The 53,863-nt window shown below is 45.8% G+C and overlaps 1 protein-coding gene across 2 annotated transcripts; it reads left to right on the top strand.

Annotated features, from left to right (window-relative positions):
- Positions 1-466: 466 nt before the first annotated feature.
- On the top strand, positions 467-52,802 carry SLC5A11 (solute carrier family 5 member 11). Of its 2 annotated transcripts, none has more exons than XM_060033082.1 (16): positions 467-601; positions 10,574-10,732; positions 14,688-14,759; positions 19,808-19,912; positions 21,113-21,172; positions 29,496-29,600; positions 30,779-30,884; positions 33,567-33,647; positions 36,993-37,198; positions 41,348-41,483; positions 47,571-47,678; positions 48,019-48,169; positions 49,692-49,860; positions 50,257-50,472; positions 51,153-51,321; positions 52,510-52,802. In XM_060033082.1, the coding sequence occupies exons 2-16, from the start codon at positions 10,598-10,600 to the stop codon at positions 52,713-52,715; spliced, it is 2,025 nt and encodes a 674-aa protein (XP_059889065.1). In that variant the 5' UTR covers positions 467-601; positions 10,574-10,597; the 3' UTR covers positions 52,716-52,802. The 2 variants fall into 2 exon arrangements, with proteins under 2 accessions (XP_059889065.1, XP_059889066.1); XM_060033083.1 differs by having other exon boundaries at positions 50,257-50,367.
- Positions 52,803-53,863: the final 1,061 nt, after the last annotated feature.

Consider the following 53,863-nt stretch of genomic DNA (forward strand, 5'->3'; position numbering starts at 1 on the left):
AACAAAGGTGGTCACTGTTGCTGCTGCAGCAGCGGTAGGGCCGCGGCAAGTGCCCTCCTGGGACTTTCCTCTGTCCCCGTCCTCCCCTGCCAGCGTCTCCCCTCCCCCCCCTCCAGCTCGTCCCAAGCCCGCCCGTCCCCAGCGCGGAGGCGGGCCAGTGGCACAGTGGGTGAGTGGAGCAGGACGGTGCCCTGGGCTGCAACAGCTCCCCTCCCCTTCCCAGCCATGGGCCCCCCACCAGGTGAGGAGGGAGGCCATGTGGGCGGGGCTCAGGTCAGCCCATCTTCCCTGCAGGGGCCTGCTCAGAGTTCAAGTTCAAGTTCAGGGTTCAGGGCTGGCCCGGGACCTCTCCTCTGCCCCGAGGGAGATCATTACGCTTTCTCTAAGCCCTGCTGTAGCCCAGGCTGGAATTTGGATTTTGACCTGCAAGGAGCCTCTCTTAGCAGGCGGTGCCGGAGGGAGGGCCACTGCCATTCTTCCAAACTCTGGCTGCGAGGGAAAAGGAGCCCAGTTTCTCCCTCCTCACAGCCACCTCTCTCTCCTTCTGCCTCAGACGCCACCGACAGGACCCAGGGCAGGTGGGCCCTGCATCCAGTGGAAGGTAAGACTCCCTACTCCCAGCCCCGCAAACTGATATCCATTCTGCAAACTGCGGAAGCTGGTCTGGGGACCGGAGGCAGTGCTGGCAGGAAGGACGGGGTGAGGGGTGCACAGCTCCTCTCCTTGGGAGAGGGCTTGTCGAGGCCAACGGAGTGTGTTTGGCGGTGTGGGTACAGCCAGCGCGCCAGGCATGCGAGGCTCGCAGGGCCTCCACTTAACCGAGTTCACAGATGTGGAGCTATCATTTCACCTCTCTTAGCCTCCGGTTCCTTATCTGTCAAATGAGAACGTGAACCTCAGCACAGCCCAGCCCACAGGTGTGGTGGACTCACGAGGACCCAAGAGATAAGCAGGTGAAAAATACCTACAAAGAACAACAAAACCCTGGGGGATGTGTGACTGCCAAGCAAAGCAAATTTGCCAGACACGTGCTGAGAGCCTCACATCCTGGGCCTGGTCTGGCTGGCCCAGCCACGGTCACTCACAGACGGAGGCTGAGAGCCATTAAGAAACGTGCCCAAGGTTGCACAGATAGTGGGGAGGCAAAGCTGAGACCCACCTCCCACGGCCGGCCGTGAGCTTATACACAAGGTCTGCTTTTCAAATGATGTCTTGATGACCGATTCCGGGGAAGAAACCAAGGGAGACGCCCTCCTCCAAAAGGGCATCCTGAGGATATGACTTTGGCTGTGGCGGGGTTTGGGGGTGTGTGTCACAATGGCAGGCTGAGAAAAGTCCACATTTGTTTGCTATACAAGGGTTTATTGAGTGCCTGCTTTGAGGACACAACGTGAGCGAGACGGACAGGGTCCCTGCCTTCGCGGAGCTTACGGTAGAGTGGGAACGGGAGGTAATGAGAGAATTGTACAAATCAAATGTCCTGCTTGATTCAACGGTTATGGGAAGTCATGTTTGCCATGATGGCAAATCATTTAGGGATCCTACTTAGATTGAAGCCAAGGGAAGACTCCTCTGGGCCTGTGACAGTAGGGGTGCCATCTGAAGGATGAGCACGAGTTCGTCCAGCCAAGAGTGCAGGGAAGAGCGTTGCAGGCAAGGGCGGGTGGGATGGGCGGAATGGCGAAGACCCTGAGGCAGAACTAGTGCTCAGGGATAGAAATAAGAGCAGGGTGAGATGGGGCTGGGGCCACAGCAGAGCACATCAACAGGCCCTGATTCTTTGAGCAGGAAAAGGAACTGATCTGATTTTTGCTCAAAGATCTCTCTGACTTCCATGTAAGGGGAGTGGATTCCAAGGAAGCGAGGGTGTCATTGGGAAGGCAAGATCCTTCCAGTGACGGTGGCTTGAATGAAAGCAATAAAAGTAAAGGTGAGGGGAAATGCATAGACTGCAGCTCTGCTTTAGAAGTAGAACAGAACGGGATCAGAGGTCAATAGATTGCGGGAGTTGAGCAAGAGACGCCATAATGTCTTTGATGGTATGTTTGCGAGCCCCGGCATCCTTGGTGCTTAGACATGGTGGCCGGCACGTAGGAGGTGCTCACAGACCACTGCATGAGTGAATGAATGAATGAGTGCATGAATGCAAGACCTAAGGGTGACTCTCGGGTTTCCGGCCTGAGCAGCAGGGTAGATGAAGTTGCCATTTAGTGAGAAGGGAAACACTGGCCGCCCTTGAAGATTGTGGTCTCCGAGTTGGATGTATTACGTTTGAGATGCCGACTGGGCATCCGTGAGAGATTCCACACCGGCATTTGGATAGACAGGTCTGGGGCTCAGAAGGTGTTCTTGTGACATCTATTCTCTCTAGGAATCAAGAGACAAGGTTGTCACTGAAAGGGGGAGGCGGGTGGAGGAGAAACCTCACCTGGCTCCCTGGTACTCACACCTGCTAACCTCCTGAGCCAGATCCTACCGGGCCCATTGTTTCCTTCCTAGTGACCGGAGAGGTGGCTCTTTCTAACAGGCTGGGGAGAGTCCCAGCCTCTGCTTCAGCACAGAGACCCCTGGCATCTGTCCTCTGGCCCTTTTTTCTAGAGACCCATTCCTAATGAACCACATAGCATCAGCCGGTTGAGCAGCCGGAGGTGGTCCTCCTGTGGCCCTCGCTTCTGCAGTTTCAGGGTCTGACAGCTCCGCTCAGCCTGACAGAACTGACCCCCTCCCTGTGATTGGGCTCCGTCTACTACCAGCCTCTCTGGGCATCTTGGACTTGAGCCAAAGGCCAGGCTTGTGGCTGAGGAAGGAGGCAGTTACCTCCACAAAGGAGTGGAAGGAAAGGGTGTGAGTGTCTGCCGGCCCTGTGCAGGCCCTTGTTGTCACCTCTGGAATTTTCCCTGCCAAGGGCGCACGTGCCGAGCAGTGGTTAGGAACTTGCAGGTCAAGCCCCGGTTGGAAGCCCCGGTTCAGTCATTTACCAGTGGCGTGACCTTGGGGCCCCAGCTTGGGCTTTGTTTTCCCCACCTGTTCAGTGGGGTTAACCAGAGACCTGACCTCGTAGGGGTGCGGTGTGCTTAAAGTGAGATTCACACACGTAGGGGCCAGGGTCTGCGTGACCACGAAGTCCATGCTCTTTTTCTTTTTTCCTCCAAGAAGGATGGAGTCAGACCAAGTATTCTGGACCTGATCACGTTCTATAACGAACTCGATTAATGCTTTTAGCAAAACTGTGACATAGGTCTGATTAATACCCCCATTTTATAGGTGGGAAAACTGAGCCTCAGAGAGCTTATTTGCCCAAGATCACACAGCTAGTAAGTGGCAGAGCTGGGATTTGAACCGGGCAATGCAGTTCTAACATCTTTACACTTGATCGCAGTGCATCTATTTCCCAGGGAGTTTTTGCCTGTAATTAAACTTTGTAATTAGATGGTCATTGTCATCTTTAGCCAGTGCAGACTCCTTCCCTGGTTTCTCTCTCTGTCTCTTTCATTTTCTGTCCCTGCTAACGTGTTTGCTGTTCTTCAGCAAATAGGCCTGCATCCTGGCAAAATAGTTGGTACTATTTTCTGTCTCAGAATGTATTTAATATACATATATGGTTTTATGCTGTAAATCTTTATCCGCTTGTTCCTTTTTCTTCCATCATGAAATGTTTCAGATGCACACATGTTGTAGAGGATACTGTAGCCCCACCAGTGCACACACACGCAGGAGACGGCCTCAGCAACCGAACGCAGGGAACACAGTCAGACCCCTCACCTTGCTGTGGATGTGCTTCCCCATCCCTGCCTCTCACTGGGGAAATTTCCACATCTGCTCTGGCAAATTATGTAAGCGGCTGAAAGGAAAGGGGTGAGCAGCCGTCTCTGCTTGCTGAGTTTCCTGTGTTCCTTAGCCAATGGGCAACTGCAAGGGTAAGGTATTCTTGCAAACAGGGCCGTTGTTACAACGCCCGCTTTACCTAGACTCCTGTCAACCCTGGCCTCCCACAGGGGAGGGTCCCTCCCAGGAGGTGAAGCCCTCCCGGTGCAGTGCAGCTGGTGGCTCTGGGCACACAAGGAGCTGCAAGGGGCTGAGTGAGATCTCTCGAGGATGGGGGGGCCACATCCACAGTAATCACCACTTTGTCTTCCCTGCCTAGCACAGAGCCTGGCACACAGCTGGTGCCTAATAAATGTTTGTGGAAAAGAAACAAGTAGAGGGAGGGAAGGACTGAAGGAGGGAAGGAGAGAAAGAAGGAGAGAAGGGCAGGAGGAAAGGAGGAAAAAGAGACACACCAGCTAGTATTGGATAACAATGAGCTTCGGTTCAGGACCTGGGTTCAAATCCCACCTCTGACACTTAGTGTGACCCAGAGGCCAGTGGCACAGCCAGGACCTGAACCCAGCTCACTGTCACTTCTTGGTGGCTTCATTTCCCACCTGTAAAACGGAGGTGTAAGGTGTTTGTCTCACTGGGCTGACAAGGATGAGATAAGAGGACCAATGTAAAGCGAGCTCCTGGCCTGGCATTTCAATAACTAGTGCTCACTAAGCTTTAGAGATGATCCCTGTTACGGTGACAGCGTGACTTTACTGAACGAGGGCACGTGGAGGGCTCCACCTGGGAGCGCGTGGCCAAGGCAGCAGCACTTGGGTTCCACAGCTTCTCTGGTCCGTTGTCCAAGCTCCTACTCCCACCCTGAAGACACAGCCTGTTCCTCCTGGCCGCCGGCAGGTCCCCCCCCTCCCTGGGACTCAGGAAGAGCCTGAAGTTGGTGCCAGCCTGCCCGGAGCGGGTGATGAATGACTTGTTTATCTGCTCCCGCCCCTCTCGGTGCCTGGCAGGCAGAGGCCTGGAAGGGGCGGCTGGGAGCTGGGCTGGACACGGGGGAGGGAGTGTCACCAGGCTTTCTGCTGCCCTTCCTCCTTCCTTCCTCCCCTTCCTCCCTTTCAGACCTGTGAGGTTCTAGAACAAGCTGCCCCACTCCCCAGTTCAACATCAATCTCTACCTGCTTCCTCCGGTCCCAGCCCTCATCCTCCCCAAGTCCCCTGTTTTGGAAGCAGCAAAGTACTTCAAAGCAGTTGAACTGTTTGAAAATGCAGGCTCTGAACCCTCCTACGCTGTTGGTGGGAATGTAAACTGGTGCAGCCACTATGGAGAACAGTATGCAGGTTCCCCCAAAAACTAAAAATGGAGTTACCATGTGATCCAGCAATCCCACTCCTGGGCGTATATTCAGAGAAAACTCGAAAAATTCGAAAAGATACAATGCACCTCAGTGTTCATAGCAGCACTATTGCTAAGACATGGAAGCAACCTAATTGTCCATCAACAGAGGAATGGATAAGGAAGTGGTGTGTATATATATATATATATATATATATATATATATATATATACACACACAATGGAATACTACTCAGCCATAAAAAAGAACGAAATAAAGCCATTTGCAGCAACATGGATGGACCTAGAGATGATCATGCTAAGTGAAGTAAGTTGGAGAAAGACAAATATAATATGACATCACTTATAGGTGGTATCTAAAAAAATGATACAAATGAACTTATATACGAGACAGAAATAGACTCACAGACATAGAAAACAAACATATGGTTACCAAAGGGGAAAGGGAAGAGATAAATTAGGAGTTTGGGATTAACAGATACACACTACTATGTATAAAATAGATAAACAACAAGGACCTGTTGTATAGCACAGGGAAGTATATTCAATATCTTGTAATGACCTCTAATGGAAAAGAATCTGAAAAAGGATATATATATATATGAATATATATACTCATATGAATCACTTTGCTGTATACCAGAAACTAACACAATATTGTAAATCAACTATACTTTAATAATTTTTTTTTTTTTTTTTTTTTTGCGGTACGCGGGCCACTCACTGTTGTGGCCCCTCCCATTGCGGAGCACAGGCTCCGGACGCGCAGGCTCAGTGGCCATGGCTCACGGGCCCAGCCGCTCCGTGGCATGTGGGATCTTCCCGGACCGGAGCACAAACCTGTGTCCCCTGCATCGGCAGGCGGACTCTCAACCACTGCTCCACCAGGGAAGCCTTTTAATAATTTTTTAAAAATCATGGCAAAAAAAGAAAGAAAATGCAGGCTCTGAAATCAGACAGATCTGGATTTGAGTCCTGCCTTGGGCACTCAGTCATGTGACACCACTTCCTTGGCTGTGGAATAGCAATAAGAGCACTACCTACCTAACAGGCGCTTCACCCCGAGTCAGCCTTAAGGACCATCCACCCTGTCCTCCCCAAGCCTCCAGAATCAGTCTCCTGGTTAGACCCTCATTTATGAACCTCTACTTCCACCCTAGGGAGGGTCTCCAGCACCAGTCTTCCCTTTCTACTTTCTCCCTACAAGTTCTCTGGTTCATTTAGGTTATTACCATCCCATTGGACGGACAACGATGATCCTAACACCTAGGCTTGACTGAGGCAGGGAGGGCTGAGGGGTGATCTGAGGTAGAATTGGCGCTTCCACTACGCACTCCTGCATTCGAGTGGGGTGAGTGAGCTGGGTTTGCCTGATACTGGCAAGTCTATATTCCCTCCTTCCCTCCTTCTCTTGTCTGTTCATCTTTGGATGAGAGCTATGGATCAGTGATTGCTTGAGTCTTCTCACAGGTCTGAGAAGCTGTGAGCATCCTCTGTACTTGGCGTGGGAAGGGACGTTAAAAGTTATTGAGCGCCCCCCTGAGGCATCTTCTCTAAGTGACTGTCCAATCTTCTAGGGCTCAGAGGCAGTGGTTCTCAACCCAGAGGACATTTGTGGCTCTCACAACTGTGGGAAGGGTGCTGCTGGCATCTAGTGGGTAGCTACCAGGGATGCTCTAAACATCCTACAATGCACAAGACAGCGCTCTATAATAAAGAATTGTGTGATCCAAAATGCCAATAGTATTGCAGATGAAAAACTCTGCTTTAAGAACAAGGAACATCCCGCCCAGATGACCAGGCCATTCTGTCTTTGGGCAGCTCTGATTAGAAGTAGGAAACTATCCCCAGTTCTCCCCCTCTCTTTCGCTTACCCTGTTAATTAATCTCCAGGTCCTACCGATTCTAACCCAAATTATTTCTCTAATGCACTTTTTCTCACCCTCCATCTCAAGTCTGGGTTATTTCAAAATACCCATCCCGCCCACTTTTTTTGCTTCCAGTCAAGCCTCTTCTGCCCTGCACCACTTCCACCACCTTGTTCAAAATTCTTCAGTAGCATTTCTTAACCTAGAGCAGAGGGGTGCCACTGAGGCATTGCTGCCTGCCGGGAGATGTTTTGAAAATTTATCAGATATTTTTGGTTGTCACAATGACTTGGGGTACCATGGCTGGGTGGAGACCAGACATGCTAGACACCTTGAAATTCACAGAACTTCCCCAAGCAACCAGGACTTTCAGATGTCCCACCTGACCTTCACGCAGGCGAAAAACATGCTTACAATTATCCGAGAGTAGAACCAGTTTGCACAAAACACAAAGTGTTGGCTGTTGTTTTTTTTACATTAAAAAAAATAGCACAGGGAACTATATTCGATATCTTATAAAAACCTATAATGGAAAAGAAGCTGAAAAAGAATATTTATCACTTTGCTATACACCTGAAACTAGCACAACATTGTAAATTAACTTTACTTCATTTAAAAAATGGTTTTAAAAAAATGTACCTGCTTTTTATTTTCACCAAGCTGTCTCTGATATTTCTCAGAGGGCTCTATTTTAAGTTAAAAGCATTGTATATCATGGGAGCTGTTTGGACTTCTTCATAACATTTAAAATCACAAAGCATTTTTCACAAATTTAAACATTCTGGTGTTCCTCTGTAAATTCATGCTTTATTCTGTGCTTCTGGAATAGAATGGATTCCTATTTTCTTATTTCTCTTAAATTAAAAATTTATTCAGTATAATAGGTAAAGTGATCTGACTGTCCCTTTGAGTCTTGCAGTGGAGTCAGATGGAGCAGTTACATTTTGGATTATCCATCATTTTAATCATAAATTGCTTCTATTTCTCTTTTATAATAGAGTTAGAGCACTGCATTGATTTTTTTAAAAAATTATGTGTGTAGGTAGGTAACACTAACTATGAATTTCATTTCCGTTTTCAGTAAAAGGAATATTACAAAATATTTGTTATAAAAACAGAGAATGGGGCTTCCCTGGTGGTGCAGTGGTTAAGAATCTGCCTGCCAATGCAGGAGACACGGGTTTGAGCCCTGGTCTGGGAAGATCCCACATGCGACAGAGCAACTAAGCCCGTGAGCCACGATTACTGAGCCACTGCTCTAGAGCCCGTGAGCCACAACTACTGAGCCTGTGTGCTACAGCTACTGATGCCCACTCACCTACAGCCCGTGCTCCGCAACAAGAGAAGCCACCGCAATGAGAAGCCCGCGCACCGCAACAAAGAATAGCCCCCACTCACCACAACTAGAGGAAGCCCGCGTGCAGCAACGAAGACCCAACGCAGTCAAAAATAAATTAATTAAATAAATTTTAAAATGCTCAATTAAAAATTAAAATTAAAAACATAAAAACGGGATGATATCTGAAGATGATGACAACTGATGTTATCTTTGAAAATTACTGACCTTACAGAATCCTTTGAATGACATCAAAGGGCTGGTATAATGTCTTCATAGCATTATACGAGCCTCACTGCCCATCTCCCTCCTTCAAATCTTACTTAATACTCAGGCAAGAATCTGATGGTTCCTTAAGCATGACATGTTTTTTCACACCTCAATGTCTGTAGATACTGTTATCTTGGCCTGGAATGCTCTCTCATACCCACTTATGCTGTGTAGGACCACCCACTCATTCTTCAAGACCCAGCTCATATGCTTCCATCTGGATTTCTCCATGTAAAATTAGGTGGTCCTTACCTCATTGCACATTGTAGAAAATTAGTAATATTAATAATAGCAGCTACAATTTACTGAACACAGCTGTGCATGGCACTGTTCTTAACACTTCACAGGTACGAGCTCACAGCAATCTATGAAATGTAAACTCTTATTGCCCCATTTTGCAGATGGGAATGCTAAGGTTTTGAGAAGTTAGGGAATTTGTCCAAGTTCTCAGGATCGGTAAGTGGGGGAGCCAGCTTGATGACTCCTAAGCTTGAATCCTTAATACCTCTACCTCTATGTACCTCCACTGTATGAAACATCACGTTATGTTATTATCTGAGTGGGTTTACCCATTATTGGGGTGCACATCATAGAGGGCAGGACTGAGTTTTTCATTCCTGAACCCCTAGAGGCTGACACCTCGAGAGTGGAGCCATCTTAACACAGGAGTAAGTCAAAGCCCAAATCGCTTATAGTAAAAAAATTACCCTTGAGAATTGTATTAGTTTCCAATTGCTGCTGTAACAAATTACCACAAACTTAGTGGCTTCAAACAGCACAAGTTCATTATCTTACAGTTCTGGAAGTCAGAAGTTCTCAATGGGTCTTACTGCACTAAAGTCAGGTGAGAGTAGGGCTCACTTCCTTCTGGATGCTCTAGGGGAGAATCCATTAATTTGCTTTTTCTAGTTTCTAGAAGTCACCTGCATTCCTTGGCTCGTGGCCCCATTACCCCATTATCAAAGCCAGCAACATCAGGCCAAATCCTTCTCACACTCTTATCTCTCTGGTTCTCTCATCTAATCTCCTCTTCCACTTTTAGGGACCCTAGTGATTGCATTAGTCCTACTCAGATAAGCTCCCTATTTAAAGGGAAGCTGACTAGCAACCTTAATTACACCTGCAAATGTAATTGTCCTTTGTCCTATAGCGTAACACATTCACAGGCTCTGGGGATTAGGATGTAAACGTCTTTGAGGGGGACATGATTCTACCCACCACAGGAATCCCTTAAATTGCCCAAGGAAGTGCAATATACTGAGAAATACCTTAAGATACTGGTTCAAAACATGGATTCTGGAGCAAGATTATTAGCCTTCAAATCCCAGCTCTACCACTTGAACTGTGTTACCTTAGGCAAGTTAGTTAACTTCTCTGTGCCTCAATTTTGCCAGCTGTAAGATGGTATGATAGCAACAGTGCCCACTTCGCAGGTTTATAAACACTTAGGATGATGCCTGGCGTGTAGTAAGTACTATATAAGTGTTTATTAAATAGATGCATTTTTATGGGCGTATCCAGCAGTGAAACAAGATTGTATTGACTCACTGAGCCTCTGACAAAATTGCTGGCTTGACTTTCACCCAGCAGTGAGGTACCTGGGGAACAGAGACTGACGCAGGTGTCTTGTTTTTCTCTCACTCCCGGGTATGTGGAAGAGGGTGGTGAAACATCTGTATTACTTAAATTGTGTATTCTTCTTTGTATTTTGCCAAGCGAGTGGTTGGATTGGTAAACATTAACTGTAGATTTGACGTGACTTCCTTGTAAATGTTTGCTGAGTGAGTGGGTGGATGCATCTGCCTTCCCGAGGTTGTCTCCTCCACGTGTGTCCTCTTGCTTGGATGTCCCAAGGAGGCAGCCACGGAGAGGGTGAGAAGAGTGGCACCAGGTCCTGGCATCTGACACGCATTTGCCCTTCCACAGGGGTGAGAGAGTTCATTCAGGACCATGGAGAGCAGCCCCAGCAGCCCTCAGCCCACGCGGCCAGATCCCCTGGAGGCATTTCCCCAGAGGACTCTGGAACCAGGTGACATCGCAGTGCTGGTTCTGTACTTCCTCTTTGTCCTGGCCGTTGGACTATGGGTAAGCCAGGTCAGGGGGAGGGAAAGTGGCTGGGGTGGGGTGAGAGACTAGCTCAAGGTCACACAGTAATCAGAACTTTTATTATTTTTATTTCTGGCCGTGCCACACGGCATGCGGGTTCTTAGTTCCCCGACCAGGGATCGAACCCGTGCCTCCTATAGTGGAAGCGCAGAGTCCTAGCCACTGGACCGCCAGGGAATTTCCTAATCAAAACTTTACTATTTAAAGAATGCGTTGAGTATCAACTGTGTGTCAAGTACCTTGTTAGGCACTTTCATTCATGTTATCTCATGTAATTTGCACAGGTCGCTATGAAGAAGGTACTATCGCTATACCCCATTTTATAGATAAGAAAACCGAGGCTCAAAGAATTTAAGTTCCTTATTCTGTTAGTAAGTTAGGAGAGCTGGGGTTAGAATCCATATCCTTCACTTTGAAGCCCATGCTCTTTAAAAAGTAGTTTTGTTTTTTTAAAGGCAGTGAAATAAAAACAACTTAAAATGACACACAGTGAAAAGTCTTACTACTACCCTTCCCTCCACAGGCAACCACTGTTATTAACTTTTTAGTACATTAGTGTATTCTTCCAGAGTTTCTTTAGGTAAATCCAAGCAAATATTAATGTGTATATTTCCCTCATTCTTAAATAGAAGGTAGCTTATTATACATACCGTTTTTTTACTTTGATATGTTTCACTGATCAGTGTCTCCTGGATATCTTTTCATATCAGTATATGGACGCTTCTGCATCTTCTTAAAAGTTAACCAGTACTAACACACCATTGTAAAGCAATTATACTCCAATAAAGGTGTTGAAAAAAAAATTTGCCCGGTATTCCATAGATGATCATACCACAATTTATTTAACCTGTTTCTTGCTGAGGGTCATTTGGATTGTTCCCCATCTCTTAACACTAAAATTTATGCTGTAATAGACAAGTCTTGGACACATTATTTTGGATGTATACAACTATAATGTAGGATAAATTCCCCGTACTGGAATCATCAGGTTAAAGGATGTATGTATTTGTAATTGTGATAGCTTGTGTCAGATTGCCCTCCTTAGGTTTAGTGCCAATCTGCACAAGATCATTAAATGTATGAAAGTCACATGATCACATCCACAGCAACACTGCATTGTCAAACTTCTTCATTTTTGCCAAACTGACAGGGAAACACTATCTCAATGTACTATCATATAATCAGTGAGGCTAAAATAAACATCCTTACATATGTTTAAGAACCACTTGTTTCCTTTAGGTGAAGTATGGTTTCATATTTTTTTTCCATTTTCATTAAGTTCTTGCTCTTATTCTTATCAATTTCTAGGAACGCTTTACATATTAAAGAGACAGTAACTTTGGGATAAAGGATAGTGCAGAGGAGGTGCTGCTATCTGATTTTCAGGTCAAATGACTTGAAAACTGTAGCCTACTGAGGTGTCCCCGCTTCAGTTTGACTATTTGTAGATCATTTCTCTACTCTTACCCCTTAGCTTTCCCTGCTCCAGATCAATCAGGGGATAAAAGTACTGGCCATCCCAAAGACCATGGATCTGATATTGAGATGGGTGAGATGTTGTTAAGGGTCAGGGCTTTTAGTTATCTATCTATCTATTTATTTATTTATTTATTGTCGCGCTGCACGGCTTGCGGGATCTTAGTTCCCTGACCAGGGATCGAACCCGGGGCCCCGACAGTGAACGTGCCGAGTCCTAACCACTGGACCGCCAGGGAATTCCCAAGAGTCAGGGCTTTTGATTCAGACAGGTTTGAGATCAGGATTAGGTATAGGGGTAGAGTTAGGGTGAGGGTTAGAGTTCCTGGGAATCTATATTTTCACAAGAGAATTGGGAGACTCTGATGTATTACTAGTTTTTGAAGTCATGGATTTAGATGATCCCTTTTAGCATGAGGAGTTCTTTACTCTTGGAAAATACTTCCTGTGTCAGGGTTCAGCAGGAATGAGCCATAGTGTCTGTTTTCTATAGTAAGATCATTTGCAGGGATGAAAAGATATCATTTCATGTCATCTCCCATCCAGTAAGACTCCTCTCACCAACACCTGCACCCAGAGGCTGGGAGAAGTTAAACCACTTATCACAAATAGCTACTTAGTGGTTAAAATGTCTCTGTTAAAGCACCTTTAATGCCAGGAAGCTCACTCCTAAAGAGCTCTGAAATCAGGCTGACCTAGGTTTGAGTTCCCAGCCTTCTGCTCTGTAGAAATATGGTACTACATACATGACTTTACTTCCAAGCCACAGTTTCTTCATCTGTTAAACTGGCCTGATGACACCAACCTCATAGGACTTGGTGAGGATTAAAATGAGATGATGCCTCAAAATGCCTAGTATAGTGTCTGTCACATAGTACTGATGCTCAATAAATGATATCCATTGTGAGCTATCTATAGCTCATTGTGGCTTGTCTATACGAGCCATGAGTCTAAAACTCAAATGCCTAGGGGGATCTAGTGGGTTATTATACATCTGTGAGGCAGGGAGTGGTAGGGGCTGTGTTGACCTGAAGAGTTTATGTCTCCTCTAAGGGCATTCAGATGAAAATCTTCTTAAAAACTGTGGGTCAAACAAAATATATTTGATCTAAAAAATAAACAAACTAGTGAATATAACGAAAAAGAAGTAGAATCACAGATATAGAGAACAAACTAGTGGTTACCAGTGGGGCGAGGGAAGGGCGGGAGGAGCAATACAGGGGTAGAGTGTTAAGAGGTACAAACTATTATGCATAAAATAAGCTACAAGAATATATTGTACAGGGCTTCCCTGGTGGTGCAGTGGTTAAGAATCTGCCTGCCAATGCAGAGGACACGGACTCGAGCCCTGCTCTGGGAAGATCACACTTGCTGCGGAGCAACTAAGCCTGTGCGCCACAACTACTGAGCCTGCGCTCTAGAGCCCGCGAGCCACAACTACTGAAGCCCGCGCGCCTAGAGCCTGTGCTCTGCAACAAGATAAGCCACCCAGTGAGAAGCCCACACACCGCAATGAAGAATAGCCCCCGCTCGCTGCAACTAGAGAAAAGCCCACGTGCAGCAACAAAGACCCAATGCAGCCAAAAAAATTAATAAATTAATTATTAATAAAAAAGAATATATTGTACAATAGAGGGATATAGCCAATATTTTATAACAACTAAAATGGAGTATAATCTTTAAAAATTTTGAATCACCATATTGTATAGCTGTAAATTATGTAATATCACACATCAGCTATACTTTATTTTTTTAAAATTAATTATTTATTTATATTTATTTTGGCTGCGGGGTCTTCATTGCGTCATGTGAGATCTTTTAGTTACAGAATGCAGGCGGGATCTAGTTCCCCAACGAGGGATTGAACACTGGCCCCCTGCATTGGGAGCACAGTCTTACTCACTGGACTATCAGGGAAGTCATTTTTTTTTAAAGGACCTCAGAGTTTTGTACTTTTATAATATTTCCAGTTTTTATTTTTTGGACGAGCCACGGGGCATGTGGAATCTTAGTTCCCTGACCTGGGATCGAACCTGTGCCCCCTGCAGTGGAATCATGGAGTCTTAACCTCTGGACTGCCAGGGGAGTCCCTCAATCTTTTTTTTAATTATAGTTGAGGGACTTCCCTGGCGGTCCAGCGATTAGGACTGTGCTTTCACTGCCGAGGGTCCGGGTTCGACCCCTGGTAGGGGAAATAAGATCCCACAAACCGCGTGGCAAAAAAAAAAAAAGTGAAGTAAGATATTTCAGGCAAACAATGTCCATGGGAAGTATCGCTCAGGGACTCCTGCAAAAAAACTAAAAACAAACAAAAACCCAAAAACAAATAAACAAAAAAAAACAAAATAAATTTGAGTCTGGCCTGCTGGACTCCCGGGTTATAATCTGTGGCCTAGACCGTTTTGGGAGGTGTCTGATTGCTAACATTTCCCTCACCTACCCCTCTTCTTTGTTTCAGTCCACAGTGAAGACCAAAAGAGACACGGTGAAAGGCTATTTTCTAGCTGGAGGGGACATGGTGTGGTGGCCAGTAAGTAGTCTTTGGTTCAATTAAAATTACTTCTCAAAGACTCTTCAAGTGTTGATATTCTGTCTAACCTTTGCTCGCTCAGGACTCTCTGGTTCCATGTTGTCTGGAAGTCACAGTCTAGACTAGAGAAGGCTTAGCTCCAACTCAAATTTGTTTGAACAAAAAGAATTCATCAGCTCACCTAAGGGAGAAACTGAGGGTTGGTCTGGGTTCAGGTATGGCAGAGTATAGGGGCCCAAGTGATAAGTAGGACCTGGTTTCTCCCTCTGTTTATCCTATCTATCTATCACCTATCTATCATTTATCTATCCATTATTTATCTATCATCTATCTATTTCTATCTGCTTCTCTTCTTCTGGATGGGTGCTATTCCCAAACAGGCTCAACTTCATGTCAACAAGATGGCGGCCACTGCTCCAGACCTTTCATCCTCTCAAGTTCCAGCCTAGCAAGGGAAGAGCACCTGCCTTCATGGCAGTATCCCTGGAAAATATCCCATCTTTGATTGTGTCCCTTGCCCATCTCTGTGCCAATCACTGTGACCAAGGTAGTTTGATGTGCTAACTGGGTCACATACTCAGTGCCTAAGCTGTGGGGCATGGAGCCTGCTCTGAGGCATATGTGATGAGAAATGAGAGGGGCTAGACTCTGAAGGAAAACTGGAGAGCATGACTGGGACAAGGTGGAATGGGTGTTGAGAACATAAATAACAAATACAACAGCCCAATTAGTATTTTCTTTTCAAGGGTAGCTAAAGGCATTACTAAATACACACACACACACACATATGCACAGACAACATACACATGCACACAGACCTCTGTTTCCTGGGCCCTGAGTAGGGGATCAGGAATAATAATTTTATTCTTGATCTCCTAATATAAGTGTTAAATCTTTCAACTAAAAAGAGAGAAGACATCTCCCGTTTGCAGGGAGTCCAAAAGATGTAGGATTTAAGATGCAGAGATAACAGGTATATAAGTTTCTGGTCCATGAGATGTCTAAAGACAATGACCAGTGTCCTCAAAAGATACCAAAAATGAGCTCTGGATTATATATTCAACGATTTCATTTAAAAAATTCCCTGAGGAATATGTCCAGCAGTGTGCCAAACACGGCACACATTAGTGAGCTCGTCTTCAACCTCAAGGAGCTTGTAATCTAGTGCAGTGTTTCCCAAAATATAAGTAATATGTGCCCCATGATTTTTCAGTTGTGCACAGACAGAGCATTAAATAACATCAAATTACTTAGTGAGAACATTATTCCCTTTCCTATTCTCTGTTAATCCTCCTGGTTACATAAAAGAAACAGTCAAATTTTGGTACTAATAGGGTTTTACCAACCTTCCAGCACTGGCTAATCTCTGTGTTTAAAAGAGAATGCAGGGGCTTCCCTGGTGGCACAGTGGTTGAGAATCCGCCTGCCAATGCAGGGGACACGGGTTCGATCCCTGGTCCGGGAAGATCCCACATGCCGCGGAGCAACTAAGCCCGTGTGCCACAACTACTGAGCCTGTGCTCTAGAGTCCGTGAGCCACAACTACTGAGCCCACGTGCTGCAACTACTGAAGCCCACGTGCCTAGAGCCCGTGCTCCACAACGAGAGAAGCCACTGCAGTGAGAAGCCCCCTCACTGCAACGAAGAGTAGCCCCAGCTCGCCACAACTAGAGAAAGCCTGCGTGCAGCAACAAAGACCCAACGCAGCCAAAAATAACTAAATAAAATAAAATAAAAATAAAAGAGAATGCAAGCCTCAGGCTAAGTGAATTTGGTCGTCCAGAGAACCTAGCTAGAATTTAATAATTTTTTTTTCATTTTATTTGTATAGTTCTCTTCTATGTAGAGCAAGTGATACTGATTTTCTATTAAAGGCTGTGGAGATATGTATATATATATATATGCATGTACTATTATATTACTAATATATTGTATTAATATCTAATACATTGACTAAATAATATGTGATTCATGTATATGAGTTAAAGAAGAAGTCAATATAAGATAAAATATTAAGTAAATAGCAGTGCAGGTGCAGTGAACTTAGAGAAATTCAGTGACAGTTTTAAGTGAACATTTTAAGTGAACATTTTAAGTTTTAAGTGAATATTTCCAGTGAACAATATTTTAAGTTTTAAGTGAATATTTCCAGTGAAATTCAGTGACAGTTTTAAGTGAACATTTTAAGTTTTAAGTGAATATTTCCAGTGAACAAAGGAAATATTCAGTGACAGTTTTAAGAAATCCTGCTCTAGTGGTCTCTATGAGGAGTGATGCTGAGTTCCTAAAATTCAGTAGCAATACAGCAGCCCACCTAAGTATGCCTGCTTTCGCATGTCACTTCTGGGACCATTTCTGTGCTCATACTCCTTGGATGACCCTTCCCCAGGTCAAGAAGCAAAGGGAAATTTTGGAGCTTTTTTTGCTTTCTTCACCTAAGGAGAATGATGTCCATGTGAAGGAGATGTGGTTAGGAGTATGGGCTTTGGCTTGATAAAATGTTAACATCTATAGAAAATCAATACTAGTTCTGATAGGAATTGGTTATAGAGGTTTATGTGGTCTCTCACAGCCTTGGCCCACCTAAACGCTGTCCGGGGGCAGGTGCCTTTGTGCATATCCCATCATTTCATTTCAAGTAGCAGATGTCTGTCGCTGGTAAACAGAGTCTGATAGCACTAAACATTTGGATCACATTATGAACTGCTCTAGTCCCCAAAGCAACCTTCTGATTATAGTTTGGCTTCTCACGTAGCTTATCTACATGGAGAGGCTAGACAATTTGAATATCTGGTTGCACACCCAGTTGTAAGTCTCACTGGAAATCAATTAGCTTTCTGCTTTTATGTGTAAATCTTAGGAGTTTTGTTAATCCAGGTCTGCCCCTGATGAATAAATCCATTTTCTCTGTAATTACTAAGTGAAAAAAAAAAGAGAGAGAGAGAGAGAGAATAGGCTCTGGAGCATGTGCATTAGTTAGCTGGTGTTGCCCAACAAACCACCTACACAGTTAGCAGCTTAAAACAGCTACAGTGTATTATTTCTAACGATTGCGTGTTTTGAGTGGGTGGTTCCTCCCCCGCTCTTTAGAGTCACTCATGGAGCTGCGTCTAGCTGGTGGCTGGGAAGGGCTGGAAGTCCAAGATGGCCTCATCCCAGATCTGGAGCTCCGGCAGGAGCTAGACTGGCTAGAAGGCAAGGACTTCCCTCTCTCTCTATGCCTCTCATCATCTAATGGCCCGGCCCAAGGTTTTTTACAAGGCGTCTGATTCCAAGGGCAAAGATGAAAGCTGCCGAGCTGTTGTGTGTTGGCCTGGAAGTCACACAGTGTCACCTTCACCACATTGTATTGATCAAAATAAGCCACAGGCCAGCGCAGATTCTTTATGGGAAGAGTGGAAAATCAGAGGAGCCTGCAGAGTGGGGTCACTGGGAGTGGCAGAATAAAGATCTTTGAAATCTCCTCCTGCATAAAAGCCATGAGAACAGTGGCAACATTGTCAAAATCAACATTTTCAGAACTCGGGAAATTGACCTAATGCTAGTATCCATCCAGGGAGCTTTAATTCAAGAAAAACAGCTGAATCTCAGTAAGAATAGGAAGTTTTGTGGGGGTTTACCTGGCTCTGTTCTCATTCCCTTCTCTTCAGCTCTGCAGTAGTCTTGAAGGCCACTGGTTAGAACAGGATTGGATCTCTTTCAAAGTCCCATTCTCATATTATTGTCAGGTTTTTACCCATCTTGCAGCTCCCTGGAAAGCTTCCCTTGCACAACTTGTCTTTACTTGATCTGACTCAGTGATGATCTAGTGTGAGCAGCCCTTTACCCAGAGGCATTAGTTTAAAAAAAATCAGTGGCAATTGTTTGACATGGTAGCCGCCTGAGCTATAGCAATAAGGGAATTAAAATGGCGCACTAGATGGTATCTATTTAACATAAATAGTAATACTCCCTAAACTGAACTACAGACTCAACGCCATTCCTATCAAAATTCCAGCTGCATCCCCCCCTCTTTTCTTGCAGAAATTGACAGGCCAATCCTAAAATTCAGATGGAAATGCAAGGGACCCAGAAGAGCCAAAACAATTTTGAAAAGGAAGAAAAAAGTTGGAGGACTTATACTTCCCGATTTCAAAACTTACTACAAAGCTACAGTAATCAGGAGAGTGTGATACTGGTATAAGGACAGATCAATGGAATAGAATCAGATGAAAACTAGAGACCAGAAAGTCAATGGGAGGCACATTCCTCTCACAGATAGCTCCCTCTCTGTCTCTTTCTCCCTCCTTCCCTCACCTATCTCTATCTCTGTCTCCATCTCGCTCTGTCCTCTCTTGATCTGCCTTTCTCTGCAAGTCTACCTCATTCTCCTCTCTCTCAGCAGAGTGGCAGTGATGAGTGCATAGCTGAACATGCTACTCACCTTCCCCATCTCCTTGCTACACACACACCTCCCTGGGTTACACACCCCCAGTCTAAGGGACCAGCAAATATGGTTTCCCAGTTCCAGATTCCCAGGAGAGAGAATGTAATTGGCCCAGCTTGGGCCAGGTGCCCAGGCCTGTCTCATGCAATCAACTGAGACCAGGGATTGTGGTCATCAATTACCGTCTTGGCCACTTAGATTTCTACTAGAAGGAGGGCTCTCTTCTTTGCTAAGTTAGAAGCAGAGCTGGGGAATAACACAGGCTTCGTGATTCTCATCCTGAAGCACTTTCTACAACACCTGTCATCCTCCCTCCCCTGCAGGGATGCTGCATACAGTTGTTCAAGTTGTGCACTGCACAACACTAGAGGGGACACAGTTCACATCTTAGGCATCATAGGTATGTGTATTTGTTATGCCAGTTTTCTAAAGGTGGAAGTAAAATAGTCTTAGGGAAGAAGAGGCTTCTAATTTCTAAAAAGTTGCTTAGATGGGCTAGGGATGGCCTGCTTTCTCCACTTCTCCTTTTGTCTTGGTCTCTTTGGTGAATGGGAAGAACTGGTGGTGGGAAGAAGCTACACCAGACCTTGGCTCCAAGATCTGATCTATCATCTCCCCACAGGTGGGTGCATCCTTGTTTGCCAGCAATGTTGGAAGTGGACATTTCATTGGCCTGGCAGGGTCAGGTGCTGCTGCGGGCCTTTCTGTAACTGCTTATGAATTTAATGTACGTATGTTACCAGGGCATGGACAGCCCACCCTCTACGCAGTAGGTAGATCCTGGGGAGCAGTTGTATGCATGCTCTGCTCTTTTAAAAATAGAGTGGTGCTTTATGAAAAAGCAGACAGGAATCATCAAGGGCACCCCTAGTTAACAAAAATCAGTTTGATCTGCAAGTTCCAGGCCTCCCTGTGTTTGCTTGATGGGAGCCCATAAGGCAAATACATGTGTGAAGAAGGCTCAGAGTCTCTCCCACGTCGATGCAGAAGATAGAAGGTTTTGTGGGACTGGAGGGTGTTTCTGTATATTAGATATCAATTGCCCATCACAAAACTTTGTGATTCAGTGGTTCTTGATCCTTTTGCCACCCCACAGATACCCAAGAGATAAGACACACTCTTCTATGTAGCAGGATAATTTTCACTTAGTGGGAAGGGATGCACTTATTAATAGTGATCTTCATTTTCATAATGACTCACATTTTTTAAGCACTTACTCTGTGCCACAGACTTAAATACACCACATACATCATCATATTACAGGATTCAATTACAGACTAGAACCAGACTGCCTGGGTTCACATCTGGGCTCTAAAACTTATAAGCTGTGTGACCTTGGGCAAGTTACTAGATCTCTCTGAGCCTCATGTATAAAACAGAGATAATGATGATACCTGCCATACCGAGTCATTGAGAGGATTCAAGGAATTCATGCTTATAAAGTGTGCACAGGAATGCCTGGTGTATCGTAAGTGCTCAGTAAGCATCATCTCACCGATTTCCTTCCAACAACCCAGTGGGGGCAGTTATTCCCATTTCACAGGTGAGAAAAGTGAGTCTCAGAGACCTGTATAAACTCTTCCAGCCTCACCAGCGACTCATCAGAGTGGCCTGCCTGAACTCACAGGCTTGATTTAACCCCAGCCCAAGGAGGGGAGGGAAGACAAGGGGACGAAGGGGGACACTCAAGGTTTAGGACACACAGCACTGGGGGCCACAAAGAGCTTCTAGTTCCATTCTGCCCTACTTCATCCCTGTGTCCTATTTAAACATGAAAATGTGACAGCCCAGGGAGGGTGAGCTACTCAGTAAGTAAGAGATGGAAGCAGAGGCAGATGAGGCCGGGTTCCCTCTGGACACGGGGAAATCCACGCTGGCATCACAATGTGGGCGGGAGCTGAATCTTGATTCCGCTTTTCCCCGGCAGGGCTTATTTTCCGTGCTGATGTTGGCCTGGATCTTCCTCCCTATCTACATTGCTGGTCAGGTGAGTCTGAGGGGGGTTGAGGTGCTATGGAACAGGAAGACCCTTTGGGAGGGTCAGCTTTGCATTCCCTCCCTCCCACCAGCATCCTTCCCTCCCTCCTGCCTGTGGACATCCATTATACCAGCGGTCCCCAAACTTTTTTTAAAAAAATTAATTAATTTATTTATTTTTGGCTGCATTGGGTCTTCGATGCTGCGCACGGGCTTTTCCCCAGCTGCGGCGAGCGGGGGCCACTCTCCGTTGCAGTGCGTTTGGCACCAGGGACTGGTTTCGCGGAAGGCAATTTTTCCACGGGAAGGGGGCATGGTGGGGATGGTGCAGGCGGCAACGTGAGCGATGGTTCAGGAGGTAATGCGAGCGATGGGGAGCCATGGGGAGCGGCAGATGAAGCCACGCTGGCCCGCCCGCTGCTCACCTCCTGCTGTGCGGCCCGGTTCCTAATGGGCCTTGGACTGGCACTGGTCTGCGGCCCGGGGGTTGGGGGCCTCTGCGTTAGTCCCTCAGAGGTCCCAGCATTAGCGTGGGATGATGCACAACTGAGACAATTAGGAACCCTGTCCTTAGCATTTCCCACCTAGTGATGGACATCAAAGATACATGGGGGGCAGGGGCTTTCAGAAGCTGGAAGAAACGTAGGCTCAAAAAAATTTTTTTAATGCCAAAACACAAATGTAAAAATCGCAGTCTTTTCTAAATGTTTAAGCCACAACATATTACTGCTTTTAACATACACACACATACACACACACACACACACACACACACACACACACATGTGCTCGCGCGCGATTCAGTAATTTTTTTTCTTCCTTTGTACCCAAAACCATAATAATTGAGTTATTTCTGGCTGATGTGATATGTCAAAATTTTTGTTACAAAATAATGCTGCTTTAGACTTTTTGAAAAATAAAGTAGTTAAAAAAAATCACTTCTAGGGACTTCCCTGGCAGTCCAGTGGTTAAGACTCCATGCTTCCAAAGTAGTTAAAAAAATCACTTCTAGGGACTTCCCTGGTAGGCCAGTGGTTAAGACTGCATGCTTCCAATACAGGGGGCGCAAGTTCGATCCCTGGTGGGGGAACTAGGATCCCACATGCTGTGCAGTGCAGCCAAAAAATAAAATAAAAAAATAAACTTAAAAATCACCTGTGATCTTACTGACAGCTTTCTGTCATTCATACCATCTAGACTTAATTCTATTTTAGACATTCTACTACACAGGGCAAGATATCATACAATATCATAGTGTTATTCATCAAGCAATAACTGATTTTAACTTTTTATTATAGAAATTTAAAAAAATACACAAAGTATAAAGAACTACTTAATGATCAGAGAAATCATTGAAAAAAAAATCACTCCTTACCAGAAGTAGTGCAATCTTATGCAAAGGGCAGTGATGTAGGGGTAAATAGCCTCACTTGGAGATAATACTGAGTCTAAAAGCACGATTTTTGGTGACTGGGGGCCTGGGTCTGCCCATACCCACCTGTGATTAGCTTCCACATAGACAAAATCTCTGGGATAGAACAACACTGACTGGAACTGAGGATCTCTGGGCCAAAGCATCAGCAGATATTTCTTGAGCACCTAGTATAGGAAAGAGTAAAGGGTGGTGGAGATGTAGGTTAATTCATAGGTAGGGTGGCCACATGTTCTCAGCTGATGGTTTCCATTTTCTCTGGGAAGTAGAAGACAGTGTCATTTGCTGAATGAGGAAGGAATTTGTGTGATCGAAGGTTAATAAGAGGCATGAAGATTTGAAACGACTTCTATAGTTTGTAATAGAAAAACCTGTGGACAACCCCAGTATCGCTCATTAGGGGACTGGGCATCTGTACTGTGGATATCATGCTGTGAAAAGGGCTGAAATTGACAGAGTTGTGCTGCTGTGAAAGGATCTCCAAGCTCTGTTGTTCAATAAAAAATTCCTGTGACTCTAGACATTCTTTGGGCAACATTTTATTCAGAGAGAAGATTAAGCCCATATTAGATAATAAATGCCAGAGTGCTGAAAAAAGCTAAAAAGCTACCCAATCTATTTTTATTGGGCAATAAAATAAACACAGAGAAAATTGGTAAAGCACAAATGTGCAGCTTAACAAACTACTGTAAAATGAACACCCAGATCAAGACACAAAACAGGGACTTCCCTGGTGGTCTAGTGGTTAAGAAAGACTCCCTGCTTCCACTGCAGGGGGCCCGGGTTCAATCCCAGGTCAGGGAAGTTCCACATGCTGCATGGGGCATCCAAAAAAAAAAAAAAAAAGACACAAAATATAACACTCCCCCACGTGCCTTTAGCAGATCACAGATGCCTTCCTTTCACAGTGACTTTCATTGGACTCACTTCTTTACTTTTCTTCACAGTTTTAATTGGGCATACCTAAACAAGATGGTTTAATTGTACTTTTCTGGAATGAAATATACATAGAATTGGGGAGGTTACATTCTTTCCTTGCATGTAGCTGGTGTGTTCATTTCCATTGCTATGTAGTATTCTGTAGTATGACTGTACCCCAATATATTTGTCTGTTCTTTTGTTCGTGGGCATTTAGGTTGTTCCTAATGTTGGCCTATGATAGACAACGCTGCTGTGAACATTTTTATACATGTCCCGATGCACATAAACAAGGTTGCTCCTAATGTTAGCCTATGATGGACAATGCTGCTGTGAACATCTTTTTTTTTTTTTTTTTTTTTTTCGGTACGCGGGCCTCTCACTGCTGTGGCCTCTCCCGTTGCGGAGCAACAGGCTCCGGACGCGCAGGCTCAGTGGCCATGGCTCATGGGCCCAGCCGCTCCGCGGCATGTGGGATCTTCCCGGACAGGGGCACGAACCCGTGTCCCATACATCGGCAGGCGGACTCTCAATCACTGCACCACCAGGGAAGCCCGAAGGTGGATTCTTAACCACTGGATCACCAGAGAAGTCCCACTCACTGTTCTTTCCACTGAAAATTCTGTTTATATATTTTCTGGCCATTTGGATTTTCTCTTTAGGAAGTAACTTGTCTAGGACTTTTGCCAACTTTTCTATTATATTATATAGCTTCTTCTTATTGATAGAAGCTCTTTATACATTCTGGAAACAAGCCCTTAGGGTGATTATATGTGTTGCAAATATCTTTTCCCCACTTACTCTGTGGTTTGCCTTTTAACTCTCTTAATGGTGTTTTTTGATGAACAGATCTTAGATGTTTTAAAAAGTTATTTTATTCAAGTATAGTTGATTTACAATGTTGTGTTAATTTCTGCTGTACAGCAAAGTGATTCAGTTATACATATATATACATTCTTTTTCATATTCTTTTCCATTATGGTGTATCACAGGATATTGAATAGAGTTCCCTGTGCTATACAGTAGGACCATGTTGTTTATCCATTCTATATATATAATAGTTTGCATCTGCTAATCCCAAATTCCCGATCCATCCCTCCTCCACCCCCCACCCCCTTTGCAACCACAAGTCTGTTCTCTATGTCTGTGAGTCTATTTCTGTTTCGTAGATGAGTTCATTTGTGTCATATTTTAGATTCCACATATAAGTGATATTGTATAGTATTTGTCTGTCTTCTCTTTCTCCATTCATCTGTTGATGGACATTTAGGTTGTTTCCATGTTTTGGCTATTGTGAATAGTGCTGCTATGAACTTGGGGTGCATGCATCTTTTTGGTTTTGTTTTGTTTTAATATGTATTTATTTACTTGGCTGTGTCGGGTCTTCATCGCAGCATGTAGGATCTTTCGTTGTGGCGCGCGAGCTTCTCTCTCGTTGTGGTGCATGCACTCTAGAGCACGCGGGCTCAGTACTTGCGGTGCACGGGCTTAGCTGCCCCATGGTATGGGGGATCTTAGTTCCCTGACCAGGGGGTCTAACCTGCATCCCCTGCATTGGAAGGCAGATTCTTAACCACTGGACCACCAGGGAAGTCCCCATGTATCTTTTTGAATTAGAGTTTTGTCCGGATATACACCCAGGAGTGGGATTGCTGGATCATGTGGCAACTCCATTTTTAGTTTTTTAAGGACCCTCCATACTGTTTTCCATAGTGGCTACACCAACTTACATTCCAACCAACAGTGTAGGAGGGTTCCCTTTAACAGATCTTAGTTTTAATGTAGTTCCATTTATCATTTTTCCTTAATTACTATCTTTTATGTCTTATTAAAAAATATTTCCTACTCTAAAGTCATAAAGATATTCTCCTATATTACCTTCTAGAACTTTTCACATTTAAGTCAATTATCCACCTAGAAGTAATTTTTGTCTACCATATTTTGAGAATAGGATAACGCCAATATGACCCATCAAGAAAATTACAGACCAGTTTTACTTATGAATATGGAAAATGACCTCTACTCTTTAGGGGCCCACCCTACTCTCTAACCACCAGTTTACTCCTGTCAGTTCGTTCATTTATTTGTTCATTGAAGAAGCATTTATTGAGCTGAATGCCAACTGCATTCCAGGCACTGGTCTAACAGTTCCTCATCCTTACCAGGCTCTCTACTTCCCCAGCCCTTTACAGTGCTTTCCCCTCTTGCTGGAAAGTTTTCCTCTTCCTTTGTGATTCGGTTAACTCCTATCATCTATCCAAATCCTACTTCAAGCAACTATTCCTCCAGGAAGCCCTTTCTGACTTCTCTGATTAGGTGAAGTCTCCTCCTTCATTGTGTTTGCCACAGTTGCCGTTTTGCATTTGCTTGTGTGATTATTAAATTAATACGCCTCTCCCATTAGACTGTGTGTTTTTCCCATTATACTTTCTCAACATCAGCAGTAGTAACATTTGGGGCAGGCTAATTCTTTGTTGTGTGTTTTTATACGTGTGTGAGGGGTAGCCTGTTCATTGTAGGATGTTTGCAACATCCCCGATCTCTATCCACTAGATGCCAATAGCACCCCCCAAACTGTGGCAGCTGCAGTGTCTCCCGACATTGCCAAATGTTCCCTGGGGAGGTATGAAATCTCTTCCTTCCATTGAGAGCCACTGCACTAGACTGTGTGTCTCTCCCATTAGATTGTAAGCTCCAGGAGGGCAAGAACTCTCTCTGTTTTCTCCCAGTGTCTAGAACAGTGCCGGATACATAGTAGGTATTTGAAAAATATTTGTTGAAATTACTCAGTAGCAGGGTCCATGATTTCAGAAGGAAGTGAAGTGAAGGATGAGCTGACACCCAAAAGAAGAGGCACCAATTAGGGACTGAAAGTCTTGGTCAGGTCCCAAAGCCGGGGTCATCAGAGTGAGCAAACGGAAGGGTTGCACTGATGAAAATTGGGGGTATCGGAGGTGAATGGGGTCCTGGAGATGATGAGGTTTGGATGTTGGCCAGAGAAATGGGTTGCTGGAGTGGAAATGCCCATCTGTTGGGGTTAAACAAAGACACTGTACAAGATGTCCCAGTGGGTGCTCGTCACTGTCCTTGAAGCTGCTTCCAGACTCGGGGAAAGTCTAGAAAGAGGGGAAGACAGTGAAGGAGCTGAATTCTCATTGGCTGCTGGACAGTGTTCCCGGGAGGCTTGGGGTGGGCGGAAGTTGCTATGGCCGGATGGCATGGGTTTCCGAGGAAGAGGGAGGGGTTTTACATGAGGACTGAGTGTGGCTGTCTGGACGTGATTCAAGGGAGAGTAAGAGAGATGCTGAAGTTCCCTCACTGCCCTGCACCCCCAGGAGATGAGGAACCACCGGACCAAGGCACTTGGGCGGTCCTCTCTCAGGGCAGTCGTCATTGGCTGCATTTATTTCCCGTTAACATTCACCCAGCAACACTCAGAGGGTGGTTCCTGTGTTAACAGTCATTCACCTCTCTGTCTCTGTCTCTCTCATTCTCGCTTGCTGGCAAATTGCCTTCTTAGCTACTTTATGACAAACAGCCTAGGTTCTGCCTCCCGTCTGTCAGCTAGCTTCACATTTCTCCCCAGAGTTTGATTTCTAGATACCAGTATTGCTCGCCTTCTGATGACTTTCATGCCTCCTTCCTTTCTTAGCTCATTAGAAACTTCCTGCATGTAGCAGGCTGTGCGGCTCTCTAGATCGTAATGGAGGTCAACTGATGATAAAACTGTCGGTCCTGGGCTTCCCTGGTGGCGCAGTGGTTGAGGGTCCGCCTGCTGATTCAGGGGACACGTGTTCGTGCCCCGGTCCGGGAAGATCCCACATGCCGCGGGGAGGCTGGGCCCGTGAGCCGTGGCCGCTGAGCCTGCACATCCGGAGCCTGTGCTCCGCAGCAGGAGAGGCCACAGCGGTGAGAGGACCGCGTACCGCAAAAAAAAACACAAAAAACCTGTCAGCCAATGATAAGAGTCTTGCTCCCCAACAAAACCAGCTGGTGGTTGTCATTCACAGACGAGATAGTGAATCCTCTCGAGGAGCATCTTCCTTGGTCCACTTATCTGAATGGGCTGAAGTTCTCATGCACTCTCTCTAATTAGCTTTCATACCATCACCAAGAGTGTGTCCACTCAATATGGTTTGATTGAATCTTTCCGTGTGTTATTCCCTGATAGAGTGTCAGAGCTCAGTGCAATGTGCTTCTGGAAAATCCCTGCTGTGTTTGCCTTGCAGCAAATCAGAGGGCCGAGGCAAGCCACTCATGAGGGTCAGAATCCCGAATTGCCCTTTTGGGGAGAGGGGGAGGAAAGAGATGCTTCTTTTTTTTTTTTTAATTTTAAGGTGTCTATTTATTCCTAGAGTTCAATTTTTTTGGCCAATATTTTATTATGAAAAAAATTTCCAACCTACATCAGTGTTGAAATAATTTGACACTGGACACTCTTATAGTCTTGAATACTGTACCCAGATTCTACTATTAACAACTTACATTTTTTACATTACATATTACAACAACATTTTTTTTTTTTTTTTTTTTTTTTGCGGTACACGGGCCTCTCACTGCTGTGGCCTCTCCCGTTGCGGAGCACAGGCTCCAGACGCGCAGGCTCAGCAGCCATGGCTCACGGGCCCAGCCGCTCCGCGGCATGTGGGATCTTCCCGGACCGGGGCACGAACCCGCGTCCCCTGCATCGGCAGGCAGACTCTCAACCACTGTGCCACCAGGGAAGCCCCAACAACTTACCATTCTTGAATCAAGTCTGGCTATCCAGTCTCTCCCAGTCTCCACTCCCAGCTTCTTCTACCTTCACAATCTGACCTGGGGATGGATGGTTTGCCATTTATCAGCTCATGATCGGGTACCCATTAGTCTACTCCCTGGGTTAGACTAAGGAACACCCAAGCAGCAGCAGCCTGGACGCGGGGCTGCAAACATAGTCATCACTCTGTCTTTTCCCATCCAACATCCGGGACCTCATGGAAGAACAGTTGTGCATTTGAGGTTCCATCGTCTAGACATGGCATCGTCTCAACCCCCAAGTCTGCGGGTACAGTGAGGAGACTGGGCAAGGACATGCTATCCCCAGGTGCCACCCAAATAATGGTTCTCCTCGGTATGGCTCAGCCCCTGGGGTGCCTCATATGGTAATGGCACCTAGCTTTGGCCCACCCATCTGGACCTAATTCAGTGCTTCCCTGGTTTCTCTGCTGTCTCTGGATTCTCTGCTCCTGGTAACGTGGCTAAAGTGTTACATGAGAGCAACTTCCCCAAAGGTTAGAATATGGACAAATGGAGATGCTTGAGATGAGTTTAGGTGTTAGACATGGAGCCAACTACACTGAATCACCTGGCGAAATTAGTTCCTCTTCCATCATCTTTCAATGAGCTCAAGGGTAAAGTCTCCTGTTGGTGTTAGTGAGCATTTAACACCTGTTCAATACTTTTCCTGACTTCTTTTTTTTGTTTGTTTTTTAAAGAAAGAATGAGTAAGCTCTGGGCCCAGGGTTTTTGGTGTGCAAGAGGAAGTTGCCAGGAAAGAATAGAACATGATGAGTGATTTTATTATCCATGTGCATAGTTTTGCTGGTTCCCTTAGGTTTAGGATTGATATTTCATTTACAGTGGTGATTTGAAGTTTTCTTTTTAGATAAGTTTACTTCAATATAAACATGAGTTGGTTTAAAGAAAAACATTAAGTTTTATAATAGTAACCTCTATATTAATAAGTTTTATGTAATAACATTAATAACACAGGAGAGGGCAAAAATTGGGGTGGCGTATACATTTGGGGTATATGATAGTTGGGTACCTAACTCTGCACAGAACCCCAGTCCATCCTCACCCCACCCCTTTGTTCCATTTTCTCCTCTCTTTTAAGTCTCCCATTGAGAATCCCAAGAAGACCATCTGTGCTTCTGAGTTTGGGGAGAAGGGGGGAGGGGGAAGAAGGGCTGTTGGGTGGCAAAATCTCAACTCTGGTCCCCAGGTCACCACGATGCCAGAATACCTAAGGAAACGCTTTGGCGGCAACAGGATCCCCGTCATCCTGGCTGTGCTCTACCTGTTTATCTACATCTTCACCAAGATCTCGGTAAGGTGGGGACACAGCCTGGTGAGAAGCTCAGCTGGTGGTGTCCCTCCCCTATTGAGGAAGCTTCTGGGAGGTTCAAGGAAGTTGGGAGGGGTGGGGGCAAAGGCTAAGCAGGGGCAGAGGAAGTACGGAAAAAAGGTAGAGGAAAGGACTCCTCCCCCTTCTCCTGCCAAAGCTTCTTCAGCAACATCTTGGGATGGTGCCCATCACTGAATGGGACTCCGAGAGCCCTCAGGTGGGTCTGTCGTCTTCCTCCTGGGATCAGGCAGTTATCAACTATTAATCATATGTGCTGATGGCCCACTGAGCCTGCCCCACCCTGACGTCTGGATGGGCAGGTCTTCTGGAAAGCAGCCAAGAGCAGATGCTTTGCAGCCTCCAGTACGTGCTGCTCAGCCCAACTCACACCGATGCCCTCTTCTCTTCCATCTGGAGCTGGGGGAAACCTTGTCCTATGTGGGGGGGGGGGTGGGCAGAGGAATTCCATTCGATTCAAACAACAATAACTGACTCTGTGCCAGCTCCAGATGTGAAGGGCAGAAGGACAATGCTCGCTCTCACTCTGGTGGGAAGCTACAGATGTGGGGAAACCTTCCCAAGGAAAGTTACATCTGAGGAAGATGTAGAGAGGATGTAGAGAAAGGGGGATTGGCATTCCGGAGGGCTGGACAGAATAAGAAAACACTTGGGGGCATGAAAAAACATGACTTGTTAGGGAAACGGTGTATTTCAGTGTGTCTGGGAGCATGAAGTGAGTAAAGAAAATGAGGTCAAGTGGCAGGCAAACCATGGAGGGCAAACCATGGAGGGCCTGGTATACAGCTCTAACTTATTTGAACATTATCTTGGGGGCAGTAGGGAGCTACTGAAGAGTTTTGATGAGGATGAGATGATCGTGATGGCATTTGATAAAGGCTGCAGTGTGGAGGATGGAGAGTAGGCAGATGAAGAATAGGAGCAGGAAGACGACTGAGGCGCTTGTATTAGCCCAGTGAAGGGGCCTCAAACATGATCACCCGTAGGGCTCCCGTTTGAGACCCCTGATCTAGGAAGAGATGAAGAAAGGACATCATGTGATGTTTCTGTGTTTGCCAGAGTCAAGGCTAGGACCTGAGCCTGGGGAAACTGGGCTAAAACGTCCATCCATTCATTCACCCGTCAACTTCATGTCTCTCCAGGTAGACATGTATGCAGGTGCCATCTTCATTCAGCAGTCTTTGCGCCTAAATCTCTACCTGGCCATAGTCGGGCTGCTGGCCATCACAGCTCTATACACTGTTGCAGGTACGACTGAACAAGGGGCGATTCTGGGAGAGGTGGTGGGCAGGGGCTGTGGGCCACCCTGTCTTTTCCTGGCTCGTCTTCTGATGTTCCAGTGTGCTAAGACCATGTCTTCATGAACCCTCAGTCCATCACCCCAGATAATACGATTTCTCTTGGTCATTGTCCAAAGGAAGAGGGATGCCTGATAGAAGGGAGGATTTTAAAAGGTACCGCAAGTGCATAAAGCTATTTTCCATTTATTTATTCAAGAACTATTCATTAGAACCTACTAGCTGCTGCGCATGTGTAGTCACACACACTGTACAAAGCTAGACCATAAACCACTGCAATTCTGCAGCCTGAGGCCGGGGAGCCTCAACTTTCCCCCTCAGACTTGCATCCCAGAAGAGTGGCTGGTGGAGTGCAGCACCTGGACATGTATCTGCTTTTGAATATTCACCTTCTCATCTTCTGTTCCAGTTTCATCCTTCTCTGCCTCCTCTTGGTGTAATTCATTCCACAAATTATCTGTATCTATCTATGTATCACCCACTATATGCCAGGCATCATGCTAGGAAATGGGGCATAGCAGGCAACAAGATAGACAAAATCTTTTTTTTTTTTGGCCGTGCAGCTTGTGGGATCTTAGTTCCCCCACCAGGGATTGAACCCGGGCCCATGGCACTGAAAGCCCCCAGTCCTAACCGCTGGACCACCAGGGAATTCCCATGACAGAAAAAATCTTTACTCCAAAGGAACTTACATTCTAGTGGGGAAGGGGAGACAGACAATGAACAAGGAAGCCAATGAGTGATGTCAGAGTATACTGTTATAACAAGATGGGGAATAATGGTGGGAGGATTCTTTTCCATGCAACGTACAGGCAAGGCCTCTCTAAGGTGATATGTGGACCAGATTTAAATGAGATAGAGGGAAAACTCTGACATGAGAACCCGTGTTGTTTGTTTGAGGAGTAGCAAGGGGGTCAGGGTGGCTTCAGCTGAGCGAGCACATGTGTTGAGGCTGAGTCCTGTCTAGCTGTGGAGGAGGCCACTCATGCAAGCTGGAGTGACAGTGGTGACGCCGGCATCGGCTGTGCTGCAGCCCTGATGGGAGGAGAAAGGAGTGGAGGAAAGGGCAGGCACCGGAGCCTCGAAGGAAATCAGATGAGCCTGGATTTAGTCCCAAATGCCGTGGAACACTACTGGAGGCTCTAGGCAGAAGAGTGACCAGTTCTCAGAAATGCAAAAGCCCGCTGATGCAGAAAGATCTGGGCTGAGTTTTCAGCGCTAACAGAAGCCACGTGTCTGGGGCACAGGGAAAGGAAAGGTTTAGTCGCAATTGCCAATCTATCTCTCCGTTTCCTTGTTTGGGGGTGTCTCCCCCATTAGACTAGAAGCTCCGAGGAGACAGGCAGCATGCTGTTTTGTTTGCCTCTGTATCCCTACCATGTAGAACTAGGTTGGGCGCTCACCAGATGTTTGGTGAGTGATTGAATAAAACACTAGATGCAGTGCCTGGTAAGTGATAAATGCCCAATAAACATTAGTATAGAGACGTGGGTGGGTTTCAGTGGTACCTATCTTCAGGATCTCACCACACTCAGGCTAATTGCCTGAGTGGGGCCAGCAGAGAACTGGGGCCAGATGCTAAGCCAGTTCTCTCTCCATTTGTGAGATGACCCTATTCCTGGGGCAAAGAAGGAGGAATCACAGAACAACACCCACATGAACGTCTGTTTGGTTTTTTTAGTGTACTGTGACTTTACCCATGAGTAAATATGTTCATGTCAGATAAGTGTCCCTTCTCTGTAGGGAAAGAGGAAGGAGAAGAGGATAGGGAAGAGACTGGAAAGATTGTTTTGTCCAGATGCTGATGGATTTGCTACCATGATTGTCACTACAAAGATTTTTCTAGGTGGCAAGACCAATAAGAATCCACTGAGGCCAACCCCTGTGACCCTCTTTGGGAAGCCTATTAGACGCTGAATACCTAGTACTCACATCCTCTTTCCAATGTTTAAATAAAGGTCTTCAGAGCTTGGGGACCATGGCCCAAGCATCACTTCCCATGTCAGTTAGAAATTACTGTGTCACTAACCACCTACCGCCCATTAGGGAGTTAATGGTTTATTTCCGCCCACAATTTATTCCATGCGTTGCCTGGGTGGTTCTTCTGCTGGTCTCACCTGGCTCGGCTGAATTATACTAGTTAGATGGTACCTGGAACAGCTGGATGGAACAACATGGTCTCACTCAGGTGGCTGCTGGTTAGCTTGGCTGTCAGCTGGGCTTTCCTTCCAGGTGGTCCTCATGCTCCATGAGGCTAGACTGGGCTTCTTAAAGAAGCATAGTGTTCTCGGGGCAACACAAGAACAAGAGCAGGAACTGCAGGCCTCTTGAGGACCAGACTTGGAGCTGCACAAAATCACTTCCACCGTATCTATTGGTTAAAGCAAGTCATTCGGCCAAACCATATTTAAGAAGAAGAGAAATCTTCACCTCAATGTGAAAGGAGCAGCAAGGCCACATTACTAAATGGGCAGGCACCTGGGAAGGAGATACTGTGGCCATCTTTGCAAACAATCAACACTAGGAACTCTCCCCCGTCAGGTCTTGAAATTCCAAGTTCCCTCTGGCACCCAGAGTACCTCCTCTCCCCCAGAGTACCTGACCCTCACCTCAGTGCTCATCTTCCCACTAGGTGGCCTGGCTGCTGTGATCTACACGGATGCTCTACAGACCCTGATCATGCTTATAGGAGCGCTCACCCTGATGGGCTACAGTAAGTGGGGTCCCAGGGTCATTTGGGTGGATGACAGCACCTCTCTCAAGCATGGACATCTGCTTTCATCACTGTTTCAAAACCAGCTGGGGATTCCTGCTTGAGGCATGGTCATTTTAGCTGGAAGAGAGCTGTGCGTATCATGGAAACTTACTGTTTTTTAAGGAAAAGTTAATAGATCCTCCTATGTTGACGTGGATAAATAATTAAATAAACAAATAAAAGGGGGCAAAAGGAAAACTCTTCCTTACAGGAGAATTCCAATTAATAAATGAAGACAGACTGAGGGAAATAGAATATCACTATTAGAACACCACAGTCATAATTGCTATAGACAAGATCCAATGATAAATGCTGAAGTCAGCGCATGAAAGTTTATGAAGAAATAAGATATTTGCTTGGTCTCAAAGTATCACGTCCAAAATATTTATTAATTACAAAGGCCAATATAGCCACTTTACAGTGGAGAAACATGGCACGTGCCACTGTAACTAAGTGATCAAGGCATATTAACTGATATTACAGTAATCAGACGTACCAGTATGTAGCTCCTGATATGGTACATTGAGAAGGACACAGCATCACCTCTGTGCCATTCTTGCCAAAATATATAACCTCAACTTCATCGTAAATAAACATCAGGCAAACCCAAATTGAGGACATTTTACACACTACAATGACCAGTATTCTTCAAAAGTATCAAGGACATGAAAAATAAGGAAAGACTGTGGAACTACAGAGAAAGGAGGAAACATAAATAAACACAGTGTGGGATCCTGGATTGGATCCCAGAAGAGAAAAAGAACATTAATGGTGCAAATTCAACAGCCCATACTGTAGTTAATAGTAAGGCACCAATGTTAATTTCTTAGTTTCTGTAACTGTACTTGGCTTATGTAAGACAGTGACACTAGGAGAAGGTGTATGGGAACTCTCTGTACTACTTATACAACTCTTCTGTATGTCTATAATTATCTCAAAATTAAAAGTTCATAAATGAATACCTATTAAAACACTTGTGATCCAGATGTTTTATCATTTAATGCTCATAACAACCCAATGATACCAGTATTATTTTTACCCCTTTTGTTGGATGAGAAAATTAAGGCACCAACTGTTAGCGCAAGGTCACAAAGTTAGAATTCAAAGCCAGGATTCAAACCCAGTCAGACTGACTTAAGATCTCATACCCTTCCTTCCCCATCAAACTCCCTGGTGATAACAGTGGGGAGATAATGTGGTAGTAACTTTTGTGGGAAGAGTCTAAGAGCAGGAGTCAAAGAGTATAGGCAGGAATTTTTACCTTAACATTGTGCCTTCCTGCCTGCCGATGCAGGTTACGCGGGTTCGTGCCCCGGTCCGGGAAGATCCCACATGCCGTGGAGCGGCTGGGCCCGTGAGCCATGGCTGTTGAGCCTGCGCGTCCGGAGCCTGTGCTCCGCAACGGGAGAGGCCACAGCAGTGAGAGGCCCACATACCGCAAAAAAAACCCCAAAAAACAAACAAACAAACAAAAAAAACAAGAGAAACTGAAAAACTGACCTAAAATGGAGTTTATTAAAGTGACTGAAATCAAGATCCCCCACTTTCCTTTATACCAAAAGGATTCCAAATTTCATTTGGTACCCTGATGTCTCCTACATGGGTGCTACTCAGACTGTGGTCCAGGGACCAGTAGCATCAGTGTCAACTGGGAGCCCATTAGAAGGGCAGAATCCCAGGCACCACTGCAGACTTGCTGAATCAGGATATGCTTTTTAATGGTTCCCAGGTGATTCGTGTGTACATTAAAGTTTACGATGCTCTGCCTACTTTATTTTCACCCATCCTGGGGTGATTCTTGTCTCAGCCTTTCTACCTGCTATTATCTATATGTATGTGCTTTACACACTCAGATGGGCAGGTCCAATTATTATTATTATTTTTTTTTTGCGGTACGCGGGCCTCTCACAGCTGTGGCCTCTCCCGTTGCGGAGCGCAGGCTCCGGACGCGCAGGCTCCGGACGCGCAGGCTCAGCGGCCATGGCTCACGGGCCCAGCCGCTCCGCGGCATGTGGGATCTTCCCGGACGGGGGAACGAACCTGCGTCCCCTGCATCGGCAGGCGGACTCTCAACCACTGCGCCACCAGGGAAGCCCAGGTCCAATTATTAATAAAACCTCCTTCCCTCCCACTACCACAAAATAATTTTTCAGGGAAAAAAAAGCAAGACAAAAATTTATCATCACAATATTTTTCCCCCAGTAGCCACTGTTCACCACAACCTTCAGCAAAGATAAGCCAGGCTGCAGATTACATATCATTCCTAACTCAAGTGGTAACACCAACCCCTTCTCTTCCATATCAAAAAACAAAGAAACAAACAAAAAACCAAAAATAAAACACAAGAAAAAAACAAAACAACAACAAAAAGACAAACACAACCTTCCAGAACGTAATCCGGTGAGAGCAATGTTCTTTGGGGATAACCTTGAATCTGTTCAATTAATGAAGAGAAGCAAATTATCTGCAGATTGCAGTGCTTTATTGTTTTTTAAGGACAACACACGTTTGTGTCAGGTGCTGTGCATTTTATGTGTATTATCTCACTGTCTTTCTCCAGCCCTATGAGGTTGGTGCTACATTATCCCCACCTGCAGATGAGGAAACCGAATCCAGACAGGGAAGTGACTTGCTCAAGGCCATAGGTTACTTGGACCACTCTTGTGATACCATGAATTGAGAGTAGCTGAGAAGAAGTTCAGAGGTGAAAGAATGTTTCCTTAAGGCAGGCTTTCTTAACCTGGACAGAATTCACGGGTTTTGTGAATCTTGGATGGGAAAGAAATTCATCTCTATTTTCATATTAGCATCTTTCAATGATTCGTGTAGGCAACAAACCACAGGAAGATTTGCAGTATCTGTCTTTGATACCAAAATACACCCCCCGAGGTTTTTATCCAAATGTTTTTACAGTTGCTTCTGATGTATTGAAACACTGTGTCCATGGTTATTTTAAAACTAAATTGTTATTTGACCCACTGTGGGGTCTTTCTACCTAATGGAGCACATAAATAAATTACTACGTCAGAGTTTTTATGGCTTGATGGGTGCCTTCAACATATTTGGTTTTCTTTACAATCTATGTATTGTGTATTGTATATTTAGGAATATTATTCTGAGAAGCAATCCATAGTCACTACCAAAGGCATGAAAAAAAAAAAAAGGTGAAGAACCTTTAAGTCAACTAACATTCCTTGGTATCTCTGTTCTAAGTAGGATTTCACCAATCTCCAGCCATCCCCTCATGAGTTGCTGTGGATCAGTCTGAGTTCCTGGCAAATTTGGGTTTCCTCTGAATACTAGGTTTCGCTGCAGTCGGCGGGTTGGAAGGCCTGGAAGAGAAATACTTCTTGGCTGTGGCCAGCAACCGGAGTGGGAACAGCAGCTGCGGGCTGCCCCGGGAAGATGCCTTCCATATTTTCCGAGACCCACTGACATCTGATCTCCCGTGGCCTGGGATCCTATTTGGAATGTCCATCCCGTCCCTCTGGTACTGGTGCACCGATCAGGTACAGGGCAGCAGGCTGAGAAAGCTACTCTCGGGGACACTTCCTTCCTTGGAGTATCTGGAGGCTGAGTTTTTTTCTCCCGCTATCTGTTCTCTTATTTACGTTTCTCCCCAAACATCCTTGAGAACTTCTTTCTGTCTACTGCTCTACGTGTTATCTTCTTATTCTTACTCATGTCGCAGAAAATCCAAAGCTACTGATATTTGCAAAGGGGAAAGCTTGATACATCCTGCTGGATGTCTGGAAGGATCCAGTAAGCAAGAGAGATGAAACATTTTAAAGAGATGTTAAAACTGGTATTGGTATTATTTGCTCCACAAATACTCACTAGGTGTGCTCTATGTGCCAGCCACTTGGAAATCACAAGTAAACAAATCAAACAGGCTCTCGGAGCTCACCTTCTTCTGGTGGAGGTAGACAGGAAATAAATAAATTACGGGGAACGTTAAAAGGTGATAACTGTCATTAAAAAAAAAAACAAACAAGCAGAGGCGGGGGTGGTGGAAATGGAGGGTGTGGGAGTATCATCTAAAATAGAGTGATTAGGGGAGTCATGGTTGAGAAGTGACCTCTGAGCTAAGGAGAGTGAGTGGGCTCTGGTGATTGTTGGGGAGGAGAGTTTTAGGCAGAGGGACCCGCCAAAGCAAAGCCCTTAAAGCAAATATATAACTGGTGTGAAGAAAGAAATGAGAAAAGCAAAAGGCACTGTGGTGTGTATAATAAGCCCTTTTGTGTTAAAAGGTGTGTGGGGGGGATAGAATCCATATTTGCATTTGCTTGTATGTGCTGAAGGAAACTCCGGATGGATGTATATAAAACTAAGAGCAGTTACCTGTGGGCAGGGAGGTAGGCAGATGTGCCAGGATGGATGGAAGCCATTTCACTGCACACCTGTTTATACTTTCTCAGGTTTCAAACCCTGTGAATATATCATCTGATGAAATGGCTTTTTCCATTACATTAATGATCAGAGATCTGTGTGCCATTTTGGAAGCCCTATTTCATATTCAGGGCTGATGAGACTTTAAATAAAATAATGATCATGGAGTCGGACCACTGAATTGTTGGAGGGGACACTGCAGAGAGTGAATCCAGGTCACCCCAAGGGTCAGAACTCCTGAGTGAAGAGCTAGAAACCAAGAGCTAGAGATGGGTGCAATAGTGCCCCTTTAAGAGAGAGCACCCCTCCTCTTCCTTAGCAAATCTCAGGCTGGAGAGACCCTGGGAGACAGCTCAGACTGAGGCTAACAGCCTGGGCTTTAACCTTAACAGACCTGGAATCAAGTTCAGGTGGCATAACCTTGGGACACCGTCTAAGATCTCTGAGCCTCTGTTTCCTCATTAGCAGGGTTACTAATAATTGTGAAAAAAGGGGAGCATTAGGTATTTGCTCATAGTCTTTTTTGTTGCAGGCGCATTTAATAAACTGTTTAAAACATTTACATTTTTGCTTTTTTTTTTTTTTTTTTTTTTTGCGGTACATGGGCCTCTCACTGTTGTGGCCTCTCCCGTTGCGGAGCACAGGCTCCGGATGTGCAGGCTCAGCAGTCCATGGCTCACGGGCCCAGCCACCCCGCGGCATGTGGGATCCTCCCGGACCGGGGCACGAACCCGCGTCCCCTGCATTGGCAGGCAGACTCTCAACCGCTGCGCCACCAGGGAAGCCCTTTGCTATGGTTTTATGCTACTGCTCTTGACATGGCTCAACAGCTTATATTTATTAATCCATACAAATATTTCCTTGAGATGCCTCACACCCTTACTAGCTGGGATTCCAGTGTGCAGCCCTTGAAGCCCACCTCCAACCCACCTCGCATTGTTCAAGAGCCTGGGGACTTAATTAATCCGGGATGACTTGACCTTCTTCCAAAGGGCAGGCAGGGCCAGAGGGGCCAGAAACCCAAGCCCTCCTTGGACCCCATGACTTCTGGTTTTGCGGCTGCTGAGCTGAATTCTGTTGAGTCCAAAGACTGTGTTAGTCCCTTGGGCTGGTGCTGCCCTACGTAGCTCATTTCAGAGCAGGAGAAAGACAAAGCAGCATTCACTGTTCACTGATTGGGGGCGTGTTCCTAATCTTCCTGGGCAGAGACGGAAGAGGTAAATCACAATCGATAATCGTAACGACACAAACATTGATTGATGCTGGACCATCTACCAGTAACTGATATAAGCATTTCCTATATGTTAACTCATTGATTTTCATAACATTCCTATGAGTCATGCTCCATTACTTGGGTCCGGGGGTTGCCGTACAGGGCGACACCCTCTTCCCAGGGCTTGTGGGGTTTTGAGCAGCACAAGTCTCTTAAAACTTAACTCAGCTGGAGGCTCCGCTTCATGGGAATAAAAGCCAGCATTTTTCTCAGTCACAGCTTTGGATCTCCTGTCGAAAGGGCTTGGTTTTCCAAAGCTCTAAATTCTTTCCTCTCTGCTTCCAGATGGACCGACAAGGACTGAAGCTTGCATGCCTCTTTTTGGCACCTTTATGAAGCAGTAAAAAGTATTCTAGGGTTGCTGTACCGTTCCATGTAACTATCACATTGTTAAGTGTTCTAGAAAGCCCAGTAGGTGTGTGTTTGGAGTCCTGAGAAATGACAGGGAACAAACAGCTGACTTCCCAGCTCTGGATAGAGGGATCCTCACTGCTCCTTCACCTTTCCTCATAGAAGCTGATGCCACGTTTAGAGTCTTTCACTGACAACATCCAAACCAATAATAATAATCTGTGCAGGTGAGGGTACACTTGGTTGCAAGTCACAGAAAAAAAAAATCAAATTTAAACCAGCTTAGGAAAAGGGTAGGGGATTTATTAGCTCATGGAATACGAACGGCAGGAAGCTGAACTAGCCTTCAGAAAGTGCTGGAACTTTTTCTGGTTTCTTTCTCCATTGTCTTTCTCTCTTACCTGCTGACTTCATGGTCTCTCACTGCAGACCAACTGCAAAGAGACTGACAACTCTCCAAGTCCCAAATCCAAATACCCTGTGTAAGGGCTCTGATTGGTCAGGGGTGGGTCAGGTGCCTCCCCCTGGATCAGGCAGATTCCGTACCCACGATGACAGGGTAGCCTTGTGGAGAGGGAATGGGTTTCAAAAGAAGCAGCAGGACGCTCTAGGAAGCCTATGCCATTGATGAACATTGTTTTAAAAAATGGGAACAATTCCCACTTTGTCCTGCTCACCACAGCACCATAATGGTAATGGCATTTCACTCCTCTTGTCCACAGTTCACTGAACCAACTCATAAAAGCTCTAGTAACTCACCAAGGCCTCTGCAACTTCTCCAGATGCTTCAAGATCCAAAGCCTAAGGAAACAGTAGAGAAAGTTCTGAGTTCATGTAGATTCAATCTGAAGCCTGGAGCAGGATTTTGGGGGACCAGTCTTCTACTCAGAAGACACTCTAGAACATGTCATTCCCTTTGAGTGGATAAATCGTTTAAGTTACTCGATATTGGTATATATTGCAAAATCATCACCAGAATAAATCTAGTTAATATTCATCACCATACAGTTATTGATACAATTTTTTTTCTTGTGATGAGACTTTTTTTGTGTGTGATGAGAACTTTTAAGATCTATTCTCTTAGCAACTTAAAAATATGCAATCCAGTATTATTAACTATAGTCACCATGCTGTACACTACATCCCTAGGACTTATTTATTTTATAACTGAAATTTATACTTTTTGATCCCCTTCATCCATTTTGCCCACCCGCCACCCTTTGTCTCTGGCAACCACCAATCTGTTCTAAGTGGATAAATCTTAACAAGACCTACCTTATGCCACCCAACAGAGAAGGGGGTTAGGATAAGACCTAGGCACACCGTATGCAGTAACTACAAGTCCAGACATGCCAATCCTGTTGGTAGCAATATCTCAGATCCTCTCTTTCTCTTAACTCATCACTCCTAGCAAAGTATTTGCATTCCTCTTCTATCCTCCTTCCCGTTCTTGATTTCTCTGCCTTGGTATAGCTACCCCAACTGGACCACTGGATCACAGGGATTGAGAATAGGAGAGATGTTTCCTTAGAGAAGGCAGGCAAACCGAGCTCCTGGGTCTACTATGCCTACAAAGAAGCCATGCGCACCTAGTTGGCCTTAAGAGAAATCTATCTCAACTTCCAACCACACCACTGTTTTCCAGGTGATTGTTCAGCGGACTCTGGCTGCCAAGAACCTGTCCCACGCCAAAGGAGGCTCTCTGATGGCCGCATACCTGAAGGTCCTGCCCCTTTTCATCATGGTGTTCCCTGGTATGGTCAGCCGTGTCCTCTTTCCAGGTAAGAAGACAGTTGGGAGGAGAGGTTGTCTGTGAGTCTCAGACCCTGTGAAGTGTTCTGAACATCTTACTGACTGCGCCTCAAGAATGCAGCTGGAGTCCCTTCCTGGTGATTCAACTGAGGTGTCTCCATCCCGGCAACTACTGACTCAGTGCTGTTTCCCAACATTGGTTCAATGAGGACGTCCTATTAATGTCTCAGGCCAAATCAAACGGAGACCTATCTGGGGCCTCGCCTCAACTATATATTTTCTGAAACCACAAACTAGGCTAAAATCTCATGGTTCCAGATGTCAGCTCCCTGAAACCTCATGAGAGGGCTCCCCTCACACTGCAACGTTTGAACCCAGTGGTTTGGCAACTTCGGCCCAATAGAACCCTTTGGGGGTTCCTTTTCTTAACAAAATCAGGGATATCAAAACCTCTAGAGTATCTGTCTTAGCTTTTTTCTTTTTTTTTAAACTTGGTAGAGGGATGAGGTTGGCAGCATGGGGATTAAACAGGACTAGGGGTGGGGGATGTTATTGGGAGTTGCTGTGATGTCAGGAGCTGGTGATCTGTGTGGAAGAACGCTCCTTTCTGCCTCATTAAGTTTAACCCTGTATTGACCCAAGCTGTTATTAACTCAAACGGGCAGAAATCTCCCTCCCCTATGCCTTATCTTACATGACGTTGCAGAGGTAAAGGAAGGGTTAGGATGAAATGGTTAGTCCAGAAGTTTTTTGTTTTTGTTTAAATTAATTAATTAATTTATTTATTTTTGGCTGTGTTGGGTCTTCGTTCCTGTGCGAGGGCTTTCTCTAGTTGCTGCAAGTGGGGGCCACTCTTCATCGCGGTGCGCAGGCCTCTCACTATCGCGGCCTCTACTTGTTGCGGAGCACAGGCTCCAGACGCGCAGGCTCAGTAGTTGTGGCTCACGGGCCTAGTTGCTCCGCAGCATGTGGGATCCTCCCAGACCAGGGCTCGAACCCGTGTCCCCTGCATTAGCAGTCAGACTCTCAACCACTGCGCCACCAGGGAAGCCCCAGTCCAGAAGTTTTGTCAAAATAATTTAGAACTATGGATTAGGTGGAAGGACTTGGGGAAGAGAAAGGATGGGGAGCCGTCCGTGGTGCCAGATGCTGGGATTGCGCTTCTCCAGCCCTGATGGATGACGAACCCAGAGCCATCGGTCCTCTTTCCAGGGAAGCAGCACAAGGCTTGAAAAATCCCAGATGAGGATAAGAACTGGGATCTTGGTTTTATGGCGACTTGATGGAAAATATACAGCTAAGGGGAAGGCGACATATGAACAAAGAAAGTGGCTTAAAGCAACCAACATTCATTGTGCTAAGGGCCAGTCCCCGTGTGAGGAGCTTTGCAGTAGAGTGGGGCGGTTATGAATATGAACACTGATCTGAAATGCCTTGCCTGAACCTTGGCTCTGACACTTCCTGGCTCCTGTGACCTTGAATAAGTCACTTAATTTCTGTTAAGTGCGTCTGTTTCCTCACTTGTAAAATGGGGATAATATTTCCTAAGGCTTAAAACAATCCCTGGCACGTGGTAAACACTATAGAAGTGTTCACTTTTATTATTCTATACATGTTTTATCTCATTGATTCCTCAAAAGGACCTTATGAGATAGGTACTATTGTTATTTTCATTTATAGATAAAGAAATCAGGGAATTCCCTGGCAGTCCAGTGGTTAGGACTCCACACTGGCACTGCTGAGGGTGTGGGTTCAATCTCTGGTCGGGGAGCTCAGATCCTGCAATCCGCATGGCCAAAAGAAAGGAAGAAATTAAAGCTCAGAGAAATTAATTGATTCACTCATTTATTCTTCTTCCATGGATTCAACAAATATTTTGAAAGCCAATTATCTGCCAGGCCTTTTTCTAGAAGGGCCTGGGGATGCATAAGGGAACAAGACATACAGTATCCCTGCTGTTGGGGGGGATTACGTTTTAGTGGTGAAGGAGACAAAAAATACATAAGTGAGCTATTCATTGATTGTGCTAAGTGCTGTGAGGAAAATGCATAGGGAAACATCACAGGGAATGCTGGGCAGGGGCTCCTATGACAGGGTTTCCAGGGAAGGCCTCTGTGAAGAGGCAACAGGTTATTCATGTGGATGGTTTGAAAATATAAGTTAGAGCGGAGCCAACCAGATGAATGATGGATTGGATGAAGCTGTTAAGGAAAAAAGAGGACTCTAGATCACTCCTAGGTTAGGGGACTTGCTGGAAGTTACTTGGCTAGGGCTGGGTAAGCCAAGATTTAAATCCAGGGGCATTTGCCTCCAAAACCTGACTCTTAATCATGTTACTGTCTCTCTCAGGAAATCACATCAATACTTAGGACCAGTATCAGGATGATCAATAACAAGACCCTGACCCTCACTCTTAGCAGTCAGCCAGTCAATAACGGTTGTTAAGTGAAACATAATGCCACATTCCATGCCCCTAGGGAGTTTATAACGTAACAGATGAGTCTGGTACTCGTGAAAAAGTAAGAGAAAATTGATATCAAAACACTCTAGCATTTGGTACTAGCAATAGTGCGAAAGGAATTTAAGAGAGTGAGGTAGGGTGGAGATGGTGAGCTGGGTGCGGTGCATTTGAAGGTCTTGACTGGAGCTTCTCAAAGTGTGGTTCCCAGTCTAGCAGCATCAGGGCTGCCTTGGAACTTGTTAAAAATGCAAACTTTCAGGTCCCGCCCAAGACCTTTTGAATCCGAATCTCTGGGGGTGGTGCCCGGCAGAAGATTGAGAAGCCCTGGTCTAAAGGGCCAGGTGCCAGGCCAAGCCACTGTTCCTACCCATTTCCACCCTTCTCTCTATCTCAGCTCCATCAGCAACCTGCTGAATCTTCAAATGGGTCCAGCACTGCCTAAAATGATGCTCTGATCCTGAGCTCTCTTGAACGTGGAAAATATCCTCTTCCACTTAGTCCATCCAAGGAATAGCGCCCACTTATAAAGGAACTCTAGTGGAAACCAAGAAAGAAACAAAACAACCCTCAAAACAATGAAACACAAGAGTCTAGAAATGTTCCTGTTTACAAAGCCAATCATCTCCACCTGAGCTTTGGAATAAGCTAAGGTTTTGAATCCTATCCACGATACTAGCTTTATGATTTGGGGATGTTATTAGTCTCTATGGGCCTCAGTTTACTTGTCTCTGAAATAGGTATAATGGCAATATCTTCCCCATGGAGTTGTGAAGATTACATGAGAAGGTGTATGTACAGTGTTTATTTGCAGCATCCGAGTCGTAGTGAACTTCCATGAATGTTGGCATTTGGAAGAAGGAGGTTTGGTGCTGTGTTTGGATTGGACTCTGCTAGAGCCATCCTTTATGTCAAGCATCATAGGATCTGACAAGGGAATCCACTCCATATATGAAATGGTTGATTAATTCACCCAAGACAGGTGAGCTGTTATTAGTGAGTGGTGGGTTAACAATCACAAGGCTGTTGGTTTCATTTATAACTTAGCTGAGCCAACTTGTTTCCCTGTGATGAACATTATTCTCTAGCCTGAACGAACAAACACAATCTTCTGCCCTAAACATGCTTTATAAACTTTGTGTCTGTCATGTGTTTCATGGTTGAAGGTTGCATTCCTAGAAGGTTAAACAAAAACTAGGTCATTAAATGAATGATTTCAGGGGGAGTCTTGCTCCTTCTCGGTGTCCCTTGAAGAGAGGAGCTTTTGGACAACAAGAGTCCAAACCCACAAGATTGGAACATAAGCAAGATCTTCGCCCCACTTGGGAGGCTCCATACCATGTTCTGGCCACAGGAATATAACTATTTTCTAATCTTCTCCTAAACTTCCGCAGACAAGTCATAAACAAGCCAAGAGCTTTGACCTCTCAAAAGCATTTTTCTCAACGAGGTTGTTTCTTCTCAATACTTCCTGTCAAATATCATTTTTGGTCTGCGGTCTTAATTTTGTCTAAGACTGAATCAGAGTTTTGGAGGCATCTACTTTTATTCCATAGCAATTGTTACTTGTATTATGAATTGTGGCCACGGCACCCATTTCCTCTCCCATTGGTGGATGTAAGTGGAGGGAAGGGTCCCAGCTTTGACAAGACATAACAGTGAGTGGAGAAACTTTACAAAGACCAGATAGTCCTTGGGCTTCCTAATGGATGAAGGGGCCTGGTGTGATTTCCATTTCTTAGGTATTATGCTATCTTAAAAAAGCAAATGAAGGATAGAGAATTCCCTGGCGGTCCAGTGGTTAAGATTCCACGCTTCCACTGCAGGGGTCCCAGGTTCGATCCCTGCTTGGGGAACTAAGATCCCACAAGCCACATGGCGTGGCCAAAAAAAACAAACCAGAATCAATAATATTAGGGGAGGGATAAATTAGGGATTTGAGGTTAACAGATACACGCTACTATATATAAAATAAACAACAAGGACCTACTATAGAGCACAGGGAACGATATTCTTTTTATATATTCTTTTTATATGTGAATCACTTTGCTGTACACCTGAAACATTGTAAACTTCTATACTATACAACTATACTTCAATAAAAAAATTTTTAATTAAAAAAAACCCCAACAATATTAGATTTTAAAGTTATGATGTACTTTAAATGTTTACATTTATTAAATTAACAGTTTTAACACATATAAAAATATAAAGACTAGACATACCACCTCATCTGGAGATACTGTCAAACATCTCTGTTTGAGGCCACTTGTGAATGTGAGGCCTCAGCTACAGGATCATCATGACGTTGATACTGCATCAGAATGGGGGAGGAGATGGGTGTGGGCAGTGAAGGGCTCCAAGCCCACCCCTAAACTGAGGCTCGAGGTCGTTCCCACTTGCCATAGAAGGTGGGACGGAAGGCAGTGTTACTCATCAAAATGAGGAAGAAGGACAGAAGCCTTTGGACTGAGCAGAGGGAGGGTCTAGGAGTTATTTATGGGAATTATTCCTAGATGCAGCTGGCCAAAGAGACTTGAGGATTTATAAGTGGTCCAGCGGGGGTAAGTGGTGTTGTGTTGGCATTGAGCGGGTGGTGAGGAGTGTGGCTCAGCTCAGATATGAGGAAGACGGAAAGTAACAAGAAAGCTATCATTCAAACACACGTGCCAGACCACTGAAACAACCTACACTCTCTTGGCCTTCCTTCTCTGAAATATTGGATTGGATTGAGAGACCTGTTCTGTCGCCGACATGACCTTGCTGGGTGATTATAACCAGGTCCCTTCCCCTCTGTAAAGATTACACTGATAATGAGATAGCTAGTCTCTCTCCAAGAAAAATGTATCGAGCATCTACTCTGCGCCACACACTCGTATAATTTTTAAATCTCTTCTTCTGTCTTCCAAGCAGGAGGCCTATGCTTCTAAGCTTGGCGTGTGTTCATCATGACAGAGATGAAGAACTAGAGGTGCCAGGAAGTCCGGATGGATTTACACTAGAAAATCAAAATGCTGTTCAGGAGAGAAAAGAATTGATACAGAAATGGAGAGAGAGAAGGAGAGAGAAATTCAGAGCCTGGTTGGGTTCTTATGAGTCTAAAATGAGGAACAGCTGTTGAACTATGTATACTGTTGAGAAGGAGATGGGGAAAAGAGGAACTTTTAAAATATTTGCCATGGGTCAAGTGAGGGCATTGTCCTTTGCTCTTCCGATGAACTTAGGTAAAGATGTAAATTGCTCGTGTCCTTTTGGGGGGCTTAGGGAGCCTGATGTAGGGCACTGTGCTGAGACTGGCCGTGAGGTGTCTCGGCTTTTTTTGGGTTACAATAGTACAGCTGAAAAGTATTCAGCACTTCCTGTGTCCCAGACTCTGTGCTGAGTGTGTAATGTATATCATTTCATTTAATCCTCACTATAATCTAGGAAGTAGAGTTCTGTTACTGTCCCCGTTTTGCAGATACGGCAACTGAGGTCCAGAATGGTTAAGTAACAAGGCCGTGGATTATTAAGTCTAGGCTCCTTTTTATTTCACTGGACTGTACGCTTATTTACAGTAGCCCTGTCTCCTGGTGCTGGCCTGCGCCAGGCCGTGTCTGGGCCGGGCCTGGGCCTCTGAGGGTCCGTCTGCTTAGCTCTGGGCTTGTTTCCTCCATAGACCAAGTGGCCTGTGCAGACCCAGAAATCTGCCAGAAGGTCTGTAGCAACCCCGCCGGCTGCTCTGACATCGCGTATCCCAAACTTGTGCTGGAACTCCTGCCTACAGGTAATGGTCCCTTCACCCCTCAGTTGAGTGCCCCCGGGGCACCCAGAAAGGAGGACATTGGCTTGGGCTCTAATCTGAGGAGGGGGGCAAGATGGGAGGGCTGTGGGAAAGAATGGGCTCTGGGCTGAGGAACTAAGCCCCCAAATAAAGCTCCGGCCCTGGCTACGCAGGGGGCTCTGCCCCACCCACGCCTCTGAGTCCCTCCTGTTGGCTCCCACCCCTGAGTTCCACCTCCTCCGAGTTGAACCTCTCGGGACCAGCCGGCTATGGGCCTGGGAAATGGGGTCAGCGGTGAAGGCAGAAAAAGCCTGAGGCCCAAAGACCTCCCTTCTGCCCCCAGGGCTCCGCGGGCTCATGATGGCTGTGATGGTGGCAGCGCTCATGTCCTCCCTCACCTCCATCTTTAACAGTGCCAGCACCATCTTCACCATGGACCTCTGGAATCATCTCCGGCCTCGGGCATCTGAGAAGGAGCTCATGATTGTGGGCAGGTAAAGTCTTACTGGGCTGGCGCCAGGCAGGGGTGTGAAAAGTCCAGATAACCCAGGGAGGAGAAAGCTGAGCCACCCGGAGGGAAAGTCCAGCCTTCGACTTCTCCAGGCTGTCTCAGCCTCCTCTGATGGCAAAGGTGAAGCACATCAGGGCTCCGTGGATGAGTAAGGCGTTCATTCATTCAAGAGCTATTCAGTGAGCACCTACTACGTGCCAGGTGCCGGGCATAGAGCAGTGAAAAGAAAAGACTCAGTTTTGCCTTGGTGGAGCTAGGAGAAGAAAAGGATAAGTAAACAGGTAGTTATAACCACAGTGAATGTTATGATGGAGGAGCCAGGACACCTAGGGAGTCAGAGGAAAAGTCTTCAACTTGGACTGGGACCTGAGGGGTGAATAGGAGTTAGCCAGGTAAAAGGGAGAAGGGTGTTCTGGGGGTTGGGGGCAAGGTTTCTCTAACAAGTCTTGTGCAAAGTCCTGATATCTAATGGGGGGGATGAAAATGACCAAAGTGAGTGGCATGTACATTTTATGTAAAATATATGCTAATAAGCATCTTGGGACTCTGCCCCTCAAGAAGGTGTACGTAAGGGCTGTCTCTGCCTTGGGTTAGGAGAGGTATGACATCAAAAGCATAATCCATTAAAAAAAAAAAAAAGAAACAAGCCACAGATTGGGAGAAAATATTTGCAAGCCATATATCTGCCAAAGGACTTGTCATCTAGAATAATCTAAAAAGCGAGATTGTAGTCTAGAAAGTTCCTGCAGGATACCACTACACACCCACTAGAGTGGCTGTAATCAAAAAGGCAGACAGGAAGGCAGAGAAGTTGGAACTCTTGTGCATTGCATGTGGGGATGTAAAATGGTTCAACTGTTCAAAAGCAGTTTGGTATTTTCTTAAAAAGCTAAGTATAAACTTACCATGTGACCCAGCAATTGCATCCCTAGAAATAAAACCATCTGGCTGTACAAAGACTTGTATACAAATGTTCATAGCAGCCTTTTTTACAATAGCCAAAAAGTAGAAACAATCCAAATGTCCACTGATGGGTGGAGGATAAACAATGGTGTACAATGGCGTATCCACTCAATGGAATATTTTTCAACAATAAAAAGGAATGAAATATTGGTACATGATATGTGATGAACCTCATGCTAAGACATGCTAAGTGAAAGAAGCCAACTGCAAAAGACCACATATTGTATGATACCATTTACTTGAAACGTCCAGAAAAGGCACACCTGTAGAGACAGAAGTAGATAAGTGCTTATTTAGGGTGGGAACAGGGATAAGTTGTAAATGGGCATGGGGGGAGTTTCCGGAGTGATGGACGTTCTAAAACTTGATTGTGGTGTAGGTGGCACCACTATAAATTTACTAAAAGTTACTGCATTGCACACTTATAATGGGTGAATCTTATGGCATATAAATTCTACCTCCGAAAAGCTATAAAAAAGAGAGAGAAGCGTTCAGGGGAGATAAAACACTAATGGGGGGGGTCTCTCTCCATCCGGCACCAGGGTGTTTGTGTTGCTGCTGGTATTGGTCTCCATCCTCTGGATCCCTGTGGTCCAGGCCAGCCAGGGCGGCCAACTCTTCATCTACATCCAGTCCATCAGCTCCTACCTGCAGCCTCCCGTGGCTGTGGTCTTCATCATGGGATGTTTCTGGAAGCGGACCAACGAAAAGGTAGCCCTGGATCAGCCCTTCAGCCCATCGGATGGGAGAGCAGGGGACTGGAGAGGGACATGAGGATATCAGGTGTCATTAGGGAGGATGAGTTCTGTGCGGGAAGATACAGGGAGGGTGTTAGCTGGCTTTTGAAGAAAAGCAACGAGGGTTCTATTTTGATGCATTTTGTCCTTAAACAGGGAAGCTGAATTAACAGGGAATTATATGTCATTGATTAATTCTATGTAAAAGATAAACAGATAAGTATCGCCAGCCCTTTTCGAATTACTGACCCCTGCTGTGACCGTCGCTAGAAAGCCACGCTCTCCGGGGGCTTGCCGAGGCTTCCGGAGGCCTGTGCCGGACGCCCCACAGCCCTGCCCGTGTCTAAGACGGCCTTGCTCTGATTCACAGGGCGCCTTCTTCGGTCTCATCTTGGGCCTTCTCCTAGGCTTGGTTCGTCTGGTCCTGGACTTCATTTACGTGCAGCCTCGGTGTGACCAGCCAGATGAGCGGCCAGCTGTGGTAAAGGATGTCCACTACCTCTACTTCTCCATGATTCTGTCCTCCGTCACCCTGATCACTGTGTCCGTCGTAAGCTGGTTCACAGAGCCGCCCTCCAAGGAGATGGTACTTTTGGGTTTGACACTGTATCCGTTGAGACCCTTCACTGCTAGTGACAGAAAACCCAATTGACTTCAGTGAAGAGGACTGATTGTTCAAAAAGCTGAAAAGTCCAGGGCTGGGTCTTGGGAAGAACTTGATTTCAGGATATTGAAAAGACCATCAGAATTCATCTCTCACCTCTCCTTCTGTTCTCAGGCCCCTTGTGGGCCCAGCAGCTTTTAGGGATACATCCTCTCTTATTCTCATTAAGCAAAAGCATAAGCGTTTTTGTCCCAGCATTTCCAGTGAAGTTCCTGATGCCCGTTGATGGAGTCAGCTCAAGACACATGATCACCCATGAACCAACTTGCTCCCCGTGGCCAGAGACATGGATGAGCTCCATGCTGATCACAGGGTTCCCCCCACACCCACGGGCTAGGGTTAAGCTCTGGGGACTAGAATGAGGAAGGGTGAGATCCCCACTGGAGAATTAGGGCTGTTCAAGAAAGATGGGGGACTGAGTGGGGGAAATGCCCATTGATTCTGAAGAGCGCTGGGAGCTGAAGCTTTCTGGAGGGTGGAGTGAGAGGGCAAGACTGGGAGAGACTCGGGTGTGAAGGCTGAGCTTGGGGTTGGAAGGCGGTGGGAGAAAGGGATGAAAGTCACCGCTCCACCCCATCTCACAGTTCATCTCTGCTCCATAGGTCAGTCGCTTGACCTGGTTTACTCGCCATGACCCCATGGTTCAGAAGGAACAGGTGTCGCCAGCAACTCCCCCGCCTCTTACCCTCTCTCAGAACAGGACACCAGAGGCCAGCAGAACCAACGTTCAGTTCGAGATTGTCCAAGAAAACATGCCCCAAAACCACAGCTGTGAGTTGCTTTGCTCTTCAGTTACAGTAGGAACCTCTAGAAGCATCATATAATTAAGGGGAAATTTTTCTACCAAATCACAAGCCAGAAAATGGGCACACTTGGAATTTTAGCATCGCCTGACTCCCAGGGTCTGGTCCTCCCTCACTCTCTGGCCACTGGAAGGGTTAGTAACTTTCAACAGATGCCTCAGGTGGAAAATTAGAGCCAGTGTTTGTTGAGTGCCTACTAAAACATGGTTCATTTGATCCTCCCAAAACCCCATGTGGTAGGCTGGGGTACTGCTGGCATTCTCTAAATGACTGGTTTTAAAACTGGCAGCTTGCAGGCATATTTTCCTTTAGCTCACCTACTCTTTTAATAAAATGTGAGTTAACATTTAAAAATTGTGAGATTTCACATAAAATTCCAGATTTCCATCTTCTCTGGAAAAACTGGAACATCTGGCAACATGGAGCCCATATGTCTGCATGGCAAAAGTTGTCTGGAGCTGCAAAGCAGCTGTTCCTTAGACCTGGAATATACAGTTAGCCAGGGTCCCCACCAGTCCCTACTGTCTCCATGACCCAAGGCTGTGGTTGTCATTAATCATCATACACGGCTTTAAAAAAAATAATAATTGTGGATATGAACCCATGTCATCCTCCCATGGGAAACTCAGGGATAGATCCAGAAGGCCACGTGTTTCAAGAAAGATGAGAGAATCTTTCTTGGTAGAGGTGACGTGTTTAATAAGAAAATCAGCTCCCCTGACTCCCACACGTCACCCGCCTGGCTCCACCCGCAGCTGATTTTGCAGACCCAGCTCTGAATGGGGAAAGAGAGTTCCCTGCAAGAGTGCACACCTCTCTTCAGCCTCCTGGCAGGCGATGCAATACAGGGAGGAAGTCAGATAGAAAAGGTCCTAAACCCACCTCTGCCTCTGCTAACCAGCTGTGTGCTTTGCTCAAGTTAGGCTGAGTCTCTATCTTTTCATCTGAAATTCTGCACCTGAAGATGGTGAAAAGTCTCAAAATACCAATCTGCTAGAACTAAAGAGTCTTCCAGAATCAAAGTCTTAATGAATACCTTCCAGAAAAGGAACATAAAGTATTTATCACAGTGTGTGGGACACACCCGGTCTCTCTTCTCTCTTGCCTGGGAGACACAGCCCATCCTTATGACCCTTATTTGCTGGGTTCTTTTTAGGTGACATGACCAAAAAGCAGTCCAAAGTGGTGAAAGCCATCTTGTGGCTCTGTGGGGTGGAGAACAAGGGCAAGGAGGAGATGCCGAGCAGAACAGACCCTGTCATAGTTTCCCTGGATGAAAACCCCTTGGTGAAAACCCTTCTGGACATCAACCTCATCATCTGCGTCAGCTGTGCCGTCTTTCTCTGGGGCTACTTTGCTTAACATGGGGGTGAACCCAGGGGTCCAAGCTCTCAGTTTGCTATCAATGCCCCAATTTTTTAATGAAGGAAAAAAATAATAAAGCCTTGTTTGTTTACCACCAGGCTTCAAAGGTGTCTATGGGCCACTTTCAACATGACATTTAGTTAGTCCTGTTCTTCTTAAAGGGGCTTCCCTGGTGGTGCAGTGGTTGAGAGTCCGCCTGCCGATGCAGGGGACGCGGGTTCGTGCCCCGGTCCGGGAAGATCCCACATGCCGCGGAGCGGCTGGGCCCGTGAGCCATGGCCGCTGAGCCTGCGCGTCCGGAGCCTGTGCTCCGCAACGGGAGAGGCCACAACAGTGAGAGGTCCACGTACCGCAAAAAAAAAGAAAAAAAAAAAAAAAAAGGAATGAAGGCTAGAAGCTGGAAAAAGAAAGAGGCATAAAGGCTTCTTTGTCTCAAAAGGCCAGTTATTCACTCTTCCTGTCCGTCATGTAACATCAGTAGCCAAATTCAAAGGGTTGGACAAGCGAAGAGATGCCCAGCCCCCCGGTAGCCACATCCCCTGGGCTGACTGTTAGCGCTTGAACTCTCTCCAGCTCACCTTCCAAGCACAGGGAATGGGACCTGCATGCTATCTCCCGCCTTTCACTGTTGCTGGCTTTGGGTGAAGGAATAGTTGGTGCCCAAAGGCTTTCTCATTGTGAAACTTGCCCCTCACTATGATGTCTGGGAAATAGACCTGAGTTGGTGCCCTGGAATCTTGTGCCATAAAAGAATCAGGGAATTGTGTGCACGTCCCAAGCTCTGCCTTAGCCTGGGTTTCTTTGCTTGATTCTCCACAATGATGCTTCCCTAAAACAAGTGGCCAGGATGGGCAACTCCACAATAAATCGTTACTGGATGAGGGGTAATAGGGCTTTTGACCTGAAGAACAGCCACCCCTGTTCTGTGGAGAGTCAGGCATCCTAATGACTCTCTTCTGGGCCCCAGTGGGGTCTGATGGGATGACCTGTAGGGGCCGTGTGTGCCACACGCACAGCTAAGAGCAGGGGCGGGACAGCCAACAGAGTCAGTTAGCCCTGAGACCAACTGGGGCGGCCCAGGGCCATGAGATAGTACCCTAGTCCTGGGGTTAACGGGGCTGGGGGGGCGGGATGGGTTAGAACCA

This window comes from Delphinus delphis, chromosome 15 (assembly GCF_949987515.2).
Source record: "Delphinus delphis chromosome 15, mDelDel1.2, whole genome shotgun sequence".
Classification (NCBI taxonomy): domain Eukaryota; kingdom Metazoa; phylum Chordata; class Mammalia; order Artiodactyla; family Delphinidae; genus Delphinus; species Delphinus delphis.

Coding starts and splice junctions, on each gene's coding strand:
- SLC5A11 (XM_060033082.1), top strand. CDS start 10,598: ATGGAGAGCAGCCCCAGCAGCCCTCAGCCCACGCGGCCAGATCCCCTG. Junction 29,601..30,778: donor ACATCTTCACCAAGATCTCG/GTAAGGTGGGGA, acceptor ATGTCTCTCCAG/GTAGACATGTATGCAGGTGC. Junction 30,885..33,566: donor AGCTCTATACACTGTTGCAG/GTACGACTGAAC, acceptor TCTTCCCACTAG/GTGGCCTGGCTGCTGTGATC.